The sequence below is a fragment of the Triplophysa rosa genome, unplaced genomic scaffold, assembly GCF_024868665.1.
Source record: "Triplophysa rosa unplaced genomic scaffold, Trosa_1v2 scaffold211_ERROPOS241140, whole genome shotgun sequence".
In the NCBI taxonomy this organism is placed as follows: Eukaryota; Metazoa; Chordata; class Actinopteri; order Cypriniformes; family Nemacheilidae; genus Triplophysa; species Triplophysa rosa.
The window spans coordinates 27512-99405 of NW_026634227.1; the positions used below are offsets into that span (position 1 = coordinate 27512).

At 45.1% G+C, this 71894-nt stretch overlaps 3 protein-coding genes and 1 long non-coding RNA gene across 4 annotated transcripts; 1 reads left to right on the top strand and 3 right to left on the bottom strand.

Moving 5' to 3' along the window:
* Nucleotides 1–17710: 17710 nt before the first annotated feature.
* Nucleotides 17711–28274, bottom strand: LOC130550003 (uncharacterized). Its single transcript, XR_008962305.1, has 3 exons — nucleotides 20085–28274; nucleotides 19904–20006; nucleotides 17711–19315 (listed from the first exon to the last, which is right to left on the bottom strand). It is a non-coding gene; the product is annotated as an uncharacterized LOC130550003 (long non-coding RNA).
* Nucleotides 28275–32012: 3738 nt separating this feature from the next.
* LOC130550000 (uncharacterized) lies at nucleotides 32013–34337 on the bottom strand. The gene is made up of 5 exons (XM_057327334.1): nucleotides 33853–34337; nucleotides 33437–33764; nucleotides 32550–33351; nucleotides 32242–32451; nucleotides 32013–32126 (listed from the first exon to the last, which is right to left on the bottom strand). Exons 1-4 carry the CDS (start codon nucleotides 34227–34229, stop codon nucleotides 32306–32308), a joined length of 1653 nt encoding a protein of 550 aa, XP_057183317.1. The 5' UTR covers nucleotides 34230–34337; the 3' UTR covers nucleotides 32013–32126; nucleotides 32242–32305.
* A 220-nt stretch (nucleotides 34338–34557) lies between these two features.
* LOC130550002 (uncharacterized) lies at nucleotides 34558–36705 on the bottom strand. The gene is made up of 6 exons (XM_057327336.1): nucleotides 36311–36705; nucleotides 35954–36103; nucleotides 35667–35753; nucleotides 35434–35571; nucleotides 35191–35328; nucleotides 34558–34710 (listed from the first exon to the last, which is right to left on the bottom strand). Exons 1-6 carry the CDS (start codon nucleotides 36353–36355, stop codon nucleotides 34558–34560), a joined length of 711 nt encoding a protein of 236 aa, XP_057183319.1. The 5' UTR covers nucleotides 36356–36705.
* Nucleotides 36706–64055: 27350 nt separating this feature from the next.
* On the top strand, nucleotides 64056–65943 carry LOC130550001 (protein NipSnap homolog 2-like). The gene is made up of 3 exons (XM_057327335.1): nucleotides 64056–64472; nucleotides 65594–65733; nucleotides 65811–65943. Exons 1-3 carry the CDS (start codon nucleotides 64381–64383, stop codon nucleotides 65858–65860), a joined length of 282 nt encoding a protein of 93 aa, XP_057183318.1. The 5' UTR covers nucleotides 64056–64380; the 3' UTR covers nucleotides 65861–65943.
* The last annotated feature ends 5951 nt before the right edge of the window (nucleotides 65944–71894 follow it).

Here is a 71894-nt window from a genome sequence, read left to right on the forward strand (position 1 = left end):
GCGCGTACTGGACACAACACGGATGGGGTTGGGACTTCCTCCCCAGTGGGGAGCGCCTGCAAGTTCACCACCTGGTCCCGGAAGGGAGTGGTGGGAACCTTGGGTACGTAGCCAGGCCGTGGTCTCAGGATCACGTGAGAGTATTCAGGCCCGAATTCTAGGCAATCCGTGGACACAGAGAGTGCTTGTAGGTCCCCTACCCTCTTGATGGAGGCGAGTGTTCGCGTCCCTAAGGAACCTAATGACCAGGTCGTGCTGTCCTAGAGACTTGCCCTAAAGTCTCTACTGTTGGAAGGACAGCACGTTCCCGATCGAGCATCTCTGTGGGTCTTCTCCTCAAGAAGAACACCAGGGCGAGAAGAGGCGCCACTTGTAAGCGTACAACCGCCTAGTGGCATGGGCCCTAGCCTGGGTGATGGTCTCCACCACTGCCGGGGGTAGGCCAATCAGGATCTCCTAGTCCCGTCCAGGGGCCAGACATGGAGGTTCCAGAGGTCTGGCCTGGGATGCCATAACGTGCCCTTCCCCTGCGAAAGAAGGTCCATCATCAGGGGAATTGGCCTGGGGGGGGTTGTCGTCAAGAGCATTAGCTCCGAGAACCATGTCCGGTTGGGCGAATAGGGCACAACTAGTAACACGTGCTCCTCTTCCCTGACTTTGCACAAGACCTGTGCAATGAGGCTCTCTGGGGGGAAGGCGTACTTCAGCTTGTCCCGTGGCCAGCTGTGCGCTAGGGCATCCGTGCGGTGGGGTCCCTCGGTCAGGGAGTACCAAAGCGGGCAATGGGTGGAGTCCGGGGAGACAAGAAGGTCCACCTGTGCCTGGCTGAACCGCTCCCATATGAGCCGGACTGCGAGGGGGTGGAGTCTCCACTCTCAGCAAGGCATCGACTGACGAGAGAGCGCATCGGCTGTCTGGTTCAGGTCGCCCGGGATATGTGTGGCTCGCAGGGAGCTGATCACCTGCTGACTCCACAGGAGGAGGCGTTGGGCGAGTCGTGTTAACTGCCGTGAGCGAATGCCACCCTGTCGATTGATATACGCCACGGCAGTTGTGCTGTCCGACCGGACCAGCACGTGCTTGCCCTGCACGAGAGGCTGCAGCCTCTTCAGTGCAAGTAGCACAGCCAACAACTCTAGGCAGTTGATATGCCAACGCAGGCGGGGACCTGTCCACCGCCCCGACACTGCATGCCCATTGCACACTGCACCCCAACCCTGCAGGGAGGCATCAGTCATCATTACGACGTGCCTTGAGACCTGCCCTATGGGGGACCCTGTCCGCAAAAAGGTCATTGAAGACCACGGGGTTAGGGTGCGTCGGCAGAGAGGCATGATAAACATACGCCTGCTGCCAGTGTGCCACGCTCTCCAGGGAACCCGACCCTGTAGCCAGTGTTAGAGAAGTCGCATGTGTATCAAACCGAGGGGATCACCCCCGCCGAGGACGCCATGTGCCCCAGGAGCCTCTGAAATAGTTTCAGGGGGACCGCTGACTGCTTGAAGATATTCAGGCAGTTCAGCACTGACTGTGCACGCTCAGTAGTTAACCGTGCTGTCATGGAGACAGAGTCGAGTTCCATACCGAGAAAGAGGATGCTCTGCACGGGGGAGAGCTTGCTCTTTTCTCGGTTGACCTGTAGCCCCAAACGATCTAGATGCCGGAGCACCAGGTCTCTGTGTGTACACAACAGATCTCGCAAGTGTGCCAAGATGAGCCAGTCGTCGAGATAGTTCAGTACGCACACACCTCTTTCCCTGAGTGGAAGGAGAGCGGCTTCCACGATCTTCGTAAAGACACATGGAGACAGGGACAGACCGAAGGGGAGGACCCTGTACTGATATGCCTGCCCCTCGAAGCGAACCGTAGGAACGGCCGATGCCGAGGGAGGATCAAGACATGAAAGTAAGCGTCCTTTAGTTCGATTGCCATGAACCAATCCTGACATCTGACAGATGTCAGGATGCGCCTCTGCGTGATCATCCTGAACGACAGCTTGTGTAGGTGCTTGTACAGGGCACGCAGATCCAGGATGGGGCGCAACCCCCCGCCTTTCTTGGGGACAATGAAGTACGGGCTGTAAAACCCACTGGACATCTCGGCTGGTGGGACGGGCTCGATCGCTCCCTTCGCCAGAAGGGAAGGCGACCTCCGCCCGAAGTACGGGAGCATCCCTGCCTCTGACTGAGGTAAAAAGGATGCCCCGGAACCTGGGCGGACGTGTAGCGAACTGAATCGCGTAGCCGAGACAGCCTGACAGTCTGGGAAGCTGATGCCAAGCTCCCAGAAACCGAGACAGGGGGACTAGAGGTTTGATCTGCTTCATCGCCCCCGCGGAGGGTGGTTCGATGGCTAGCAGTACAGATTCCTTGCCGGGGGAGGACCCCCGGGGAGGAGATCTGCTCTGCTGTTTTTCCTGCCTGGCGACTGTCCTGCTCAACGCACCGTCTGTCTGAGAGTGCTGAGGGCTGGTGTTTATACTCGACATTGCGTTTCGCCGTGATGCAACGTCGAGTTGCCGTCCACCATCGACCAGAGGGTGGGAACGGCTGTGAAAACCCAGAGAGAGAGGAAACTCTTTTTGTGAGGAAGTGGGAGCTGGCCCCCCAGGGGGGATCAGCTGATGGTAGGACAGGGCAGGAACCGTCCCTATCCGACCCAGCGATGGAGTGGCTGGGTTCGGGCCCGATGGTAGCCTCGATCTCCCTGGGGTCTCTCCGCAATGGCTGCTGACGGGGAGGCGGTTTCCTCTTCAATGTCCTTTTCCGGGAGGCAGCCTGAGAAGGGGGCACTGGAGCCAGAGCCGGAGTCGAACAGGGCCGGGGGCTGCTGGGAAGCAGACGCCGCTCAGGATCTCGAAGGCCTGACGGCGGGAGTCACGGCGGGGCAGGATGTGCTTGATGGCCTCCGTCTGCTTCTTCACCGTCGAGAACTGCTGAGAGAAATCCTCAACGGTGTCACCAAACAGCCCTCCCTGCGAGATGGGGGCGTCAAGAAAGCGAACTTTGTCGGCGTCCCGCATCTGCACAAGGTTAAGCCAAAGGTGCCTCTCTTGGACCACCATGGTGGACATCGCCCGACCCAGGGCCCGTGCCGTCACCTTAGTCACCCGTAGAACGAGATCGGTGGTGGTACGGAGTTCCTGCATCACCGCTGAGTCGGTCTTACCCTCGTGGAGCTCCTTCAATGCCTGGGCCTGGTGGACCTGCAGGATGGCCATGGCGTGGAGGGAGGAGGCGGCCTGACCCGCAGCCGTGTAAGCCCTCGACACCAGCGATGCCGAGAACTTACACGCCTTGGACGGGAGTCTAGGCCGAGCTCTCCAAGTGGCCGCTGTCTGCGGGCACAGGTGCACCGCGACAGCACCCTCCACCTGGGGAATCTTGACATAGCCCCTGGCCGCCCCACCATCGAGGGAAGTAAGGGCGACTGAGCTTTTCTGATCGGAACAGGCTGTGAGGGGTTCGTTCCAAGTCTTACTCAGCTCCTCATGCACTTGGAGCCGCGCTCAGACCCCAGGTACCACGTATCCAGCCGCGAGCGCTGGGGTAAAGGTGGTGCTGTGCACTGCAGCCCAATGCTCGCGGCGGCCCGGAAAAGCATGGTTGACATCTCAACGTCCGCCTCTTTCTGGGCTCGACCCCCCGGGGGAGGGAGCTCCGAGGGATCGTCGGGGTCGGATGCCAAAAGGTCACCCTCCGATGCTGTAATCGACATCTCATCTTCGTCACGCACTTCCGAGTACATGACGGAGGAAAAAGATGGGGTAGGACCGTCTTTTGAGGAACGGTCAGACGAGCGAGACTAGGCGTGAACGGTCCGTGAGCCTGCGGCTGGCGGGTTAATGTTCACAGTGATCCCCATATCACTGCCGGTGCTAACCGAAGTGGGCGGCAGGGCCGTAGTCACTGCCGTCACGGATCGGGTAGCAGACGAGGTGGTGGCTTTATCCAAAGAGAATACAGCCACTCGTGACCGCAACGTCTGGATCGCCATCCACCTTCAGTGCGGGCAGGACGTATCCACGAAGGCTGCCTCAGCGTGCCGGAGACCCAAACACCTGAGGCAGACATCGTGTCCGTCCCCTTCCTCAATGAGCGCGCCGCACCCAAGAGAACAGCGGGACTGCCACGCTGGAGAAATTTGCTCTTTTAGAAAAGAATTGCTCAGACACTTCCGGAACTGCCGAGACGCCCAGGGGAGAGTCGCTGCAGGAAGGGACCGTCCGCTGCACCACGTCGTAGATTCCAGCAGGATTGGATCAGTGAAGATCTGTAGATCGCTCATCAGATGCTTAGGCTCTGAAGAACAAAAGGTGAATGAATGAGCACGCCGGCTTCCCTCTTATACCCGGACATCCGGGGAGGAGCCCGGCATGCAAATTTAATTCGCCAATTTTCATTGGCCTTTTCTAAATACTCAGAAGATGATTCTCAAGACAAACCCCATTCTGTCGGTTCGACACAACGTCGAGAGACCGACAGAAAGGGAACTATGGCATGATTATACAAAGCTGCCATTAGAGAAAGTATAATCTCTGTGGGGTGGTCATTACCTCTGGTTAGAAATAATTATTATCCCAATGCCCGGTTTCACAGACAAGGCTTAAGGCTAGTATCAGACTAAAATAAAGGTTTGAACGGAAAATAAATAAATTGCCCTGACATTTCTTAAAATATGTAATTACCATTGTTTTGTCTTAAGATGCACACCAGTAATGTTTTTATCTAAGGCATTTTAATAAAAGTGACTTAAATATCCTAATTTAGAGTAAGCAGGAGAATCAAACATTGACACAAATTTGAAAGTTACCATTAACATAATAATCCAATTTAAATAATGTTGGAAATCGAGGTCTTTTTATCAATTGGAGTCAGATAAAATTGTGTAACATTAAAATAATAATATTAGCAACCCAGAGTGCCAGTAAGACAGAATGCGCAGATGCCTTTGGCACGCCACTGGACTCCGCCATTGGGCCAGTGAGTGGTCTGTGGTTCTCTTTCTCTCCATTTTTTACCACCTTACAGGCCCATAGATTTAAAAATATTCCCAAGCTGATTTAGCACCAGAATGGTAAAGGTAAGATAAAATCTGACTTTTTCCGTGTTTAAGTGCTATAATTGGGTCCCTGTACATCTACCAACTCAGAAAATGTGAAAAAGAAGAACCCAGTAACTTTGTTTTGGTGAGCCTTTCTCTGCACGTTTACACCCACGGCATGGTAATGGCATGCACTACATGTGCGTTGTGGCAACACCCCGGAAAGAAGAGGGATGGGGTATGCAGTAACTCATTAGCATTTAAAGAGACATAAACCAAACGGTTTGCTGTGAGCAAAGGTGTTTTTGACAAAGCAAAAAGGGTGCTTTTTACACAGCCATTGAGTGTTTTTAAGCAAAATATGTTACAGAAATTTCATGAAGACCCTAATAAATCATGCCAACTTGTGGAAAATGTTCATTCGATGAGCCTTTTAAAGATACTTGTACGAGGGTGCATTGACTTGAGCCAGCCAGCATCTACCCTAGCACCCCTTCACACTCATACACACTAACATCTGCATACAGACCAAAGATAATAGATTTAAATAAGTTGTGGAACTACTAATGAATCTAATGAATTCAAGTCAAGTTTATTTTTATAGCGCTTTTTACAATTTTAATTTTATGTTCACCCAAAAAAGAAAATTCTGTCATCATTTATTCACTGTCAAGTTGTTCCAAACCTGTATACATGTATTTGTTCTGTTGAGCACAAAGAAAGATATATGGAAGAATGTTTTGTTCAGAAATATGTTATTTAATTGTGATTTCAGAGATATCTTTCTTTCCCTATTTAAGCCGAAAGGATTTGGTCTAACACGACAGAAATAGTTGTGTCGCCGAGTGTAATGACTTCCCTAAAGGGACTTTAATACAAATGCACTAGCAAGCATTCAGAACATCTTAGCAATGGGTGATGGTGGGTCTTTATGAGTCGGCTATTTTCAGAAACGTCTGAGAACTGATTTCATTTTTCTTTTTAACAAAAAAAGTGTTATCTTTTCGCCACACAAACTCTGTGAACTTCTTGTGAAGGGCCTGTGTTCCAAAGCTAAAATAAGCTATGCAGTTGCGTAGGAAACGTAACATGTTTGAATTGCATGTTCCATAACAGTTAGTAACTGTCTGGCATGGCTTAGGGAAATAGCCATTAGGTGACACTATTATTTCACTCTACTCCATTACTTCATAATTGATTATAACAGTATGATTCATTAAATCCTGCTGTCCCCAAACATTTCCCAAGACACGTAAACAGGTAACAAGCAGTGAGACAGATACATTCTTGCAATAAACAGGAAACAGACAAATTATTATTTCCAGGTATGTTGCTGGAAAGAAACTAGATTTTTTATCATTTTTATCATTTTCATCGGACACAACAAAATGACGATATGTCTCCTGGACCAGCACAGAGTCCTTACATGGTCTTCTGTATTTGTGTGTGTATTGAAAGCAAAACAGGATTTATTTTGCAGGAATGTCTTGAGATAAAAATTGTTGGTCTGTTGAGAACAGGCTGCTCGCACAGGGATAGTCCAGACATTTGGAATTCCATATTTCACTTTTGAAAAGTGATATCAGATGGGATTAGATTTGGTCCAGCTCTGCTTTCCCAAGAGAACCTGGCCGAGTGAACTCAACTGAAATATTTATGTGATTTAGTCTGAGATACCTCTTCTTAATGCTTCCTCTGGACAGAAGAACTTATTACTGATGCTGAGAGATTTCAATACTCCAAAGAAAATGCTTGCTGGGGACTACAACTGTGCTTGGCTGTTATAAGTATTAGTGTGCAAATTAGTACTCAGAACAAGAGAACTATCAGATTAATCAATCTCAATAATATTCACAATTTGGCATATGTTATTGTTCAATTCTTTTTTTAAGAAACTCATGCACAGAGGCCAGAAAGATGTCTAACCATTCCTTTTGCAGAACAGTGGACATGTCACTATTTGATGTTGATGGAGCAAATCTTTTCATAACTTGCTCCTCCAAAACACTGGAATGTGTCTGTTGTCGCTGTGCAGGCCGTGGGAGTTGTTCAGCTTCACTTTCTCCCCTGTTACTAGTCTTACAGTGTTTTTTGGTGCATTATCATTCTGATTCATGGCGCCACCTTCAGGGTACAATGTTTAAACCACTGGGTGCATGAGGTCTAGCAGAAAGATTTGGTAGTCTAGTGTTTCTCATCTTTTCTTCTTCCTAAATTCAGTTCGACAAATAATATAATCCCACAGCACCAAAAACTGCACAAACATGCTTGATCATGTTTTGTCTCTTGTCAAAATACCCATGAAGGCCAATGCAAAGCGTGTATGCTTTGCCAACCATGCTGCTAATAGGCTAAATGAAATTGTCGTTGTTTCAATGTGTTTTTTTCAAAGTCACTCATGCTGCTGTGAAATTACTACAGTCAGCAGGTGTGTGGTCTGGTTGAACCAACTAGTTGCAGGGGTGTCCAAAGTCGGTCCTGGAGGGCCGGTGTCCTGCAGAGTTTAGCTTCAACCCTAATCAAACACACCTAACCAGCTAATCAAGGGTTGAGTCCGAAATCGCATACTCAATGGGTAGGTACTTAATTTCAGTAGGTACGTACTCAACGGGGCTAAATGGGTACGTACTGTTTTCCGTGAATGGGTGTAATATGAATTCGTTCGGCCGTTGTCCGCCATATTGATGATCTTCTTTTCTTTTAATGGTGGGGAGCAAATTACGTTTGTGGTGCATATCCGCCACCTACTGTACTGGAGTGTACATGGGCCAGAGATTAAACATGTGACGTAATAAGTATTATTGCTGATAAATTAAGTGTACCCTAGAAATGCATTGCTAGCCCACACCTACACTTGTGCACAATATTATTGATAAGTGCTGATTAATACTTATTACATTTTTTCCTCAAATGATATACGGTATTAAAATAGGCTTCTAAATGTAATTGTATTGCCATATGCCATCTATGCATTAATTCAGACTACAAAAATGTGAATGCATACGTTTTCAGTGAAGCAATGACATAATGCATGAAGTAATGTAATATGTTTTTTACACAAAACTATAAAATAAACATGAATAAAAAATATGTAAATTTTATGTAAGAAAATAAATTAATTGAACAATTATAAATGCATATACAAGTAAACATCACATAAATCAAAGCTTTATTTCAATTTATTGTTGTAACAAAGTATCCTCTATCAACAGTCGTTGAACCCCACATCCTACTGCCATCTCAACACAGCTGTGCCTATTCTTAAGCTGTATTTGGATGAAGCAGCTGACCACCGTCGCCACCTTCGCCTGTCTTTGCCATCCATCATGTCCCTCATTGCTGCAGTCAGACTGGACTCTGTCCATGGATGGGACAGGGACATCGAGATGCTTGTGTTCCTCCATTGGCTTGCCCATGCAGCATCCTTCAGAGTGGTGTCACACACATTTGACATCCCCAAGTCCTCTGTGCATGACATTGTGCACAGAGTCAGCAAGGCCATCATGGGAATTTTGAGGAGGGTGATTTGCTTTCCAACCAGAGATGACCTGGAGGCAGTGGGAGCAGGATTTGCACAGCTGGCTGGATCACCAGCTTTCACAAGAGTAGTTGGTGCTATAGACGGTTGTCATGTCCGAAATAAACCTCCAGCACATAACTAACTGCTACTACAACAGGAAGCTGTTTCACTCCATCCAACTCCAGGCCATCACTGATCACCAGGGGAAATTTATTGATGTCTTTGTGGGATATACGGGGTCTGTGCATGATTCCAGGGTGCTGAAAAACAGCCCTTTTTATGCTGGGGGTCTATATCCACGTGCAGGAAAGTGTATCCTTGGGGATGGTGGCTATCCTTGCCTTAGTGCACCCATTTGCCTCATCACGCCATACAGAGAGCCTGTACAGAACCCTGTGCAGGTTCGTTTTAACAGCAAGCACTCCCATGCAAGATGCATTGTAGAGCGAGCCTTCGGCATGATGAAAACACGCTGGCGCTCTATTTTCTTCAAGGCCCTAGAGGTGAGCCCTGCCTACGTGCCTGAGGTTGTTGCGTGCTGCGCTGTGCTTCACAATGTGGCTCTTCTCAATGGAGACTTTGTTGAGCCAGAGAATGAGGAAGACCACGATGAAGGTGCCCCCCTGAACCCCACAAACTTCAAGCAAGAGTGGGAGAACAAGTGCAGGACAATCTGGCTGCTGCCGTGTCTGCTCCAAACATACGTGTGCCTGCCCTCCATGAGCATGACTACCTGTAAAACAAATGAACAGGTTAAAATGTTTGACACTTTCTCTTTGTCTGCATTTAATTTATTTTATTGAATGTCAAGTTTATAATGAACTGTACAATTTTCTTCTACCCTGTGCAAATATGTCAATAAAGCTGCTTATTTTTCAAAGTTTACTTCACAGTACTGTAAGATTACAAATGCATACATAGATTTCATATTTTAAACAATTGCTGTTTAGAGACTTAAAGGGTTTGGTCAGCAAAACATATACAACCAATCATTGTTTTCTTACCTTCATGTTATTTGCTATGTCTATGTGTGGTTTATAGACAACATTTTATTTTAATGAGGTTTATTTTGCTGGGTCACCTTTTGTGTTCAGAACACACAAGGAATAAAAAACATGAGGTCAAGTAAATAATGACAGAACTAATGTTTTTGGGAACAAACAGTGTAATCTCTGTAAATATAAATATAAGTAGTCAGATTAATAGTACAATGTAATTTCATTTGTGTTTACAGTAAGTAGTAAGAATAGTAGCTTTCTTTATATTTTTGTTTGAGATTTTCCCATTTTTTCTTTAGATATGCCGCCGTCGCCTTTCCCTGAAGGCCCTGCTGCACCACAAAAGCTCTGCAGAAAACACCCAAAAATCAAGATTCAGCAAAGTCCTGCAGTAACTCTTTTTAAAATTACAATGAAGTGCAACGGAATATTTAAATACAATTGATGTTCATTTTAGTTATATACTCACTCAAAGCCATTTCTAGCAGCATTCCTCTTCCCTGTTAAGAGGGCTTCATTAGCCACTCTCCACCAGATGAGCGCATGAGTGTGCTCATCCGTCCCTGTAACAGTCAAACAAGATTCAAGTGACCTCTGTGATTTGTGCTCAATACTGCATTTAAATGTGGAGGTAGTAGCACATGTGTTAACTCGCTGTTTATTCAACTCAAATTTTTCTGAATACATCAACATTGACTGTACTGTGATGTGTATTTCATGTTGTTGTAACGGGGTATTTAGACCCGCCTGGTAGGGGAATTAGTTAGGGCTGCCCTGGTGGACTGAGTAACGTAAGGATCTTAGTCCCCGCCCTTAGTGCTTTTAGTCTCTTTGCACGCTTATGCATGTACGTTGTCTCCTACCTTATTGATACATATCACTTCAGACCGGCAAGGACAGGCTTCAGTTAGAGTAATGTCACGAAATGGCTTCCTGAAGTAAAGGTGTATGTGAGACACAGTTTTACACATCCCTCCCTTCCCGAGTCTAATAAGATAGGTGAGACGCCCCTACGCCCTGACAGCCCTCAACAATAAGGTTTCACTGCAGGCAAGTAAACAAAAATGAAACAAATGTATTTTCTTCTTATTTTTCTCTGAAACAAAGATTACTTCTAGTTGGGCACTGAAAAAAAATAATGAAAACAGAAAAAGTTGCAGTATGTGTGATTCTTTTACACCCACTATAACACAACCACTTTCAATATAACAGTAGGAATTATTTTTCTTTTAAAGTTACAAATCCCAGTAGCACTTCAAAAAGGGAAACACTTAAAATTCCTCATGAATTCCACATAGAATGAGACCTCACTGTTCAATCTGTTCATTTCAACAAAATCAAGTTTGAAAAAAAAACAACAACAATGGCATAGACAATGAAATTTCACATTTGAACGACAAATCACTCACAGATCACTTCATGTTCTGTCGTTCAGCAAAACTCAATTTACTGTCCATCGAATCACAATATTGACAAAGAGTAAATTGGAAATACCAGTCTGTGGAACGATGAGTGGAAATGCATTGTCTCGACGTAGCATGCGTTGAAATTAACTTAGTAGTGTAGTTGACTCACTCAACCCCAACGAAATGTCCGGGGAGTTGGGTATATCAAACAATGAATCAAACTGAGATGAATCAAACTGAGATGTGGTTAGAGTGGCAGGGCAACCAAAAATAATCCGGAAATTCTTATCTTCCAAAAACAAATCTCTCTGCGTTAACTGCAGCATACAGCAGTCTCTGTCTCATGTGCAAAGACACGAGTTGAACACGGAAAAATGCGTGATTAGTCTGTTTCAATAACGCTGTTTCACCATCAAAACGTAATGAGCGCAATACTTAGGCAAAAAGTGATCGGATCTCTTCAAACGTCACAATTCACACGAAAAAAACATATTATGCACTCACACTCGTTGTAGCCGTAATAAAGTTACTGCGTCATGCCGGCAGCTGATGCGGCCCACGAAGCAAAAACGACACAAAACAAAATCCTCAACTGCGAAATGCGGGTCACAGTTCGCAAAAACACTAGGTGATGTCGTCTTTTATTCGACTAGAGCTCCGATACAGTACTATTAAAGCAACTTTATCAACCGAACTTCTCGAGCACAACACGACACTCACTTCTGTTTGCGACACTCTCGTGCACCGCGCTCTTCTTCCCATCCTCTCGCAACACACGCAAAACCAGTCCATCTGTCAAAATAAAGTCTCTCAAAAATAATCACAATAATATATACCCGTTACATTGTGATGTGCTCATTTGCAATACTTATCGAGAAAATGACAGGTCGCATGTTACACAGACATTAAAAAGCATCTTTAACATGCGTATGGTTTTAATATGTGTAACGTTACTGTTAAATCTACTTCGAGGACGCGTGTTTGCGTGGAGCTCCCCTTTAAGATAGACATATTAAAACACTGCATTTTCACAGCAAAATCACAAATATACTTTACTATGTAGCATCTTACAGGTTAACTTTACGCTACAGCACTTTAACAAATGCGACTGCAAGGCAAAGAAACGCATTGTTGGCTAGTAATACTCACTTTTGAAAACACCCGCCTCGCAGTTCTCCGCCAACCTCCTGTATGAACTTTTCCTGACCCGTGGGCTCATGGGATAGATAAGTATCCCAAGTATCTGTCGCTGGGTGCTTCAGAATGTGGGCATAACCAGTAAGCCATCCGGGAATTTCTCACCTACTCTTTTATGAATACTGAGGATCCGGACATACTACTGTGTTTTCTCATACTATATACAGTAGTAGGTAAGTAGGCAAATTCGGACGCAACAGTAGTATACGCACGTCCAAATCTCGCGAGAAATAGTGCACCAGGCGGGAAATTCTCACCTACTGTTTTATGAAGGCCGAGGTTTCGGACATACTATTCGTTCGCCTACTGCTTTTCTCCTACTATATAGTATGGCAGTATGCGATTTCGGACGATTGAGGGACACACACACATAAAATCAGTTAGGATTTTAAAAAAATGGAACAAAAAAAAACTAAGCTCACATAGGTAGGATGTGGAAAGTGATATCAACATGGAAACTGCACCGTTTGCAAGTACTGAATGCTATTTGTCCATGGTATCTGTTGGTTTGAGTAGCGTGGTCAGTCATAATGAGTAAAATGCATATAATGGAAAAATCCAAGTCACGTAGGACTAAGGAGGTCACAGGCAACTAGACCACTTAGTAAATGATGATAAAACAACACACTGGTCTATATTTCATATTTGCATGCTGCAGTACATTTATTTTCTTTTTATTTGTTTAATAAAACAGGTACACCTGACTACCTTTCACGGCACACTAGTATGAAAGTAAATCACAAATTCCCCACTTTTTTGTGTCAGTCAGCACAACCTTTTTTGTGTCACTTATGATCTTAGTGCTGCATTCGACACCATTGACCACAGCACACTCCTACATACACTCGAATATTACATCGGCATTAACGGAATAGCTTTGAAATGGTTTAAATCTTATTTATCCAACCGTTTTCAATTTGTAGCAATAAACAATGAGGTGTCACGCAAATCGCAAGTCAAGTACGGTGTACCACAGGGCTCAATCTTAGGGCCACTGCTCTTCGCATTATACATGCTATCTCTAGGAGATATAAAGCGACACAGAGTTAGCTTTCACTGTTATGCTGATGATACTCAACTTTATATTTCCTCGAAGCCTCATGAAACACAGCAGATCAATCAAATAATGGAATGCATAATCGATAAAACTGGAGTAACAACTTTTTATTACTGAACTCAGACAAAACAGAAGTGTTACTTATTGGACCAAAAACCACCATACGTAACAACCAAGAATACTGCTTAACTATTGACGGATGTGGCATAAAACCCTCGTCGTAAGCAAAGAATCTTGGCGTTTTATTCGATAGTAATCTGTCATGTGAGAGCCATGTTGCCAACACCTGTAAAATTGTATTTTTCAATTTTAAGAATATATCTAAACTACGTCATATCCTGTCACTATCAGATGCAGAGAAGTTAATTCATGCATTCATTACATCAAGACTAGATTACTGTAATGCACTATTAGGCTTATTACAAAAACTCCAACTGGTCCAAAACACGGCAGCTCGAGTTCTAACACGTAAAAAAAATTTGAGCATATTAGCCCATTTCTGTCAACCTTGCACTGGTTACCTATAAAGCATCGCATTAACTTTAAAATCTTGCCTAGTATTACCTATAAAGCCTTACATGCCGTAGCTCCTCAGTACTTGAGTGAACTTCTCTTGTCTTACAGTCCTTCACGTGCACAACGCTCTCAGGCATCCGGTCAGCTGGTAATACCTAGAATTTCAAAATCAAGTAAAGGTGGTAGATCCTTTTCCTATCTAGCTCCTAAACTTTGGAAACGTCTTCCCTACAGTGAGTGAGTTTTGTTTGTTTATGATTTTAGTTCTCATTTTTGTCCCCCTTGAGGGAAGTTTTCCCTTTTGTAAAGATTATTTTGTTAATAGTGTTTGTTCCCCACATGGGTTCTTGTTTTGTTTTGTTTTATTTTGTTAATAAACCATCCTTGATAACCCCTTCATCCCCGCTGCCTGCAATTGGGTTCTCTTCCCCTGAGATTCATGACAGAATGACTGAGCCCTCACAGAACCCAGCAGGCAACATGGACAGTTCCTTGCGGTCCCACCAGGCCCGCCTACTTTTTGGGCTTCGGCAGGGGGATCGGATTAGGGATTAGGGATTTCACCCAGGAGTTTGTGGCTGCAGCAGGGGAGACTGAGTTCGGTGAGTCAGAGCTCAAAGTTATCTTTAACTGCTATCTCACCGAACCTCTCAAGCGGCCTGAGATGGAGATGTTGAGTTCCCTGTGGTTGGGTGATATGATCAGGTAAGTGGTCAACCGGGACGATCCCTGGCCTTTGGTTCCAGCCTGGGTGTCCTCACCCTTGGCTACTGTCCCGGAGGATCGCGTCCTGGCCACCCTCACCATGGGGAACTCAGCACCTCCATCCACCTCTACCCCAGCAGCCTCTCCACCCCCGGCCAGCCTCGGTGGCAAGCGGGGAAGGCGAGATTCCTGGGGGTCCTCTTCGGAGGCCTCCAACCCGGAGCCTGTCGCGCCCTTCACTTCCTTCCTCCAGCCGACCCCCAGACGGGTGGCTCGGCTGAAAAAGAAGAGGCAGCGGCGAGCAGCGCGGGGTCCATCCCAGCCGGTGGTCCAGCCGGCGTCCCAGTCCGGTGTCCAGTCCGGTGCAGCCAGCGTCCAGTCCGGTGTCCAGTCCGGTGCTGCCGGTGTCCAGTCCGGTTTCCAGTCCAGTGCTGCCAGTGTCCAGTCCGGTGCTTCCGGCCCGACCGGCCTTCCAGCCGGTGACTCAGCCGGCGTTACGACCGGTGTTCCAACCGGCCTTCCAGCCAGTGACTCCGCCGGTCTTCCGGTCGGCGTCTGCAATTGGGGTCTCTTCCCCTGAGATTCATGACACCCTGGTTGGGCCTGGGTTCTCCTGATGTTTTTTTCTCCATTGGAGTTTTGGGCTCCTCGCCACCGCTTGCATACTGTTTTGCACTATTTGACTGGCCGGGGCGCTGCTTTATTTATTTATTTATTTTAAAGTTTTACTTAATTAATATTACATATAGGAATTTATAGTCTGTTTAATATTTGAACTGTTTCTCTCTCCCTTATCTTAAATCTGTGCTTTGAATGTTTTGCTTATAATCAATATGTTTTATGTACAGCTGCTTTGTAACAATGAAAATTGTCAAAAGCTCTATATAAATAGAGTTGACTTGACTTTTTCACGTGTCACTTGGCACGACTTTCAATTTACAGACCGCGTCTCAAAACATTTATATATTTATAAACCAGTGGCGATCCATGACTCCTCTTCCTGGGAAGCATTAATGCGGAGTTCGGCAAAACATGTATTTAGCCCGTCATGTCTGTGGCGTGTCATTTCAAAATACGTGCCTGCTGCAGACGCGTCGAAACGGTTTTTAATAAAAGAGATGCTCGCATTTGCTAGATACTTGCTTAGTCTCAGGTGTAATCAGAGTTAAGTATTAACGCAGTTTCTTCTGAACGCGAGCGTCTCTTTTATCATAAACCCTTTTGACCCGTCTGCAGCAGGCGCGTATTTTGACATGATGCGTGATGCACATAGGTTCACGTGAAGCGCTGAAGACGTATTTTGAACTCCTGCTTCCCCTGAAGAGGAGGCACCGATCGCCAATGTTATAAACTGATATCACAGGAAGTTGTTCGTATTTTACAAGGTGGCTAACCCAAACCCTAAAATCACAGGCGCAAAGGTTGATTTTGTTAAAACGTACGCATTTTACATGGTGGCAAATTAATGATAAAGGCTAATCAAATCATAATAAACATACGAATGAGATCATACAAATTCACATAAATGAGCCATCACCTAAAATAGGTTCAAATTCCCGTCAGACTGCATTGATGTTTGTTTATATATGAAAGATACGGTTGTGCTCAAAAGTTTTCATAACCTAGGTAAATAAGAACAAGGATGGCTCTGAAAATAAATCCGCATCTTTAAGCCTTTGGATATTTTCTTGAAAAATGTTACAAAAATCTAACCTTATATTTGAGAATACGAATTTTAAATAGGGGTGTGTCATTATGAAATAAATGTGATTTTCTCTAATACACAACCTCTTATTTTTGCCAAAATAACAGCTCTGCGTCATTGTTCACATGTACACTGTATAATGCCTGGAGAACACCTGACAAAAGATTGAAACAATTCCTCTCTAGAGAATTGATCCAGGCCCTTCAGATTTGCAGCTCTACGTTGGTAATTCTCCTCTTCACGAGTTTGAAAAGTAACTGACACTACTGGAACTTTAAACAGGATGGGTTCTTTGGTCAGAAGAGGAGGTTGTAAAAGGGTATGAATAATTACACTGACCAAAATTATAAACGCAACGCTTTTGTTTTTGCCCCCATTTTTCATGAACTGAACTCAACAAATAACTCAAGACTTTTCTATGTACACAAAAGGCCTATTTCTCTCAAATATTGTTCACAAATCTGTCTAAATCTGTGTTAGTGAGCACTTCTCCTTTGCAGAGATAATCCATCCACCTCACAGGTGTGGCATATCAAGATGATGATTAGGCAGCATGATTATTGCACAGGTGTGCCTTAGGCCACAATAAAAGGCCACTCTAAAATGTGCAGTTTTCTCACACAGCACAATGCCACAAATGTCGCAAGTTTTGAGGTAGCGTGCAATTGGCATGCTGACTTCAGGAATGTCCACCAGAGCTGTTGCCCGTGATATGAATGTTCATTTCTCTACCATAAGCCGTACATCCAACCGGCCTCACAACCGCAGACCACGTGTAACCACACCAGCCCAGGACCTCCACATCCAGCATCTTCATTCCGTGACCTGATTGAGTCTCCAGCTAGGCAGCAACTACACATTTTACATTTATGCATTTGGCAGACGCTTTTATCCAAAGCGACTTACATTGCATAATACTATACATTTGTTTCTAAGTATGTTGCTAACGCCATGCTCTTACCACTGAGCTACAGGAAAGCTGTAATATCAGTTTCTCCGGGTCATTCAACAGTTTTATCCCATGTTCATTATAGCTATGATAGAAAACACTAGTATGACTTAACATATTAAGTAAATACATTTTATGCACAGATTTGACTGTAGCATGCAACGTTTTTCAACTTTGAAGTCCATTATAAGGAAACTGCTTAATGTGGATCAAGGCAGCGATGAACTAAAACAGAATTTTCTGTTATTATGTTGATGTTTGATATCAGTGGTAAATAAATGTATTAAAATAATTTGGTTATACATGGTCATCGTTTCGGTATTAAGCCACGAAGTTGCTTTCTTATAATGGATGTCTTTGGGGAGGACAAAAGTATGTCTAAGGATTATTATAATCAAATAACAGTTCAGTATTGCAATTAAGAGACATGTAAGTGTGGCGATACAAGGTAAATTAAACAACTAAAGCAATAATAACAGACTACGCCACCCCAGAGATATTACTGGGATATCGCCATAACAAAGCAAGGCTCACAGATTCAAGTCAGATGGAGACAGGCATGAGACATAAGTACAAAATAAGAATCTCTTTATTAAATACAAAATAAAAGCAACATCACACTTGGATTTCTCCACGTTATAAACAACAGAATAAATAAATAAAAATAAAGTCAACAAAACTCAGGAGTTGGGGAATTGGCAGCTTCACTTCTTTGGGAGGAACGACGATATTCTTCTGTCTGAAAGCACAAGAGGACACCGCAACACATGTTCACTCACACCATAGAAAACACACTGCAACGCAATAGGGAGCACAGCAAACTGTAACGAGCGCCACCTCCTAAAAGTGAAAAGCAAGAATAAGTGTAGATCCTTCCTGTCAATTGCCACCCCAACTCTAAAGGAAAAAATAAATAAAACAAAAACAAAATCACTTAACACATACTTGCAACTGCACAGAAGTTCATGGTGTACCACTGAACATCAAGAGCATTGCTAATTGAAAGCATCTCAATTAAGAACAAAATAGCATCCACAGCAAGGTCAGCATGCTTCTGAAACCAAAAGCTACAAGTGCAGTTGCATGCCAACAAAGAACAAAAACAAAGAAACACTTTGTTGCAAAAAAGTCCTCAAGAAAAAAAATAATGATAAAAAAAACAAACAACAAGCACAATGGTGACTACAGTGCGTCGTTTCAGCACACGGAGTAAATCTTAAAATCTTCCTGGCAGGCGGAAACAGTTGGGCCACAGCAGTAGGAAAAAGTTGTAGCACTTAGCAGCTGTCAACAAACGTAGAGCCGGTCCACAGACGATATACTCCACACCGCTCTAGCATGCGGAAGCACAGAGAGGGAAAGATGCAAAGCAGAGCAGCCGCCGGTCTGGATTAGCAGCGCAGCAAAACAAAGGACTGTTTGATAGAGGGGAAGTTCATAGCAGAGTATAGATATTTCAGCTACAAGCCTCATACGCAGTGGAGGCTGGTGCTAAAAATATTTGGGGGAGCGCAAACAAACTGAAAATCCAACTGTCAGTAATGCAGGACTATAAATAGCCATTAATCAGGTGATGTATCAGTATTACAGTCAATGTTAATACATGCAAATAAATGTACTATGAATCAGTGAATTTGAATTGAATGTGGGTTTATTATCAGTAATGAAGTAATCAAGATAATCATTAAAAAAAAAACACAACACACTATAGTTACCTAATCATTGGCCAGTAACACTATTTCAAAATACATTTTGCTCTCCTTTCTGACTTGCAAATTTCTCAATGACCTTCTGGTTAAAGTCAATGATCTCAGTCACCATTCTCTTCTCCATTGACAGCATGGCCAATGCATTTAGCCTCTCCTGGGTCATGCTATTTCTCAGAAAAGTCTTGACTCTTTTAAAAGTTGAGAAACACCTCTCAGCCTCTGCTGTGGTCATGGGTGTGGTGATGAGGATCTTTAGGAGAGTGACAGTGTCTGAAAAGACTTCTTCAAGATTGTTCTCCTTAAACAGCTGCAGTAGGTCCACAGCACCACAACAGGTTCTGAACTCTTCCTTGCAGTAAATGAGACTAAGCTCTGTCTTTAGCTTACTCCCATTGAGCACTGGATAGGCCTTCAAAGTCCTACTCAGTGAATTTCAGGAAACGCCACTGTGTACCGTTCCATGCAGAAGCAGAACCGTTTCATGGTGTGTTGGAGTATGGTGTCACAGACCTACAGAGTGAAGGACAAAAACAAAAATGATGTAGTGATGACAAAATGTCAATTTCAACTGCAACATTTAAAATGATCAGTTTTAAGTTATAGAGAGATGGAGACCAGTTTCAGTGTTTGAATCCCTGATTTATCCAAACTTCATACATATGGACTAGACAAACATGCCAAGTTTCATGCATTTCTGATGCTTAGGGCGCTAATAACAATTTTTTATTATCAGCCATTTTCAATTCAATCAGATAAAGAGAATATGAAGGCTGTAATACTATCTTTTTCCACTAGAGGAAACCTAAGAATAACAAATCTATTTAGATCACAATTTAAAGACTATGAAAATGGTTAAATAGATTGACTTGTAGTAAAATATGCATTGCAAATAAATGTAGTATAGTTTCATAAAGTTTAATAAAGCCCAATATCAAAGGATCTACTCTTTGCTACAATATTTAAGCAAAACATGTATAAACTCAAAGACATGAGAACACATTTAGTACCCAAAGAGGGTAAATGAAACAATGCCGTTTAACTTGTTGTTAATATTTACTTATAAAAACTGCAGAGTAACAAGGACTAGAATAAACTTACCTCTGTTGCAATCTGTTCATGGACCTCTGGACTAAGCGACCGCCGCCTCTTTGGTTGAGAAGCTCCTTCACTGCTTTGGTTAACCAGAGAATGTAAAGAATTTCTGCGAAGGATTAAGAAAATGTATGACTAATAACAATAATAATGATAACAAATACAAAAGGAGGAATACAGCTGCTACCTGATCTTCTGAATGTCCTGCTGGATGCTGCCCTTAATGTGGACTGAATCTATGTCCTTCTTCTGGAGTTTGGCATACAGGATTTCGACGTGTGGCATGATGTTGTGGAAAAGTTGTAGAAAAAAATTAAAATCCTGATCCTCCAGCAGTATGGCAAAGCCTCCTGCCTCTCTGGTGGTAACAGGGTCAAAGTCACCTGAGTCTCGAATAGTTTCAAAACAGCGAATGAGGCCCTCTTTGTGCTCAAACACTGTATTGATGGCACGGCTGTGGAAGTTCCATCTAACACTGCTTGATGTTGGTAGTCTATGGGCAACTACTTTATCAAGAACATCCGTGCGCTTGGGTGATCTTGAAAAAAAGATGGCAAATCCTCCAAGGTTAGAAAAATAAATTCTAACTTTGGGAATGTGAGAAGTGGCCTTTTGCATTATTAGATTGATGCGCATAGCAGTGGATGTAATGGGCATTTGGGTACACATCTTGAATCTTCCTTTGAACACCTGCAGTGGCACCCCTCATCACGCTGGCTCCATCATACACTTGGGAGATGAGTTTACTCTTCTGATCCTCTGGAAGGATGACAGTAAGATGCTCTTTTAGTGCTGTAGCAATGGAATCAGCTGAATGCAGATGAATAAAAGCAAAAAACCTCTCCTGCACGTTGCTTTTGCCATCAATGTAGCGCAGCACAAGCACAAGTTGGCACTGTGTGGCAATATCGGTGGTCTCGTCGGCCTGGATTGATAGAAAATTGCTGATTTGTGCTTCTTGGATTATGTGTTCCCTCATAACAGACAACATACAGTCCAACAGCTCGTTCTGCACGGTTTTCGAAGTTCCCTTAAACACAGTGGCATTCTCGAGGTTCTCTTTCAAAACTCCATCAAGAGTGGCAACAAAGTCGACCAAGCCACTGAATATCACAGGGTTATCTGAGCTTTCGCTCTCATTGTGGCCACGCAAAGACAGTCTATTACACAGTCTATTATTCTAGACAGGATGTGTCGATTTTTTGTGACCTCTTCATTGTGCCTTCTAATGCCAATCCTGTAGCCTTCATCTAGCTGTTCAGCAATGCTAAGCTTCCCAAAAAACTGGAGCCTCATAGCGTTGTCAAGATGGCTGCAGCTACTTTCAAGTCGCTTGCACTTATCAGATGTTTTAAATCGCAAACCCCTGTTGTTGTCCAGAACGTTTCGGTGCCAGGACTTTGAAACAGCAAACAGGGAAAAGAATAAAAGGCATGACTTACATTGCATCTAGCTAGCCAACTCCGTTTTCCATAAGAAGTGCCGGAAAAGCACCGAGTGTAAGATCCAAGCTCCTTGATCCGTTTTTTCTCTTCATCCGAACGCCTTTGGAACGGGTATTCTTGTAAAGATAAAATCGAATTTTCTTTTATCTCGAGATAATTTCGCTTGCTTCTACATTAATCAGTACCTGTCAGTCAAATGACAATCTGCTGAGCGGTAATGAGAGGCGTTAAGAACGGTCCAATCACATGAGGCCAAAAACATAAAAACAATATTGATTCGCTTACAACAAAAGTGGGAGGGTTTGAAACAAGCCAATTAGACGATTTGAAACAAGCCAATTAGAGCTCAGCCTCAAATCACATGCTTTTCAAAAATGTGCGCACCTACTCGTTTGTCTGGCGCCCTGCACACACGTATGAACAAAATAAAATTTTGATTTTTTAATAAATGATAATATGACTAACGGTGTAATAGTACGACTAAATATTGTATTTCGTTATTAATTTGCGATATATATTAAACTTATTGTTGGCATATTAAAGTAGCTTTCTTCTCTAGCTAACTTTAAGGGGGCAGTGCCCCAGCGCCCCCTATTGACCGGCCACCACTGCTCATACGCAACAGTTACCCACTCCGTCAGCCCACCGCAATGAACTCCAGGCGTATTAAACACCTAAGGACAGGCCCGGATTAAGAATTCAGGGACCCCTGGCCACAAGTGTCTTGTAGACCCCCCCCCCATATACATAAACATATTCATTTTTCTAAGAATAAAAGGGCAGACTTTGTCAATGATTATACTATAAGAGTAATTTGTCCATTTGTTCAACTTTATTTGTGTAACAAGCACTTCGCGACTCACGTTCTTATGTAAGCGTGTAATGGTAAACGGCATTAACGAATATTAGTTATACTGTTACGAGTCTGTGTAAGTAAACATTTTGCAATGTATGTAAAAGCACTCTGGATTTTCTAATAACTTAGGCTAAAAATCGGTAAATTAAGGCAGATAGACCTGATCAACATCAATATAAAATTAATTATTGGCGAAGACACACCAAATACATGTAAAAAAACTCTTACCTTTTTAAGATTTTAAAGACAACCGTGAGGGTATTCTAACTTAACCTATATCTTATATTCACAACAAAGTCGTTCTCATTTACATCTTTTCAGTTTCTATAAAAAGCGGCGATTTTGGCTATATTCTTTCACACAGCCTCTGTCATGGTAACCATGTGCATATTTACAGACGAAATGGGTTCATGTTTACACATTCAAACAGTCGATAACAGTGACAGGTTGTTGGAAATGCTGTTTTGTACTAATTTTATTCAGGAGTCACCTGTGGAATGTGCTGCTTCTTCCTGCCGCTCAATGAGACGATCCCTGCGCGGGGAAAGAGAGACCTTGCGCTCGCGGGGGACATTTTCCCACTGAAAGCTAAAGTTTATCGGAAAGTCGCTTGATTTATCGCATTGTGCTTCTGAACAAAAGCTGCTAAAGGGCTTGTAAAAGTTATTAAATCAAGAGACAGACTTGCGTACGTTAGAAACACGGTTTTGTGTGCGCACTTGCGTGTGTGCGGCCAGAGAGGCACACGGCAGAATGAATATAGCGAAAACAGTTTCTCCCCCTTTCTTGGGCCCCAAGCACGTATGGGCCCCTGGGCCTGTGCCCATAATGCCCATTGGATAATCCGGCCCTGCCTAAGGACAGATGTATATGTGACCCTGGACAACAAAACCAGTTTTAAGTAGCACGGGAACATTTTTAGTAATCGGCAAAAATACATGGTATGGGTAAAAATTTATGATTTTTCTTTTTGCCAAAAATCATTAGGATATTAAGTAAAGACGGTGTTCCATGAAGATATTTTATAAATTTCCTATTGTATATGTAAAAAAACTTTTTGTGAGTGGATGGCCTGCTACAGTGCCTCAGATTAATAACTTCAAAGGCGATTTTCTCAATATTTTGATTTTTCTGCACCCTCAGATTCCAGCTTTGTAAATAGTTGTTGTTCCGCCAGATAGTGTCCTATCCTAACAAACCATATATCAATCGATAGCTTATTTCTTCAGCTTTCAGATGATGTAAAAATCTCAATTTCGAAAAATTGACCCTTAAGACTGGTTTTGTCGTCCAGGGTCACATATGTGGAAAGACAAAACAATAAACATAAGTAACAACAACTACACAGCATACGAGGCTCGGTATCACAACATACTTGTACAGCTGGCAGAAATCACACACACACTCCTCATAACCCCACGGCACCCATCGCTACAGGCATACTGGTTAGTTCCACCTAAACAAATAACAGCCCTATAACACAATAGCATTAATGTAAAACTAACCAGCTCACCGGCGAGCAGCTCCTACCTATTGGACGATTACGCAGCAACCCAGAAGTTAGTGACGCACATCTAGGCAGCACAAACGCGACTTGGTTATAGCGCACCTGAACCGAGTCTAATTACACCCCCCATTTGTCACATGCTTGCCCTGCACGAGAGGCTGCAGCCCCTTCAGTGCAAGTAGCACAGCCAACAACTCTAGGCAGTTGATGCCAACGCAGGCGGGGGCCCGTCCACCGCCCCGACACTGCGTGCCCGTTGCACACGGCACCCTAACCCTGCAGGGAGGCATCCGTCGTTACCACGACGTGCCTTGACACCTGCCCTAGGGGGACCCCTGTCCGCAAGAAGGTCATTGAAGACCAGGGGGTCAGGGTGCGTCGGCAAAAAGGCGTGATGACCATACGCCTGCTGCCGGTGTGCCACGCTCTCCAGGGAACCTGACTCTGCAGCCAGTGTTGGAGCGGTCGCATGTGCATCAACCCGAGGGGGACCGCCCCCCTCGAGGACGCCATGTGCCCCAGGAGCCTATGAAATTGTTTCAGGGGGACACATGAAGTGTTTCAGGCAGTTCAACACTGACTGAGCGCGCTTTCTAGTCAGTCGCGCTGTCATGGAGACAGAGTCGATTTCCATACCGAAAAAGAGGATGCTCTGCACGGGGGAGAGCTTGCTCTTTTCCCAGTTGACCTGTAGTCCCAAACGATGTAGATGCCGGAGCACCAATTCAATTCAATTCAATTTTATTTATATAGCGCTTTTCACAATGTGCATTGTTCCAAAGTAGCTTTACAGGAGCAAATAAGAAAAACACAGAAAGGTAAAACACAGCACAGTGCATGGTGTTTATAGACCAAGCAAGATCATTCTAATAAATAATATCTAATAAATAAATGAATAAATAAATAAATGCAGTCTCCTGGTGAGCAAGCCAACACTGCACTGCTCTGCTGTGGCGAGGAACCCAAACTCCAATGATGAATAATGGAGAAAAAAAAAAACTCGGGAGAAACCAGGCTCAGCCGGGAGGGCCAGATCTCCTCTGACGTGTCATAGCTGCACTCAGTGACCCCGACCAAAGCCACCGAGCAACGTCCACGAAGAACAGGGAGAGCCCACGAGCCGCGACCCATGAAGCCCCACCCGCTGAAACCGTGCAGGTCCAACCCAGTCCCATTCCGCGATCAACAACAGACAACAGAGGAACAACCAGGGAAAAGTAGTAATGGCATAATTAACTTTATTCCTCTGTTGTCCGACATCGACCACAAAACAAGACCAACCAGACCAGACCCACACAGTCCCAACAAATGAAACACCCTGAACCACAACCAACAAGCCCCCCCACTCCCTACAACACCCACCCAGCTACCTCCAATCAAAGTCACTGAGTGCAGCCATAACTTCAAACTGCTGTCATGTGATGTAAGTTTAGCATTAAATACCAAGTATTGTAAATTTAGCATTTATGTGACAGGTAGTCCGTCTTAGCTCTCGGTTGGGGATGGAAATGTCTGAGCTGGGCCGGCCAGATGGTCGCCTTTTTCTTGGGTGGTGATGGAATTGCCTTGGATGGAGCTGGGATGGTCAGTCAGTCCACAGGCTCTCGCAGGAGGATGGCACGGGATTTTCCGATGTAGCTGGCGTAATCTCTAGTTGTGGATGGGCATATGACGTTCATCTGGGCCTGGCGGAATCTCTCCCTACCTCGGGATGGGCATCCCGAGGCGAGGGCAGAACGAGAATAATTAGCGTAGCTGCTGTTCATTAGCTATGTATTAGTGAATGCTTGGCTGAAAAGATGTCTTTAATCTAGATTTAAATTGGGAGAGTGTGTCTGACCCTCGAATAGTATTGGGGAGGCTATTCCAGAGTTTAGGTGCTACGTATGAGAAAGCTCTGCCCCCTTTGGTGGATTTAGTTATTCTAGGTGTTATCAAAAGTCTGGAGTTTTGAGATCTTAGAGAGCGTGATGGGTTGTAGTGTGGTAGAAGCTCTGTTATGTAGGTAGGGGCTAAACCGTTTAAGTCTTTATAAGTAATTAAAAGAACTTTAAAGTTAATACGATACTTAATGGGTAACCAGTGAAGGGTTGATAACATTGGGGTTATGTGATCGTATTTTCTGGACCTTGTTAGAACTCTGGCAGCTGCATTCTGATCTAACTGCAGTTTGTTTATTGATGCTGCAGGACAACCACTAAGCAGTGCATTACAGTAGTCAAGTCTTGAGGTCACAAAAGCACCAGGTCCCTGTGTGTACACAACAGATCTCGCGAGTGCGCCAAGTTGAGCCAGTCATCGAGATAGTTTAGTACCCGCACACCTCTTTCCCTGTTGGGAAGGAGGGCGGCTTCCATGATCTTCGTGAAGAACCGTGGAGACAGGGACAGACCGAAGGGGAGGACCCTGTACTGACATGCCCGCCCCTCGAAAGCCGAGGGAGGATCAAGACATGAAAGTAGGCGTCCTTCAGGTCGATTGCCATGAACCAATCCTGACATCTGACAGACGTCAGGATGCGCCTCTGCGTTATCATCCTGAATGGCAGCTTGTGTAGGTGACACCTTTCTTTGGGACAATGAAGTACGGGCTGTAAAACACGTTGAACATCTCGGCTGGAGGGACGGGCTCGATCGCTTCCTTCGCCAGAAGGGTTGAGGTAGAGGGGATGCCCCGAAACTTGGGCGGGCGTCTGGCAAACTGGATCGCCTTCCCTAGCCACCGTGACGGCCTGGGAAGCCGAAGCCAGGCTCCCAGGAACCGAGACAGGGGGACTAGGGGTTCGATTTGCTTCATTGTCCCCGCGGGGGGGGGGTTCGTTCGATGGCTAGCAGTACGGATCCCTCGCCGTTGGGAGGCTCCCGGGGAGGAGATCGGCTCTGCTGTTTTTCCTGCCTGGCGATTACGCAGCTCAACGCACTGTCTGACTGAGAGTGCTGAGGGCTGGTGATTATACTCAACATTGCTCCTTGCCGTGATGCAACGTCGAGTTGCCGTCCACCGTCATGCCGAGCCCGCGGCCTGCCGCCATGTGGTCCTCCGCCAGCTGGACGGCCTGGGACAGCGATGCCGGCCGGTGGCACTGGACCCACCGGGCCGTCTCCGTGGGTAGTCGACCCACGGACTGCTCGAGTACTACCCGCTCCACGACCGTGTCGACATCGCCGTCGTCGTCCAGCAACCATTTGCGGCAGGCGTCCCGGAGCCGTTGGGCGAACACGAAGGGCTGGCCGCCATCCCCGAACTCCAGCGACCGGAAGCGCTGGCGCTGCTGCTCTGGGGTCAGTCCGACACGCTGGAGGATCGCCTTCCGGAGGTCCGTGTAGTTCAGGAGGTTCTGAACCGGCAGCTGTTGAGCCGCGAGCTGGGCTTCCCCTGACAACAATGGAATAAGTCGGGCGGCCCAGCCACCGCGGGGCCAGCCAGATACCTCCGCGGACCTCTCGAAGAGCTCAAGGAAAGCCTCCGGGTCGTCCTGAAGCCCCATCTTATGCAGCAGCACGGGAGCCGACGGGCCGGCGGCCGCTGGTGTCCCTCCGGTTTGCCCACCCTGGGTAATCCAGCCCCGGAACAGCTCGCGGTCATCCGTCTGGGCCTGGAGGAGCAGGTGGAACCTTTTCTCCTGCTCCTTCTGTAGGTCCAGCAGAGCCTGATGATGCTCCTGGTGGAGTCCCGCGAGCGCCTAGATGACGTCCGCAAACGGCAAGGTTGGCGGGGTTTGCATAACGGTGGTGTTCTCCTTCCTCCCGGGTTTCGGCACCACTGTAATACGATTCGCGATAATGGAAGGAAGGAGACAGGGTCGGCGTAGCTGGTAAGAGATTTATTAACTCAAAAACAAAACACAAAGCAAAAGGAAATAATATTTAAGTTGGCCTCCTGGCACAATCGCTCGTATTCTCCCTACAGCCTGGGTCTCTCTCGCTCCAGCTCTCTCGGTCTCTCGTCCTGTATCGCCTCGCTTCTCTCTCCCTTTGTCCTCCGCTCTTGTTGGCTTTTATTCTCCTCTCGCCAATCACTGAAACAAGAGACAGGTGTTTATGATCATCCTTTGCCCTACTTCTTTCCCGCCGATCTCCCGTCCCTTTCTCCCCAGACCTCGCTGGACCACGCCCCCCTCGCCACACTGACCCACTAGCGATGTAGTGGCTGGGGTCGAATTGCCGTCCACCGTCGTGCCGAGGGTGGGAGCGGCTGCAATGACAACCCAGAGAGAGAGGAAACTCTTTAGTAAGTGGGCCCCGGGGGTGCCAGCAGATGGTGAGACGGGGCAGAAACCGTCCCTATCTGACCCACCAGCGATGTAGTTGCTGGGGTCGGGCCCGATGGTAAACTCGATCTCCCTGGGGTCTTCCCGTCGGGGCAGCTTCGCTTTCGCCGCGGCTACTGACAGGGTGATGGTCTCCTCTTCGATGTCTCTTCCGGGGGGGGCCGCCTGAGTGGGGGACGCCGGAGCCGTAGGGCGTCGAAGAGGACGGTTACGTATGGTAAGATGTACTTGTGTGAACATATCTTGGATATCATACACACACCTACAAATCTTTTCATAACTATTTACTAGTGCTGGGCAACGAATAACATTTCTAATCGCATTAATCGCATGACTTTTCTGTTACTAATCATGATTAATAGCATTGTTAAGCGTAAAATTCAATAATAAATTTAAAAGTAGTGTGTAGTGCACTTTTATTTCAAAATTACTGCTATATGAACAAATGTGCAATAAGAATGTGCAATCAACACTGACTGAGCGCGCTTTCTAGTCAGTCGCGCTGTCATGGAGACAGAGTCGAGTTCCATACTGAAAAAGAGGATGCTAGTGCTGGGCAACGAATAACATTTCTAATCGCATTAATCGCATGACTTTTCTGTGATTAATCACGATTAATAGCATTGTTAAGCGTAAAATTCAATAATGAATTTAAAAGTAGTGTGTAGTGCACTTTTATTTTAAAATTACTGCTATATGAACAAATGTGCAATAAGATTTGGTTTGCAAACACTTTAAATAAATAATGTGCTTTTTTACAACAACATATTTCTTGTAAATCTCAAATTAAACATTAATGTAATAACATTAAATATAAAACCAAATCTATCTGCCACTGCCAGGGCATTAACGTTCGGTCTAGTTTGATATAGAAAAACAAGTTATAATGATTATTGATTTTATTGCTTATACATAAACTCTCTTTCAACACAAGGTGTACTGTATTTAAATCTTTAACAACTAAATTATTGTATGCTACTTTTTACGTTATCTTAACAATTCATATAAGGAGAACACAATTCCTTCCATATGAATGCTTGATGAACATTATAAACAGAGATCTGTATTATGCTGCTGCCCCTTTAAGAGCACTTTATTCAGATATACGGATCTAATATACCGTGAAGCGTTCGTTTTGTTTCCCAGCTGTTAACGTCATAAAACAGATTACTTTTGCATGGACCCTTGCTAATATGGGAATTTTGACCTAATGTTGTGTTTATTTGTCTGTTTCAGAGTAAGAAGACATAAAAGAGAACGTCTTGGTTACGGATGTATCCTCAGTTCCCTGATGGAGGGAACGAGACGTTGTGTCGAGCCGACAGATGGGGTTCGCTCTTGAGAACCTATCAACTTCTGACTAGTTTAGAAAATGCCAATGAAATTGGCGAATGAAATTTGAATGCCGGACTCTGCCCCCGGATATCCGGGTATAAAAGGGAGACGGCGTGCTGTATTCATTCACCTTTTGGTCTGAGGAGCCTGAGCATCCCTCGACCGCTGCGGCGGGCGGCCAGCGTTGTGGCAAGAAGGACACAATGTCTCGTTCCCTCCATCAGGGAACTGAGGTTACATCCGTAACGAGTCAGACCTGGGCGAGTCAGACGTGAACGCTAGCGCGAAATTGTAACCGTCCAGTGGAGAGGAAGGGGGTCCCAGAGCTATAGAAGAAAAAGTGGGAAGCCCCTGCCACTGGCCGTCACGGGCGGAGGCCTTGATTCTCTAACAACGAGAAGCTGCCCGGCACCGTAAGGGCCACTGGGTAAGCATTATTCCACCCTGGGGGAAAAAGCTAGAGAGACCACTACCTACCATAGGGAGGAATTAGTGGAGACACCACATGGTCTCACCATCAGGGGAGAACTCATGGGAAAATGTGCGGACTGAAAGAGTTAACCGCAAGGTGGAAGTCCACCTAGGTAAGTCATGTGTTGCCGAGGTGGGAACAATTCATGAGGATACATCAGATGGAACCGCCCATGGGGGGGGGGTTACCACGTCTGGAGCACTAGTTCCGGCTAGAGCTATGTGGTAGATAACTCAACTGTTCCCCGGCCTAAGGGGGCAGGGCTGCTCTGCCCAGCCTGCCCTCAGGAAGGTGCTTAGTGATGGATGGAATGCCTGTTCTTTACCCAGTGGGGAAGGCACTGTTAGGTGGTTGCCCTGCAGGCTTATTACAAAAACTCCAACTGGTCCAAAACGCAGCAGCTCGAGTTCTTACACGTACAAAAAAGTATGAACATATTAGCCCGTTTCTGTCAACCTTGCACTGGTTACCTATAAAGCATTGCGTTAACTTTAAAATCTTGCTTATTACCTATAAAGCCCTACATGGTTTAGCTCCTCAATACTTGAATGAACTCCTTTTGTATTACAGTCCTTCACGTGCATTACACTCTCAGGCGTCCTGTCAGTTGGTAATACCTAGAATTTCAAAATCAAGTGCAGGTGGTAGATCCTTTTCCTATCTAGCACATAAACTTTGGAATAGTCTTCCATGCACTGTCCGGGAGGCAGACACACTCTGTCAGTTTAAATCTAGACTAAAGACGCATCTCTTTAATCTTGCATACACTACACTTCCATAATATAAATCCTCTGAGGGTTTAGGCTGCATTAGTTAGATCAACCGGAACCAAAAACACAACTGATGTACTTGTTGCATCAAAGTGTGCAGAACAGTACTCTACTCTCAGCCAGTCTTGTCTCATTGTTCCAAGGTTACCACAGCGAGCAGGATGCAGTTCATGGCCTGACCTGATGGTAGAGCAGAGAATGGGAAGCGGCGAACTGACAAGAGCTGAGTTGATAGAGCTGGATAAAGAAGGACGCGGTCACCTGACACGTCTTCATGGCCTGACCTGATGGTAGAGCGAAGAATGGGAAGCGGCGACCTGACATGAGCTGAGATGATAGAGCTGGATAAAGAAGGACGTGGTCACCTGACACGTCTTCACCACAAAATTTCAAATGCTATTAGATTATTAATGATAATCTTAAACTATAATTTACCTTATTAGTAAGTTTATTTATTTTATTTAGCCTTGTTGTGCAAGCTCTCTGGAGCTTGTGCAGAGGCAGCAGCTTTTGCCAGACGAGAACTGGAATCCCCTGGTTGGGTCTGGGTTCTCCTGAGGTTTTTTTTCTCGATTAGAGTTTTTGGGTTCCTCGCCACCGTTTGCATACTGTTTTTTGCACTATTTGCCTGGCCGGGGGGGCTGCTTTAGAATTTTAAAGTTTTACTTAATTAATATTGCATACAGGAACTTATAGTCTGTTATATTTGACATGTGCTTCTCTCTCCTTTATCTTAAATGTGTGCTCTCACTGAGCGTGTGTGTGCGTGCGTGTCTGTGTGTGTGCGCGTACTTGTGTGTAATGGAAGGGACAGTCCGCTGCACCACGTCGTAGAGCCGGCAGTCTTGTAGCGAAGTCTGTTGATCATGAGCGAAGGCTCCGAAGAACAAAAGGTGAATGAATGAGGCACGCCGTCTCCCTTTTATACCCGGATATCCGGGAGCGGAGTCCGGCATGCAAATTTCATTCGCCAATTTTCATTGGCCTTTTCTAAGAAGACGGAAGTGATTGGTTCTCAAGGACGAACCCCATCTGTCGGTTCGACACAACGTCGAGAGACCGACAGAAAGGGAACTCTGGGTTCACAGCACAGAAGCAGATGTTGACCATTAATTCATTGTTTTTTAATAAATAGTTATTTTTATTTTTGTTTAATAAAAATACAGGAGTGGAACATACCATCTCTTCATCGCCTTCCTGCCCTGCATCTTCCAACTCCAAGTGGACAGGTAAATCAGAAGGCTCAGAGGGGACAGGGGACGCAGACTGTGGGAGGCTATGTGCCAGAACACTGGTGTCAGGGACCAATGAAGGCATTGAGGAGCCCAGGACAGAGGTGACACTGCTTGTGACTGGGGTGAAAGAACCCAGTGTCAGTGTGGACAGTGGTGACAGAACAACATCCAGATCTCTTAAGGTGTGATCCTCGTTGATGTCACAGAAGCCCTCATCTTCCTCCCGCTCTTCCACATTGAGGTCATCAAGGAGCTCTGCTGTCTGCTCAGAGTCTGGGTTCATTTCCTGCAGTGCCTGACCAGTCTGAAGGAACAAATACTGGACTCCAATGAGCTCACCTGGAATAAACACAATAAATAAACAGGAATTACATTCAAGTGAGAATTAAATATAATATATAAAGGCTGATATTTTACATAAATGCAGGTTTACACCAATAACAAATTCTCTTACCGGTGTAACGTGCAGGGGGACAAAACGTGGGGACCACTTTCCTGCCAAACAGCTTTTCATAATTTCAGTTTGCACAGTGAAGGAGTTCTCCTGTGTAGCTGCGCAAAGCTGATGGTTCAGATGACAAGGAAGCAGCCTCCCGGTCCTGGTTCCACCTGTGAAGCCCCTCCAGCAGATAAATCTGAAAGTTCAGACTGTTGGCACTGGTCCCTGTAAACAGACACAACAGTGTTAAAGGAGTCTTAAATAAACACGCTTAATGCTTTTTTCTACATATGCATTCTATGTGTGGCAGATACTGTACGTACCTGGGATGAAACAGTTGAGATGCAAGTGAAAGGACTCGAGAGAAGTGGAGCCTCTGGCACATCTGTATGTCCTCAGAAGCACACCACCCTTGGTTAAGGTCCCCTTCTCTGTATAGAGCACCACACCAGGGGGATCTTGGATGCATTTCACATGCTTCTTCTGGACACTCCAGATGTGCTCCATCCTTTCTCTGTCCAGGAGAGGAACACCCAGGAAGTCGTTGACTTGGCTGCTTAGGAGCTCTGTAAGCAGCCTTTCAAGGAGAAGGATGGTAGTCTCCTCCCCGCAGGTCCTCCTCCGACAATGGAGAGCCAACTCTTCCCTCTTAAGGTGTTTGTCGACATCTTCATCTGTCAGCGCAGGCCAACCCTGGGACATCAGCAGCTCTCTCTTGGCTTTGCGGAGCAGAGAAACATCAGCACCATCCCATTCAAAGATGAACGCTGACAGTCGTGACATGAAGATGGGGTAAAGCTGATGGGCGTCGGTTGTACATCCCAAGGCGATCCTGCGCATAAAATGCCAGATGTCCAGCCTTATCAGGAGATCCGGCCATCCACTGAACCTAGCTTTCAGCTTGGTCTCTCCCACCTCAGTGCAGCACCCACAGTCGACGTACAACACGGCAGGTGGATCCACACCGGCCTGCTGGTAGCGTTTCACAAGACCGTCTACCATCTTGTCCAGTCCTGCTCCTTCCTGGGCTGTTAAGACACTGATGAGCACCTGGCCAAACTCGTTGCCAACAGAGGTGAGCCACAGTCCCGTTCCTCTGGCTGTCCCTGCCAGCTTTTTGGTGATCTGAAATAGACATAATTGGGAGCATGTTTAAAATGTAGTAAACATCAAACAGTGTAGAATGCTGAGCATACAATTTTTAAAATACCTTTTTAGTTGAATCCATCTTTAACACTGTGCCGTAAGTGGATGTTATCCTGGCATGGATTTCATCCAGCCTTGTCAGGATGTCTCGGCTGTAAACAGTGAGAAGACACTTCCAGCTTGGCACCACTGTAGGCTTTGGGGGCTCCTGGAATTTTATTGGCAACACTCCAGGGCGGTTGACGAAGTCAACACATTGGGTGGTGTACCGGGCCAGACACTTGAGCCACTCCTCGCTGTGGTTCTCATGCAGCTGTTTGATGACCCGTGTAGGACTGTTGCCTAGGCCACGCTCACGCAGGAATCTAATGACTCTCAGATCACAGGCATACCTAAGGAAAAGCAAAAATCCACACATACAATAATGTTAAATACATCAAGTATTTGCAAATACTGACAGTGGAAGAAAAGTGAACTTACTTCTGCGTGAGGATGACCCGAAACTCAGAGCAATGGCCCAGATCCAGCTGTTGCAGGACAGTCTGACTCCAGGACACATGCGAGGCTTTGCACTTGGTACAGATGAGGGTTTCTGTGACCATGTTGTACATCCTATCGATGTCCAGAACCTGCCGTGCCCTCTTGTGCAGACCGCCTCCTGTAAGCTGATGCTGTCCACAGGCAGGATTGGGACAGAGCACCTTGACCCTCCACAGCTTATATGGCATCCACAGCAAAAGAGCATGGGCGAAAAATCTGTCTGGAGCTGGAGCCTGATTGTACGTAAGTGCTGGCTGTGGTGGGTAATACCAGAGCTGAAGGTTGTCACGGAGCTCTGGCTTTCCTTTGGACCCCATTCTAAAAAGCCTGCCGGCAATCCACCTGTGATCCTCTGGTGGTAAGGTCTCAGACCACAAACGAGGAAGCGAAACTTCAGACGGAGCTTGCAGTGATGCCCCAGAAGGAGCAGTCTGTTAAGGAAAAAAGACAAAACATTTAGTCATTTAGCTGCAAAGCATATTTTTTGTAATTTTACAAACATATCTCTTTTTTTAAATATTTGAATATTTCTAACCATCTGAATATGGTTAGAAATTTTGGCGGTTTCTCATCACTTGACATGAAATAAGAAGTCAAAGAAATAAAATTAGATGTCAAAAGTGAACAGAGCAAAATGGTGTGACTTCAATGAGCTGTAACAGTTAATATGCAAATTTCATAACCTTTAAAATGAAAAAATATGAGATTACTTACGGAGACGATACTGCATGACTCTGCAGGAGCGGTCACATCTGGAGTGGTTCTGGGGACAGAGGCTGGAACTCCAGGGTCCTGCATCTATATAATCATGCAGTGAATTATGAAAGATTACAATAGATGCAGTGAATTATAACTCATCAAATATAACTGTCCAATAATTTTAACTCATGTTAAATGGAATTATACACCACTGTTCAGAGGCGTGTGACCAGAAAGATGCTTTAGATTATTACGTTCTCCAAAGTCTTAATTGTTTTATCAAAAAATAAATTAAAACAGTAATATTTTGATATTTAAAAATCACAGTTAAAATGGTTGACTACTTAATAAAGCGTGACAAAATGTTGGACCGTTTTTGATCAATTTAAGGTGTCACTGCTGAACAGCAGTGTATATCGAATGTATTTAATTAAAGCATTATGCAATACTGTAAAGTTCTGATCTTATTTCATTACAGTATGGTTTCCTGGAATAAAAATATGTGTGTACAAAGTGGAGGCGAGCGTAATGTGTTAACTTTACTTAACAGCATGAAAAGTGGATTATGCCAATACTTACAGAGACAATGGTGCTTGGTTTCGGGGCACTGGACACTGCTGCGCTGGGTTGGTCATCCACACGTGATGGTCTTCTAGCCACACTCAAATTTGGCTTCGCTGCAGCAATGTGAGACCCGCTAAACCTTGGTTTGGTAAACTGAAAGTACAAAACAATTACAATGACATTTTCTGTACTTTATAAATTGTCAACAGAATAGAGTATTTGACACTAAAATATGGATAATAGAAAAATTGTTATTACCATTGACAAACTCGGAGTTATCCTTGATGGTGAAGGCTGCGGCCGGGCCTGAGGCTGGGGTTCACTCTGCTCCTGTGCCGCTGCAGCAGCAGGCTGTTGTTCTCTGACCCTCTGTGTTTGTTCAGAAGAGGCAGTGGGCTGCTTATAACAACAAAAACACATAAACACATTTTTGAAAGAGGAACATTGGTTTGCTTAAAAAAATACTTGCAACGCATTCACATTAATGTTACCTTCTGAGTGTGAAAACCACATGCGCACTTCTGGACCGCTCCATGCAAGGTCAACTGGCCACGGGATTGCATCGGACATTTTTCAATCTGTAACACAAATGCATTTGTAACTAAACAATAATGGTTACCTGAGCAACTCCATTAAAAGAGAAAGTTGAAGACATTTTACACTTTAATTCAAACCACCTATTCAATGAATATCCCTCCCCCACCCTTTATTTAACAGTCAATAGTTGCAAAGTATCACATAATTCTCAAAATACATAAAATCAATTAATATCTGTAACCTTTTGATAAATCTTGTGCCACTGCTTCTGCCTCGGAGCTGGCCTGTTGCCATCTGATGACAAGACTCCTGTGCTGGCAAATTTTCTGAGGCGAGAAACCCATTCAGCGTCCGACATGGCTTTATGTGACCTTTTTGTAGCCATCTTGTCCTAAACCGTTTTGGACAAAGTACTTAATTAAATAAACATTAACACAAAACAAAACAAAACAAAACAGTGTTCATGCACAAATCATGCGATGAGGTTATGCATTCTTACCGTTAATACCACCGTCAGAAATATACTCTTTGTTTGTAAAATAAACGGAGAGGTTCATGCAGTGATGTTCGCTCTTAGGTCGTGAACTTTCTACTGTACCTTCCTGACCTCTGACACTCCCCCTTCATTCATTCCTCTCGTCATAGATCGTTCGCCTTTGGATGAGTTCGGTAGCGGGGACGGGGCGCCCTCGACATTCTCTTGTGCTACGATTGGTCAAATGTTGAAAATGTTGAACTTCCGCTCGGCGATTGGCTGCAAATGTTGAAGCGCTCTCACGCGATTGGCTACCCCTTCTTTCTAACCTCTCGTCAAAGATCGTTCGCCTTCGGATCAGTTCGGAAGAGGGGGCGGGTCGCCCTCGACATTCTCTTGCGCTCCGATTGGTCAAATGTTGAAAAATGTTGAACTTCCGCTCTGCGATTGGATGCAAATGTTGAAGCGCTCTCCCCCTGTTGGCTACGAATGTTGAACACTGCAACGCGATTCGCCGCGAATGTTGAAGCGCTCCCACGCGATTGGCTGTGAGTTCAACATTCTTCAACATTTTGGCGGACTATCCTTTGGCAGCTGGACTTGTGACCAGAAGGTTGCCGGTTCGATCCCCAGGGCCGGCGGGTAACAACTGAGGTGTCCTTGAGCAAGGCACCTTACCCCTACCCGCTCCCCGGGCGCTGCAGTGATAGCTGCCCACTGCTCCGGGTGTACGTGTGTTGACGACTTGCTGTGCGTGTGTTCACTACTCTCTGGATGGGTTAAAAGCAGAGGTCACATTTCGGGTATGGGTCACCATATCTGACTAATAGGTCACTTTCACTTCACTTTCACACTTAACAGTGCCAGTTAACAAAAATAAAGATGGAAATAAACGAGTGGTGACTGAATTGTGATTTATTTGTAAATCTCTGTGTATAACTGTACTCCTATATGTTTCCAGAAGGTGGAGGACCTTTTTCTTGTACCAGCTAATTTTCTTGTAGCTTCGTTTGGCTCAGCAGCAGGTTTGAACTGTAAATGCATTACACCTTTGTATGCTTTTCCAGTTATCATCTGCTGCTGTGACAATCAAATGAAGCTATAGGAAAATGAACTTGAACAGTATGCCACCTTCTGAAATGGGAGTATGGTTAAGCACAGAGCCTATAAGTAGTACAAAAACGTCTAAAATTAGTTTAAATTTGATGTAGAAAAGACGTCGACAACAACCACATTTGGACTACAATTAGCCCTTATACAGAGGTCCTGTGGACGTCAATACTGGACGTTCGGTCGACGTTGAAAAAAACACGTCGTCTGGCATCACAGTCCGCACCTGCAGGGGACCCAGATTGGATGTGCAAAAATTACGTACAAAAGATGTCGTTTGGACGTGTCTTTGCGCAGTGGGAAGGGACACAGAGGTAGATCATAGCGAGTCTCTTTTATTGAGAACTTGCTGAAGGAATTATATAAAGGATAGAAGTATAAAAACATAATAATCCAAATGAGATCATAATGGAATTGAAAAAATAAACATGGGTGTCCATAAGAATACATTTCCTACTGCTCAAGCCTCCTTTTGGGAAAGCTATAACCAGTAAACCTAAAACCAGGGCAGTACAATTTAAACTAACCACACACACAGCCACGCACTGAATTTAAAGAAGGTGGCCAGCACCATACTACATACAGGGGGAAATAATTAACATGTCCCTGTAATAAAGACCACTTTAAAGTAACATTTGCAACAAGAAAGAATGTGAGTACAAACAGATATGATTTTGACATAAAGCATATTAATAAAGTTATATTGTATTTCCCCACAGACATCACAAATGGACTGTTCCAATTTTCCCTAAGATTTCCCATAAAACAACTGAACATTCTATTTGGCCCTCTTTGCCTGTGTCATGATGTGGGGGCGGAAGAACCCAAGTGCAGGCAGCAGTTAAGGGGTTAACCAAAACCAAGATTTATTTAAACAATAAATACAACACAAAGACCCACGATGGGGGTAAAACAAGGACAGGACTAAATAACCAAACAGAAAATAAATACTTCCCATGTGGGGGAAAAACAAAAGGAACTATATAACAAGAATTACAGTAATCCAGGATCCAAACTAAATAACAAGAGGGCAAGGCATACAATACAATACAATACAATACAATACAATACAATACAATACAATACACAGGCGGTGAGAACACGCTGTATCACAGTACGAACGAGCACAAGACGAGACACAAAGTCATTATATAGGGAGACTAACAAGGGGTAAATTAACACAAGGCAGGTGCGGGGAATGAAATACTAATGTAAAGCTAAACGAGGGAACGAGAGGGGCGGGGCCATAGACGAGACCGGAGAGAGGGCGTGTTATGTAACAGCTCTGGCTAATGATGTAATCCGCATCTGCGTGCGGTCAGGAGCTCGGCTCACGGAAACACCCGCGTCCCTGAAACAAGACTCGTTCTGTGCTAGTATGCGCCAGTGTTTAGGCAAAGAATTTGTCACCCACTTTCATTTAGACCCCGCGACCAAACGGGGGTGCGAGAACTGGACCTATGAACTGGGTGTTTGACTAAAATGCAGTGCTGTCCAGACCGATTCATATAATAATATGAAATAATATTGCTTTAAATGTATGTATTTGTATGTATTCTCGGAAACAAAGGTACACAATGGTACAAAAAATGTTCCTTGAAGAACAGTTTTGTATACCTTTTCAATAAATGTACCATTAATGGTACAAGAAAGACCTCTGATGATCCTGTTCGGTACCTTTTAAGGTACAATTGAAATTAAGGTATATATTTGTTCTCACATCAAGGGTACAGTAACCTTTATTGATAGATAACTCATTTTTATTACACATGCAAATAGCATACGATATGGATTTTTTTATGAAGTTTTGAGTAATTCCCTTATAAAAATATAATTTACATTTATTGTTGTTATTATTATTATTATTTTTATTTATAAATAACATTTGGTTTTACTCAATTGACTTAAAAGTTAGTTATAATATCAGTTGTAATACAAAATACTGACAAATTATTTATTGAGTATTTATTGTCATATATAAAAATACCTATGACAGTTTTAAATAAATGCTTTTATAATATATGAGAATATAAATTCACAATTAGTTTTGCACGCATTATTGTTTGCTATGTTAATTATTAGGCATAGCAACAACACGCCGATTGGCACATACTGTTGATTGAATAGTTTTACATGAATGTCTAGTGAGGTGCAGTGCTGGTTTAAAGTACGCTGCCTTCACGTGCTATCAGAATTCAGTTAAAGAGTATTTTTATTATTATTAATTTTAATTAATTATTATTCATATAATTATTATTACCTATAAAGCCCTACATGGTTTAACTCCTCAGTACTTGAATGAACTTTTGTATTACAGTCCTTCACGTGCATTACACTCTCAGGCGTCCTGTCAGGTTGTAATACCTAGAATTTCAAAATCAAGTGCAGGTGGTAGATCCTTATCCTATCTAGCGCCTAAACTTTGGAATAGTCTTCCCTGCACTGTCCGGGAGGCAGACACACTCTGTCAGTTTAAATCTAGACTAAAGACGCATCTCTTTAATCTTGCATACACTACACTTCCATAATATAAATCCTCTGAGGGTTTAGGCTGCATTAGTTAGATCAACCGGAACCAAAAACACAACTGATGTACTTGTTGCATCAAAGTGTGCAGAACAGTACTCTACTCTCAGCCAGTCTTGTCTCATTGTTCCAAGGTTACCACAGCGAGCAGGATGCAGTTCATGGCCTGACCTGATGGTAGATCGGAGACCTGACAAGAGCTGAGATGATAGAGCTGGATAAAGAAGGACGCGGTCTCTTGACATGTCTTCACCACAAAACTTCAAATGCTATTAGATTATTAATGATAATCTTAAACTACAATTTATTTTATTATTAAGTTTATTTATTTTATTTAGCCTTGTTGTGCAAGTTCTCTGGAGCTTGTGCAGAGGCAGCAGCTTTTGCCAGAGGGGAACTGGAATCCCCTGGTTGGGCCTGGGTTCTCCTGAGGTTTTTTTTCTCGATTAGAGTTTTGGGTTCCTCGCCACCGTTTGCATACTGTTTTGCATCTGCCTGGCTGGGGGGGCTGTTTTAGAATTTTAAAGTTTTACTTAATTAATATTGCATATAGAAATTTATAGTCTGTTATATTTGACCTGCACTCAGGGAGAGATTCCGCCAGGCCCAGATGAACGTCATATGCCCATCCACAACTAGAGATTACGCCAGCTACATCGGAAAATCCCGTGCCATCCTCCTGCGAGAGCCTGCGGACTGACTGACCATCCAGCTCCATCCAAGGCAATTCCATCACCACCAAGAAAAAGGCGACAATCTGGCCGGCCCAGCTCAGACAATTCCATCCCCAACCGAGAGCAAAGACGGACTACCTGTCACATAAATGCTAAATTTACAATACTTGGTATTTAATGCTAAACTTACATCACATGACAGAAGTTTGAAGTTATGACTGCACTCAGTGACTTTGATTGGAGGTAGCTGGGTGGGTGTTGTAGGGAGTGGGGGGGCTTGTTGGTTGTGGTTAGGGGCGTTTCATTTGTTGGGACTGTGTGGGTCTGGTCTGGTTGGTCTTGTTTTGTGGTCGATGTCGGACAACAGAGGAATAAATTTAATTATGCCATTACTACTTTTCCCTGGTTGTTCCTCTGTTGTCTGTTGTTGATCGCGGAATGGGACCGGGTTGGACCTGCACGGTTTCGGCGGGTGGGGCTTCCTGGGTCGCGGCTCGTGGGCTCTCCCTGTTCTTCGTGGACGTTGCTCGGTGGCTTTGGTCGGGGTCACTGAGTGCAGCTATGACACGTCAGAGGAGATCTGGCCCTCCCGGCTGAGCCTGGTTTCTCCCGAGGTTTTTTTTTCTCCATTATTCAGCATTGGAGTTTGGGTTCCTCGCCACAGCAGAGCAGTGCAGTGTTGGCTTGCTCACCGGGAGACTGCATTTATTTATTTATTTATTTATTTATTTATTAGATATTATTTATTATAATGATCTTGCTTGGTCTATAAACACCATGCACTGTGCTGTGTTTTACCTTTCTGTGTTTTTCTTATTTCCTCCTGTAAAGCTGCTTTGGAACAATGCACATTGTGAAAAGCGCTATAAAAATAAAATTGAATTGAATTGAACTTGTGCTTCTCTCTCCTTTATCTTAAATGTGTGCTCTCACTGTGCATGTGTGTGTGTGCGTTCATGTTTGTATATCCCGGTGGGGACCTAAACCTGAATACACACCAACACATGGGGACTCGTGTCACCGTGGGGACCAAAATTGAGGTCCCCAGGGGCAAAAAAGCTAATAAATTGTAGAGAACAATATTTTTTACAAATCTAAAAATGCAAAAAGTGTTCTATGATCTTTAGGTTTAGGGATAGGGTTAGGGATAGGGGATAGAATATACAGTTTGTACAGTATAAAAACATTACGCCTATGGACTGTCCCCACGGGGATAGTCAACCAAAGCCTGTGTGCGTGTGTGTGTGTGTGTGTGTGTGTGCGTGCGTGTGTGTGTGTGTGTGTCTTTGTGTGTGCGCGTACTTGTCTGTGTACGTGTGCGTGCGCGTCCGTGTGTTTGTGTCTGTGTGTTAGTACGTGTGCATATTGTGTGTGTGGAGTGTTTTGTATGTGGGTATGTCTGTCTTCTTTGTTTTCACCTTTTTCTTATTTTTGCAGGTACAACTTTAATTGGTTTGCTTATAGTCAATATGTCTTATGTACAGCTGCTTTGTAACAATGGAAATTGTAAAAAGCGCTATATAAATAAAGTTGAGTTGAGAGTTGAGTTGAGAGTACATAACACAAGATCATTAAAATTACATTTCAGCGAAGACAAACAAACAAACGGAATGAAATGTTTTTATCTGCATTTTAGCTATTCCAGGAAATGGGCCGAATGCATGACGTTTCTGATTTAAGCCGGCGCTTCCAGGTTTCCTTCAGCAAAATTGTGCCCAATGTGTTGAGGTTGGCTAACGGGAAATCTGCTATAGAAGCACAGTACATGGATGCCAGAGGAGAAGCTGTAGCAGAGAATCTTTGTGGTATGCATGATCGCTCTCTAGGCTTTGCTTGTTTTAAAAAACATATTTTAGTACTGTTCATCTTTATACCTATTAAATGTATTTTTAGATATGGATTTCCGAGCTGCTCTGGTTTTACTTCCTGTGATATTCAGGGAGAAAGTGGACAATTATGTCACAATTGGAGTCGGACAGGTATTGCCGTGTTTCCTATACATTCACAAAAACTTTACTCTAGCCCCTTTCACACTGTAAAATCAGCAAATTTATGAAAGATTGCCAGAATGACTTAATGGGTAATTACAATAATGTGCTGTTCACACATGCAACAGTGTTCCATCTCTTTACTGGTAAGACGGCGTTCACACATTCTTACTAAAATACCAGTAAACTCAAGTAATGTCAATCATCAATTATTAATATTATGAGTTTCTGGCTTTTATATAGTCATTTGGGACATACATTTACTTCAGACTTTTCTAAACCTGATTTTCTTCTTTTTGTTCAGGATGAACCAGCTACACCATATCCCACTGTACAGATTTTGGGAACGTCTGACTGGAAACAGGTCTTGAGTGAGAAGAGAATCTTCAGCACTGTGAAAATGGAGGGATCTGAAATTTGCCAAACAGTTGGGGTCGAGGATGGAGTTCTTTCTGGTTTTTGTGCATATTTTGTCTTCAACTTTGCGTATCCCTCGCACAACAGGAATACCCTGCTCTTTCTCCAGAGGCATGTGTTGAAGGTAACGACACTTGGTGACAAGCCGTTGCCAACTGCTGTTGTCAGGATTATTAATCTTTTATCCTAGACTCAGAGGATGCCACGGCCCTATGCTTGTTCAAAGTGTTCACGTCGACATTTTACTGCAGTAAAACTAATTAAACATATAAGAATGTTTCAAGCACCTGTAAAAACTTCATGAATATCAATGCTTCTTTAAGCAAAAGTCACCAATTCAAATTTCATCCAGAAGCATGCTGGGTGATTATGAAAAAGTTACTGGAACAAGTGTGAGCACGCCATTCACATCTTTACCCAAAGAGCTTCAAAATACACTGAGAAGCCACAAAAAATTCAAGCCATAAATTTTGCAGATAAAACAATTAATCGTGTGAAAGAGGTTTGTCTAAACAATTTAAATATGCAACCAAAGATGTATTTGTTGTCGATGTTGTGCATACAGTGGAAGTTCCAATATTCAAGTATGTTTTCAACATAGACACATTGTTGATACTGTGTGGAAAACGTCTCCGTTGTGTTGAGAGACAGACTGGGGTCTGATCTTGAGAACCTATCATCTCCGAGAGGAATTTAAAACGCTAATGGGCTTTGGCGAAGACGTAATCTTCCAGTGAGATCAGTACTAGTAGCATACTGAGAAGCTTGGACCGACGGCCATCACAGGCGGTGGCGTTCATCTCTATAGCGAGACGCCGTCCGGCGCCGTAAGAACACTGGGGAAACACTGCTCTCCTCGTTGAAAAGCGTGTTACGGAGGCCACATCCTACCACAAGGGGAGGTTACATGTGGAGACACCAACATGGTCTCACCAGAGGGGAGAACAACATGTGAGAATTTGTGTCAGCCCGAATGGGGGGACAGAACCCAGGTGGGGTAAACCACCGGAGGGGAGGTCACAGGCTCACCCAAAGGGGAACCAGGAGTGAGGAATTCAACATACGGAATGACCCTGCAGGGGAGTCACTACGTATGGGGCAACAGTCCTAGTATAGGGGTCCACCTGAGCAGGGGCGACTCTACCAGTACTGGACTTGGTTCCAACAAACCGCTCCGCTCGGTTTGTTTCCATAATTGCCAGCTTAGTGATGGATGGAATGCCTGTATTTCACCCGAAGGGGGGAAGTAGGGAGGCTAAATAGCGCGCTAGACTCACCTGGAGAGGGGAGAAGGCGCTTTCGCAGGCATACGCCCAACCCAGTTGTCGACCTTACACGCGGGTAGCGTGTAAGACCCGCACTGGTCCCACGCGGAGGTTGTAAAACCTCGCGAAGGTACTGGGCGTAGCCCAACCCGCAGCACTACATATGTCTGCCAGAGAGGCGCCCTGAGCCAGTGCCCACAAGGAGGCCATACTCCGAGTGGAGTGCTGTCACTGCAAGCGGGCACGGGCGACTTGAGACTGGTATGCCAATGTGATGGCATCCACAATCCAGTGCGCCAATCACTGTTTGGAGACAGCCCTCCCCTGGTGCTGTCCCATAACAGACAAAGAGCTGCTCAGAGCTTCTAAGCTATGCATGTGGTCCAAGTAGTGTACTGGACACAACACATTGGAGGTTGGGTCTTCCTCCCCAAAGGGAAGTGCCTGCAGGTTCAGCACCTGGTCCCGGAAGCGAGTGGTGGGAACCTTGGGCACGTAACCGGGCCGGGGTCTCAGGATAACGTGAGAACGACCGAGCCCGAATTCTAGGCACCAATGGGACACGAAAAAGGCCTGGAGGTCCTCTACCCTCTTGATGGAAGCGAGTACCATCAAGAGTGCCATCTTCATCATCCGATGAGGAAGAGTGGCATCTCTGAGGGGCTCGAAAGGGGCCGTACCAAGGCCCTGTAAGACCACATTAAGGTCCCAAGAGGGTACGGAGCGCGGTCGAGGTAGATACACCCTTCTCGCGCCCCTAAAGAACCTGGTGACCAGGTCATGTTGGCCGAGAGACTTACCCTCCACGAGATCGTGATGAGCGGCAATAGTGGCTACATACACTTTCAATGTGGATGGGGAGAGGTTACTCTTGAGTCTCTCTTGTAAGAAGGCCAAAGCTGACCCGATCGGGCAATTCCGTAGGTTCTCCCCGTGGGAAGAATGCCAAGACGAGAAGAGACGCCACTTATAAGCGTATAAATGCCTAGTGGCGGGGGCTCTAGCCTGCAGGACGGTCTCTCTGACTCAAGGTCTCCTCGTCCTGTCCAGGGGCCAGACATGGAAATTCCAGAGGCCTGGTTTGGGGTGCCACACCGTGCCCTTCCCCTGCAGGACCTGTGCAAGGAGGCTCACTGGGGGGAAGGCACACTTCCACTTGTCCCGTGGCCAGCTGTTTGCTAAGGCATCCGTGCCGAGGGGTCCCTCGGTCAGGGAGTACCAAAGCGGGCAATGAGTGGAGTTCGGGGAGGCAAACAGGTCCACCAGCGCCTGGCCGAACCGCTCCCATATGAGCCGGACTGCGCGGTGATGGAGTCGCCATTCTCCGCGGGGCGTCCCCTGACGAGAGAGCGCATCGGCTGTCTGGTTCAGGTCGCCCGGGATGAAACGGGGCTCGCAGGGACTTGGTCACCTGCTGACTCCAGAGGAGGCATCCTGCGAGTCTTGACATCTGCCGTGAGCATATGCCGCCTTGATTGATGTACACCACAGCAGCCGTGCTATCCGCCCGGACCAGCACGTGTTTGTCCTGCACGAGGGGCTGGAGCCTCCTCAGTGCCATAAGGACATCCAGCAACTCTAGGCAGTTGATGTGCCACCGCAGCCGGGGACCCGTCCACTGCCCTGATACTGCGTGCCCGTTGCACACGGCACCCCACCCCTGCAGGGAGGCGTGTGTCATGACCACGACGCGCCTCGATCCCAGGGGTGAAGGTGCGAAGGCTCTGAGGCGTTAGTAATGCGCCTGGTGCCGGTGTGCCACGCCGTCCTTGGAACACGACTCTGAATCCAGTGCTGAAGCGGTCGCATGTGAATCAACTACCCCTGTCGAGGATGCCATGTGCCCCAGGAGCCTCTGAAAATGTTTCAGCGGGACCGCTGGAGTCCGCCTGACAAGTTTCAGACAGTTCAGCACCGAATGCGCACGCTCGTTTGTGAGACGCGCTGACATACGGACAGAGTCTAGTTCCACACCGAGATAAGAGGAGCTCTGAGCTGGGGAGAGCTTACTCTTCTCTCGGTTGACCCGCAGGCCCAAGAACCGTGACAGCGGAACAAGAGGAACGCATCCTCTTTTTTGGAATGGAACTCAACTCTGTCTCCATTACAGCGCAACTGACTACAGAGCGCGCTCAGTCAGTGTTGAACTGCCTGGAACATTTCAAGCAGTCATCGGTCCCCCTTAAACAATTTCAGAGGCTCCTGGGCACATGGCATCCTCGGCGGGGGTGATACCCCTCGGGTTGATGCACATGAGACCGCTCCAACACTGGCTACAGAGTCGAGTTCCCTGGAGAGCGTGGCACACCAGCAGCAGGTGGATGGTCGTTACGCCTCTCTGCCGACGCACCCTAACCCCTTAGTCTTCAATGACCTTTCTACGGATGGGGGTCCCTCTCGGGCAGGTCACGAAGCGCGTCGTGGTGATGACAGACGCCTCCCTGCAGGGTTGGGGTGCCGTGTGCAACGGGCACGCAGTGTCAGGGCGATGGATGGGCCCCTGCCTGCGCGGGCATATCAACTGCCTAGAGTTGTTGGCTGTGCTACTTGCACTGAAGGGGCTACAACATCTCGTGCAGGACAAGCACGTGCTGGTCCGGTCGGACAACACAACTGCCGTAGTGTCTATCAACCGCCAGGGTGGCGTTCGCTCACCGCAGCTAACACAACTCGCCCGACGCCTCCTCCATATCCCACACATATCCCAGGCGACCTGAACCAGACAGCCGATGCGCTCCCTCGTCAGTTGATGCTTCGCGGAGAGTGGCGACTCCACCCCCGTCCAGCTCATTTGGGTACAGTTGGGCAGGCTCAGGTAGACCTGTTCGCCTGATGTGCTGACGGACCTAGTGCTACCGGACGTTGTAAACCCCCAGCAGGGCGGTTCCGTATGATGTATCCTCATGATTGGTTCCCACCTTGGTAACCCATGACCTTCCCTAGGTGGACCTCCACCTTGCGGTAAACTACTTCAGTCTGCACATTTTTCCCATAAGTTCTCCCCTAAACGGCGAGACCATGTTGGTATCTCCACTAAAACTCCTCCCTACGGTAGTGGTCTCTGTAGGGCATCCCCCATTTGAGGAAGTAGCGCTTACCCAGTGGCCTTACGGTACCGGGCGGCTTCTCGCTGTTAGAGAAACAAGGCCACTGCCTATGAGGGCCGAAGGCAGGGGCTTACCACCTTTTCAAAAAGCTCTGGGACCCCCTACCTATCCACTGGAGTGTTACAATCTCATGGTAGCGCTCACGTCTGACACGCCCAGGCCAGTCAGCGTCGCTTCGCTAGAGATTGTGACATGGCACAGCGCCGTGGCATTTTCCATAGGAACCCCATCTGTCAGTTCGACACAACGTCGAGAGACCGACAGAAAGGGAACATCTTGGTTACGGATATAACCTCAGTTCCCTGATGGAGGGAACGAGACGTTGTGTCCCTCATGCCACAACGCGTGCCGCCGCTGCAGCAGTCGAGAGAGGTCTCAGGCTCCTCAGCCCAAAGGTGAATGAATGCAGCACGCCATCTCCCTTTTATACCCGGATATCCGGGGGTGGTGTCCGGCATGCAAATTTAATTCTCCAATTTCATTGGCCTTCTCTAAATTAGTCGGAAGCGATAGGTTCTCAAGAGCGAACCCCATCTGTCGGTTCGACACAACGTCTCGTTCCCTCCATCAGGGAACTGAGGTTACATCCATAACCAAGACGTTTTGTATGATGCCAGGAGAAGAACTGGACTACCAGGCACTTGACCTTTATATGGTTGATGATGTTTTGTATGTAGGAGCCAGATATGTGTAGTCACTTAACAGGTTTTTGTAGAATTGTTACAACGTTTTTTGGATGTTTTTGCATTATACATGGCATTCAATTGTATTAGGAATAATTTATGTTTTAAAATGTTAATGTTAAAATTGTAATGGTTATGGTATAGTTCAGGCAAAAATGACAATTCTGTCATCATTCACTCACCCTCAAGTTGAGCCGGCATCCTGTCCTGTTCCCGCCACAGATCCCCGCCGGCAGTCCAGCCGGCAGTCCAGCCGGCATCCCAGCCGGCATCCAGTCCGGCGCAACCGGCATCAAGTCCAGTGCAGCCGGCCATCCAGTCTTGCAGAGCCGGCCATCCAGTCCGTGTCTACCGGCATCCAGTCCGGTGCAGCCGGCATCCGGTCCGGCATCCCCAGATGTGCCCTTGTGTTCCCTTTTTTGGACTTCCTCCCTTGGACTCTTGTGCTTCCCCCCCTTGGACTCTTGTGCTCCCCCTTGGACTCTTGTGCTCCCCCCTTTTATGGTTATTGTATTTATCATGTTGCCCTGTTTTTGTCTATGTCACTGTCTGTCCCGCCTTGTTTGTGCCTTGAGGAGCGTCAGGTACGGGCTTCTGTCATGGCTCTGCCACCAGACCAAGAAAGACATGACACGAGGAGGCAGAATCATGACAGAACCTCATGTTTAATGTGGAGAGAGGCATTTTTGGCCCTTATGGCTTGCCATACACTCTCTCCGATCTCGTCTTTGTCCCCACCCCCTTGTTTCCTCATTATTGATTGTTAATTATTTCATGCCCCACAATTGTCCCCCTCTTGATTTGATCCCTTTATAGTGCCCTTGTGTTTTCTGTCCTGTGCTAATTCATTGTGATTTGTTTGGTGGGTTCTTCTGCCTTGTCAGTCTAGTCTAGTGTAGTTCATGTCAAAAGTTAATTTTAGTCTTGTTTAAGTGTAGTTAGTCTTAGTCCTGTCTTGTCATGCTATTATTTTCCCCTGTTTTGTTATGTTATCCCCTCGTGGGTTTTTGTTTTTTTATCTGTTATGATTAAACGTCCTGTTAACCCCTAACCCGCTGTCTGCACCTGGGTCCTCTGTCCATGGCTCACCACGTTCATGACATACTGTAAGTGTGATTAACAATGTTGATTATATTTTAATGTTTTAATAAACGCGGCTACATGCTTCGTGCTGTAAATACGCCGCTTGCGCATCCATTGTCCAAGCACAATAAACGTGTGAACTATACAAGAAATTGTTAGTTGCTGGAAGAAACTTTTTTTATGCACCGCAACAGCAGGTGGCTTTACATGACCCTCCGACCCAAAGTCTGAGAACCTTTGATATAAATGACCATACTGCCAATTAGTGTAGTGGGGTAATAGATGAGATTGCGGGTTCGCACACTCATTTCACAATTAAATAATTAATAAATCCATGGATTTAGTTTGTAATTTGGTTTATTTTTATCCCATGAGTCCTAATAAATGCAACTTCAACTATTTCTAAAGTTCTATTTTATAACCATGCATTTTATTTAATTGTGAAATCAATGTGTGAACCCGCAATCTCATGCCCAAATATGTCAACACGCTACACTAACTGGCAGTATGGTCATTTATATCAAAGCTTCTCAAACTTTGGGTCATAAGGAGGGTCACGTAAAGCCGCTTGCTGTTGCGGGGCATTAAAAAAGTTTCTTCCAGCAACTAACAATTACACTTGTATAGTTCACACGTTTATTGTGCTTGTTCACTGGATGCTCAAGTGGCGTGTTTACAGCATGAAGCATGTAGCTTGTGGCCGCGTTTATTAAAACATTAAGATATAATCAACATTATTAATCACACTTACAATAGAAGAGGAATAATATAAACAACTATGCCATAATTGTTCAGCCCTAAAATGTGGTATTTTGATATTGCAATTAAATGTTTTTATTCATGACAAGAAAATTAAAAATACTAAAAGGGAGTGAATATGTGTTTTTCCCTATTTTCTCATTTAAAAGCGTGCCATGAGATACCTTTCATTATACCTGTGTTTGGGAACACCTCGTTTATATTATCATAATACAGTATACTGTATGTTGCTATAAAAAACTCCTGAATTTGAAAAGAAAAACATCTGAATTTAGGGGCTGCTCCGTTGAGTTTGTCTAGAGTTAGTTAGGCCAACAAGATCTAAAAGCTGCTGAATTTGCTCCTGTGGCAGGCGACATTTTGTAGAAGTGTCTCTTCTGATATGGAAGCCAGGGGACTAAAATGTTCTCTTAAGAAATAGTGCACATACGCTAACTGTGTCATGAAACTGACAGGAACAGAACCCAAGTGCAGACAGCTCTTCAACAAAAAACATTTATTTAACATGGACAAAACAGAACTCAAAATCCTTCGAGGGGGAAAACATAACATAACTCAAGACTTAAAACATAACTGTAACAACGTTCGTGTAGGTGAGAAGGAAGAGATCGAGGACAGGTTGACTACTGCAGAGAAGAAGTATGGTTTATTAACAAAATATATCAAAGTTCAATGCTGACGCTGCGCGTCTCTGTTTCCAGCCTCCGTGTTCCACTGGAGCTGACGATCCTCTCGTGAAGCACTCCTCTCTCGAGCTTTCTCTCTCTCTGTCTCCGCAGTAGACTCTGCTGGCTCTCACACGCCCGGCTCCTGTCTCCGAGCTGTTTATATGCATCCCCACACCAATCACTGGAATAGAGGACAGCTGATCATCATTTGCACTTCGCACCCCATTTACTCACCACTCTTCTCTCAGCCTTCTCTCCCGCTGCAGACCTTGCTAAATCACACCCCCCTTGCCACATACCCCCACCGCCCGACTCAGGCCGGGGAGCCCTCCGGCCTGCAGCCTCCCCCCTCCCCCTTCGCCTGGAGAGGAAGTCGGCCACAGCCATCTGTGCCCCCGGCCTGTGGATCACCTTAAATTTAAACGGCTGTAAAGCCAGATACCAACGGGTGATCCGCGTGTTGGTATCTTTCATGCGGTGGAGCCATTGGAGGGGAGCGTGATCCGACCAGAGGGTGAATTCCCGCCCCAGGAGATAATACCGGAGGGTGAGAATGGCCCACCGGATCGCCAGACACTCTTTCTCAATGGTGCTATACTTCGCCTCCCTCTTTGAGAGCTTGCGGCTGATATACAGCACCGGCCGTTCCTCTCCCCCCATCTCCTGGGACAGGACAGCCCCCAGCCCTCTGTCCGACGCGTCGGTCTGCAGAAAAAAGGGAAGAGAAAAATTAGGCGAGTGTAGGAGCGGCCCGCCGCACAGGGCAGCCTTAACTTGGGTAAAAGCCTGCTGGCACCGCTCCGTCCACTGGACCGGATCTGGTGCCTCCTTTTTAGTGAGATCAGTCAGCGGGCTGGCAAGCTCCGAATAATTGGGCACAAACCTCCTGTAATATCCTGCCAGCCCCAGAAACTGTCTCACCTCCTTCTTGGTCTTAGGCCTCGGGCAGGTCGCAACCGCTGCCGTCTTGTTAATTTGGGGACGCACCTGCCCATGACCCAAGTGGAAGCCCAGATACCTGACCTCCACCCAACCGCACACTTCTTCGGGTTGGCCGTGAGCCCGGTCTCCCTCAGCGTCCCCAGGACCGCCCTCAGGTGCTCCATATGCCGCTGCCAATCGTTGCTGTAGATGATAATATCATCGAGATAGGCAGCCGCATATGTCGCATGTGGCCGGAGGATGCGGTCCAAGAGGCGCTGGAAGGTGGCCGGAGCTCCGAACAAGCCGAACGGAAGGGTGACAAATTGGTGCAATCCGAACGGCGTGGTAAAGGCTGTCTTCTCTTTAGACACTGGGGAAAGGGGGATCTGCCAGTATCCCTTCGTCAAATCCAGTGTCGAAAAAAAACGAGCGGTGCCTAGCCGATCTAACAACTCGTCAATCCTTGGCATGGGATACGCGTCAAATTTCGACACGGCATTCACCTTGCGATAGTCTACACAGAACCGAATCGAGCCGTCCGTTTTAGGGACTAAAACTATCGGGCTCGCCCAGTCACTGTTAGACTCTTCTATTACCCCCAACTTCAACATCGCGTCTAATTCCACCTGAACCACCTTTTTTTTGTGTTCAGGTAACCGGTAGGGTCTACTTCGTACCACTACCCCAGGCTCGGTCTCAATGTGGTGCTGAATAAGGTTCGTGCGACCAGGCAGGGGGGAGAACACATCCGCAAATTCCGCCTGCAGGCGGGCCACATCCGTGAGCTGCGAGGGTGAGAGGTGATCTCCCCCCAGGGCCAGGGCGAGAGATTGATGTTTAACATTCGCCTCCGGCCCGAGATCATCCTCTCCCGTTACCACAGTCGCCAACATCACGGACTCCTCCTCACTCCATTTTTTTAGGAGGTTGAGGTGGTAAATTTGCCGTGCTCCCCGTCTGTCTGTTCGTACGACCTCATAATCAAGATCCCCTACCTGCCGTGTAACCTCAAAGGGTCCTTGCCACTTCGCAAGTAATTTTGAACTGGAAGTAGGGAGTAATACAAGTACCTTCTCTCCCGGAGTGAATTTTCGCAAGTTGGTTCCCCTATTATAACCGCGGCTCTGCTTGTCCTGGGCCTGTAACAAATTCTCCATAGATAGCCGCCCCAGTGTATGGAGTTTTGTTCTCAGGTCCATGACATACTGAATTTCATTTTTGCTCGTGGATGGTCCGTCCTCCCAGGTTTCCTTCAATACGTCCAGCACCCTCGAGGTTGCCGCCCGTAAAGAAGTTCAAACGGGGAAAACCCCGTGGAGGCTTGCGGGACCTCCCGTACCGCGAACAATAGGGGTTCCAACCACTTATCCCAATTTTTGGCGTCCTCGTGTACGAACTTACGAATCATGGTCTTTAATGTGAGATTAAACCGCTCCACCAGGCCGTCTGTTTGTGGGTGAAAGACGCTGGTACGGATCGATTTAATGCCCAATAATTCGTATAGCTCGCGCAGTGTGCGTGACATGAACGCCGTGCCTTGATCCGTGAGGACCTCGCGGGGGATCCCCACCCGGGAGATGATACGAAACAGAGCCTCCGCAACACACTTTGCCGAAATGTTGCGCAAGGCTACTGCCTCGGGATATCGGGTTGCATAGTCCACTATGACTAAAGCAAACCGATGTCCCCGTGCTGATCGTTCTAATGGCCCGATGAGGTCCATCCCAATTCGTTCGAAGGGGACCTGCATCAACGGAAGAGGGCGCAATGGCGCTTTTGGTGTGGCCGGTGGATTCAACAACTGACATTCACGGCAAGACGCGCACCACCTGCGCACGTTGTCGTGAATGCCCGGCCAAAAAAAACGGGCCATGAGACGATTTAATGTGTTAGTTTGCCCCAGATGTCCTGCCATTGGATTACAATGAGCCGCCTGAAAAAGCATTTCCTGGCGGCTCTTTGGAACTAATAATTGGGTTATATCCTCCTTGGTCTGAGCGTCCTGGGCCACTCGATATAACCGATTGTTCCGAAGTGCAAAATAGGGGTAGGCGAGAGGTCGGGCAGGCTGCACCGGCTGCCCGTCAATGGACGAGACATGCTCAAAAGCCCGTTTTAAGGTCTCGTCCTGGGCCTGCTCCAGGCGAAAGTCATCGCGGTCCGAGAGGATCAGCCTCTCGATCCCGCTTTCTCCTCCCCCGGAGTCAGACCCCTGCGAGCCGGGTTCTGCACTGCCCGCCTGCACGAGCCCTCGCCTTCCCCGGTTTCTCTTTCCCCAAGCAACATCCGTGCATAAAACCCTTAATAATTCTGGAAAAGCAGGCCAATTCGTCCCTAGAATTAACGGATGTCGGAGGTGCGGATTAACGGCCACCTCAACTCTATGCTTTTTCCCTTTAAATTTTATTGGCAGCGACATGAGGGGATATTGAACCACATCCCCGTGCACACACCGTACCTTAACCGCGCGGCCTTTATATCATGCCACGGATCGAATCAGGCTTTGGTGGATCGAGGTCTGGTTGCAACCGGAATCCACCAGAGCCCGATAGGTACCCCCCCCAATACTCACTGGTATCTGGTACTCGCCAGCCTGACCGGGGGCAGCCTGAGGCGCGTCCGGGACCCGAACCATTAACCCCACATCCATCATGGGACATCGGTCGAGAAAATGGTCCGGATCCCCGCAGCGCCAACAGGCCGGCCCAGACCTACCCGCCGCCCGGGCGGCAGAAAATGGGGGCGGTGCTTGGTGTGGGGAGGACGGAGACATGGGGTGGTGTTCCTCCAGCGCCGATCCGCCGGTGCGTCCCTGCATCCCGCTGGACCCATCATCGGGCCGAGGAACAGTCCCGCCTCGCCCCCGAGGCGGGAACCGCGGTGGACCCGGTGGCCGGGCTCGAGGAGCCGGCACTGGTCGACTTGGAGGAGGTGTGGGGGTGTGTGAGAGCGAGGCCGATGGAATTGCCTCCCCGACCCCGGGGCACGTGACCAAATGGTCCTCCGCCAGCTGGATGGCCGAGTCCAGCGACGACGGCCGGTGGCACTGGACCCACGCAGCTGTCTGCCGGGGAAGACGGGTGGCAAACTGCTCCAGCACCACCCGGTCGACGATCTTCTCCACGTCGCCTTCCTCGACCCTCAGCCATCTGCGGCACGAGTCCCGGAGCTGCTGAGCGAGGGCGAAGGGTCGACCGGTTTCTGCCAAGCCCAGCGTCCGGAAACGCTGGCGATGCTCCTCTGGGCTCCGGCCGACCCGCTGTAGAATGGCCCTCCTCAGCTCATCGTAAACCAGGAGGCTCTCTGGGGGCAGCTGTTGTGCCGCCACCTGTGACTCTCCGGACAAGAGGGGGAGGAGCCGGATTGCCCACCTGTCCCTCGGCCAACCGCTGGACTCAGCAGCTTTCTCAAAAAGGTGGGAACGCCTCCGGCTCATCCTGGGGTCCCATCTTTGTCAGCCACAGGTGGGAACCTGATGCCGCCTCCGTACGGCCCCCAGCCTGAACCTCCCGGTCCACCCAGCTCCGGAACGCCTCGCGGTCCTCTTTCTGGGCCTGGAGGACAGCCTGGAAGCGGGCCTCCTGGTCTGCCCTCAGCTGCAGCAGCGCCTGGTGTTGCTCGCGGTGGAGGACCGCGAGGGACAAGATGACGTCCGCAAACGGGGTTGCCGGCGGAGCTTGCATCTGGCCACGGCTTCCTACTTCCTTCTCCCGGGTTTCGGCACCACTGTAACAACGTTCGTGTAGGTGAGAAGGAAGAGATCGGGGACAGGTTGACTACTGCAGAGAAGAAGTATGGTTTATTAACAAAATATATCAAAGTTCAATGCTGACGCTGCGCGTCTCTGTTTCCAGCCTCCGTGTTCCACTGGAGCTGACGATCCTCTCGTGAAGCACTCCTCTCTCGAGCTTTCTCTCTCTCTCTCTCTGTCTCCGCAGTAGACTCTGCTGGCTCTCAAATGCCCGGCTCCTGTCTCCGAGCTGTTTATATGCATCCCCACACCAATCACTGGAATAGAGGACAGCTGATCATCATTTGCACTTCGCACCCCATTTACTCACCACTCTTCTCTCAGCCTTCTCTCCCGCTGCAGACCTTGGTAAATCACACCCCCCTTGCCACAATAACTTAACTTAGCAAGACCAGGGGCATCAGGACAAGACAGGGATAAAGAAAAACGAACCAGCACTGGACAGCAAACACAAGGGCATTAAATAGGAGAGGAACAAAAGAGGCAACAGGTGAAGGGCGTAAACTGATAACGGGATAATGAATAAGGAAACAAGGGGGCGGGGCTAAGACAAAAGACATGGGGCTGTAATGATCATGTCAAGGCGCGAGCCAGGACTGGAGCGATGACCCAACCACCGCCACCGGTCTTCGAGATCCCGACCAGGAACCGCTTTGCCGCCCTCTGCGAGACGGAATGCAACGCTGTGGTCATCAGAGACTCAATCGTCCGGAACGTACGCGCTTCCTCCACTAAAGGTAAGGTGCGCACTCATTGTTTTCCTGGCGCCCGTGTTCTTGATGTCTCTGCGCAGGTACCTGCGATCCTGAAGGACGACGCTAACGTCGGAGCTGTCGTGCTGCACGCGGGGGGTGAATGACGTCAGGATGAGGCAGTCGGAGATCCTGAAGAGGGACTTCAGGAGTCTGATCGAGACGGTACGCAACGCATCGCCCACGGCGAGGATCATCGTATCAGGGCCGCTTCCTACCTACCGACGAGGGAATGAAAAGTTCAGTAGACTATTTGCTCTAAATAAATGGTTGATGTCATGGTGTATTGAACAGAAGCTGCTCTTTGTTAATAATTTTGATCTGTTCTGGGAGCGACCTAGGCTCTTCCGCCCTGACGGCCTGCACCCCAGCAGCATCGGAGCGGTTCTTCTGTCTGACAACATCTCAAAGACGCTACGCACCGCTTGACTACGTCTCCCAGCGGTAAGTCAAAACTTTAACCATAGTCTGTGTTCCTCCCACTCATCTGTTAGAAATGTTACTGCTTCCAAATGCATAGAGACTGTGTCTGTCCCCCGAATAATACTACAAAATAACAAAATAGCCAAATCTCAGAGAAAAAATCTAATCGTGATTAAACCTGAGGACAATGTAATAAACGACCAAAACAAACTCATAAAGTTCGGCCTACTTAATATTAGATCACTAAATTCAAAAGCAGTTATTGTAAATGAAATGATCACAGACAACAGTTTTGATATACTTTGCCTTACCGAAACCTGGCTTAAACCAAATGATTATTACGGTCTAAATGAGTGTACCCCACCAAGCTACTGTTATATGCATGAGCCACGTCCGGTTGGTCGAGGTGGCGGTGTCGCAACAATCTTTAGAGACTTTCTTACTGTAACTCAGAGAACGGAGCATAAATTTAAATCATTTGAAGTGCTTGCGTTGAACATAATTGTTCCAATTGACAGTAAAAAACCATTGCTTTCTTGTACGTTGGCTACAGTGTATAGACCCCCTGGTCCCTACACTGATTTTCTGAAAGAGTTTGCGGACTTCCTATCGGACCTATTGGTTAACGTTGATAAAGTACTAATTGTCGGAGACTTTAATATCCACGTAGATAGTGCTAACGATGCATTAGCAGTGGCGTTTACAGAGCTATTACACTCTTTTGGAGTAACACAACACATCAATGGACCCACTCATCGATTTAATCATACACTAGACTTGATTATATCTCACGGAGCCGATCTAACCAATATAGATATTATACCTCAAAGCGACGATGTCACTGATCACTATCTTATAACATGTACACTGCGCACTGCAGAAATCAGCCGTTTAACTCGTTATCGACAGGGTAGAACAATTACCTCAACTACTAAAGATAGTTTCGCAAAGAGCTTGCCAGATCTGACTCCTTTAATAACCATACCAATAAATATAGAATCGCTCGATGACATGACCAGCAAATTGGGCACTATTTTCTCTAATACATTAGAAGCTGTCGCACCTATGAAGTCAAAAAAGATTAATGAGAAAAACGCAGCACCATGGTACAATAGCACCACTCGCGCCCTTAAAAGAGAAACACGTAAACTGGAGCGCAAATGGAAACAAACCCAATTAGAGGTCTTTAAAATTGCGTGGAAAGAGAGTGCAAACTGTTATAAAAAGGCACTAAAAGCAGCAAAGGCTGAGCACCTCCGTAACCTCATAGAAACTAACAAAAACAATCCAAGGTTTTTATTTAGTACAGTTGCTAAACTAACAAATAAACAGACTTCACCTGACCTGGGTATTCCGCCGCACCTTGGTAGCAATGATTTCATGAACTTTTTTACAGAGAAAATCGAAAACATACGAGACAAAATAGTAAAAACTCAACCTCCAAGTCTGTCCTATAAATTAGTACCAACCATCGCCCCAAAAGAAAGGCTACAGTGTTTTTCACCTATAAAACAGGAAGATTTAATTAAACTTATTGCAACATCTAAACCTACAACTTGCTTATTAGACCCCATACCAACTAAATTATTAAAAGAGTTATTACCCGTTGCAATTGAGCCCATTTATAACATTATCAACTCGTCAATTAATCTAGGCCATGTCCCAGGAGCCTTTAAACTGGCCGTCATTAAGCCTCTTATCAAGAAACCAAACTTAGACCCCAATGAACTAGGAAACTATAGACCGATTTCAAATCTCCCTTACCTGTCTAAAATACTAGAAAAAGTAGTGTCCACTCAGTTGTGCTCTTTCTTACAAAATAATGACATACACGAAAAATTCCAGTCAGGTTTTAGACCGCATCATAGTACTGAAACTGCGCTCGTTAAAATTACAAACGACCTGCTTATAGCATCAGATAAAGGTAACATCTCACTCCTAGTCCTGCTCGACCTTAGTGCTGCGTTCGATACTGTAGACCATAAAATACTTCTAGATCGCTTACACAATTATACCGGTATTCAGGGACAGGCACTACAATGGTTCAGATCTTACTTATCAGACAGACATCAATTTGTCCATTTAAATGGGGAATCATCAAATCTAACGCAAGTAAATTATGGATTACCTCAGGGATCGGTTTTAGGACCCTTGCTATTCTCCATATACATGCTGCCCCTTGGAAACATTATTAGAAAACATGGAATTAGCTTCCACTGTTATGCAGATGATACTCAGCTATATATCTCATCAAGACCAGATGATTCCTTCCAACTATCCAAATTGGCAGAGTGCATCGACGATATAAAGCATTGGATGACTTGTAATTTCCTTCTTTTAAATTCTAATAAAACAGAAATATTACTTATCGGACCAAAGACACGTGAGCAGAATATTTCGGATTATGACCTGCAAATTGAAGGCTGCACTGTTACTCCAACAAATACAGTTAAAGACCTTGGCGTTATATTAGACAGCAACCTGTCATTTAAAAATCACATCTCAAATGTCACAAAAACAGCCTTCTTCCACCTTAGAAATGTTGCCAAATTGCGAAATATTTTATGTGTGGCTGATGCAGAGAAGCTTATTCATGCATTTGTGACCTCAAGACTTGACTACTGTAATGCACTGCTTAGTGGTTGTCCTGCAGCATCAATAAACAAACTACAGTTAGTTCAGAATGCAGCTGCCAGAGTTCTAACCAGGTCCAGAAAATACGATCACATAACCCCAATGTTATCAACCCTTCACTGGTTACCCATTAAGTATCGTATTGACTTTAAAGTTCTTTTAATTACTTATAAAGCCTTAAACGGTTTAGCCCCTACCTACATAACAGAGCTTCTACCACACTACAACCCATCACGCTCTCTAAGATCTCAAAACTCCAGACTTTTGATAACACCTAGAATAACTAAATCCACCAAAGGGGGTAGAGCTTTCTCATACGTAGCACCTAAACTCTGGAATAGCCTCCCCGATACTATTCGAGGGTCAGACACACTCTCCCAATTTAAATCTAGATTAAAGACACATCTTTTCAGCCAAGCATTCACTAACACATAGCTAATGAACAGCAGCTACGCTAATTATTCTCTTTCTGCCCTCGCCTCGGGATGCCCATCCCGAGGTAGGGAGAGATTCCGCCAGGCCCAGATGAACGTCATATGCCCATCCACAACTAGAGATTACGCCAGCTACATCGGAAAATCCCGTGCCATCCTCCTGCGAGAGCCTGCGGACTGACTGACCATCCAGCTCCATCCAAGGCAATTCCATCACCACCCAAGAAAAAGGCGACCATCTGGCCGGCCCAGCTCAGACAATTCCATCCCCAGCCGAGAGCAAAGACGGACTACCTGTCACATAAATGCTAAATTTACAATACTTGGTATTTAATGCTAAACTTACATCACACGACAGCAGTTTGAAGTTATGGCTGCACTCAGTGACTTTGATTGGAGGTAGCTGGGTGGGTGTTGTGGGGAGTGGGGGGGCTTGTTGGTTGTGGTTCGGGGCGTTTCATTTGTTGGGACTGTGTGGATCTGGTCTGGTTGGTCTTGTTTTGTGGTCGATGTCGGACAACAGAGGAATAAAGTTAATTATGCCATTACTACTTTTCCCTGGTTGTTCCTCTGTTGTCTGTTGTTGATCGCGGAATGAGACCGGGTTGGACCTGCACGGTTTCGGCGGGTGGGGCTTCCTGGGTCGCGGCTCGTGGGCTCTCCCTGTTCTTCGTGGACGTTGCTCGGTGGCTTTGGTAGGGGTCACTGAGTGCAGCTATGACACGTCAGAGAAGATCTGGCCCTCCCGGCTGAGCCTGGTTTCTCCCGAGGTTTTTTATTCTCAATTATTCATCATTGGAGTTTGGGTTCCTCGCCACAGCAGAGCAGTGCAGTGTTGGCTTGCTCACCGGGAGACTGCATTTATTTATTTATTTATTCATTTATTTATTAGATATTATTTATTATAATGATCTTGCTTGGTCTATAAACACCATGCACTGTGCTGTGTTTTACCTTTCTGTGTTTTTCTTATTTGCTCCTGTAAAGCTGCTTTGGAACAATGCACATTGTGAAAAGCGCTATATAAATAAAATTGAATTGAATGTCAGCCTGAACTAGAAAAACAACTACAAAGAGGAAAGGATCATGCAGTACCCCTTCTCCAAGGGACACCACCTGGTGTCCCCAAGGGGGAACACGACATGAACAAAAATTAAAAATCAAAATCAAAACACTGCAAAATGGTAACTAAAAAAAGTCCAATACAGGAGAACACAGAGGAGGCTGGAACCAGAAACACAATCTGGTGGGCCACAAACAGGAACATACTAGCAGCCCAAAGACAGGAACACCCACTGGTGGGCCGCAGACAGGAACATAAGCCAGTAGGCCCACACCCAGGAACATCTCCTGGGGGGCTCGCAGACAGGAACACACTTTAGACCCAGTGACTGGAACACAGGTGGCCACAGACAGGAACATACTAGTGGCCCAAAGACAGGAACACCGACAGGTGGGCCGCAGACAGGAACATTAGCCGGTAGGCCCACACCCAGGAACATCTCCTGGGGAGCCCGCAGACAGGAACACACTCAAGGCCTGGAGACAGGAACACAAGAGGGAGGGCCACGGACAGGGGCAGATCCTGGTGTGGATCCCGGCTGCATCGACCCTGGAGGGAATCTCGATGGCATCAACCCCTGAGGGGAACCCATCGGCGTCAACCCTAGAGGGGAACCCGGCAGCATCGACCTCCGGAAGGTACCTCGACCCTGGTGAGGGACCCCGACAGCCTCGACCCTTGAAGGGGTCCCACTTTATTTTTGTGAGTGGATAGTCTGCCACAGTGCCCCTGATTAACAACTTCAAAGGCAATTTTCTCAATATTTTGATTTTTTTGCGCTCTCAGATTCCAGAGTTTTAAACGGTTGTATCTCAGCCAGATATTGTCCTATTCTAACAACTCATACATCAGTAGAAAGTCTATTTATTCAGCTTTCAGATTATGTAAAAATCTCAATTTCGAAAAATTGACCCATAAGACTGGTTTTGTTGTCCAGGGTCACAAATGGTTGTAACTCATGAATGCTTTGGAGTAGAGACCTACGGTTGGTCTCATTTCAAAGAAGACACTTGGAAGATTATTCCTGAATTTTAAAAAATATATTTTTTGATTATTTTATTATTATTGTAGTTTATGATTTTTGCTATTATTATAGTTTTTATAACAAACTATAAAAATATTATGTATAGATTTTATTTAAAAAAACATATAAAATCTGTCCACATTGAATTTTGCAACACTCGGCGCGCTGTGTAATGAAAATGCAATCCAACATGTTAAACCCGTGAATGTTAATGCATTTGGGGGAAAAAAAAATTGAATGATCATTTTGCAACAGTTTTGCTTGGCTATCTTAAACACATATACTCAATCTGGGGAATGCATTTTAATTTTGCAATTTAAAGAGCGTTAAAATATGCATTTCAAAATACATATTAAAAGTAGTGCAGGAACGGACAAATGACAATTGTGTTATTGAATTTTCATTTTCATTTTGCACCTAATGTTGCACATATGTGTAGCAACGCTCAATAAAACGGGAAGGAAGTAGGTGGGAACCGGCGAACATTCAAACACTTTAATCAAAAATAAACGATAATAAAACAATTATACGGAAGTAAAAGGCCGGCAGCCCCTCACGGACGACTGCCGGCCACACAAACAAACACAAAACTTAATATTTCCGGGCCGGTCCTCTCTCGTCGGCAGTGCCGTCGCTCGTCCTCTTATGCTCCCGAGCTCTCCCCTGAGGCATGCGGGACCGGTGCGCCTACAGCTGATACTCATTATCACTCACGCCACCGGCCCCGCCTTCCTGCCCCACGGCTCTCGTCCCGCCTTCCTCGCTACAATATGTTATTTTAAATGTATATTTAAAGACATAAATGCATTTTTTCATTAATTATGGAATACATACATGTGACTGTAATTTTACTTGCGTGTTGTGTTTAATGGTTGACATTTAGGTTTAGGGTAAGGGGTAGATAGGGGTTAGGTGCTCTTAAAATATCTTTGAATCTTCGACATTGGTAATGTCAAGTTGTCATGACAAAGACCCTGACAGGATATTATGTATTGCTTTATGTCAAGTTATAACAAACAATGTCATCTTTGCATTAAAAATGACACAAATCAGCGAATGACACTTAATGACAGTTGTCATAAACATGCATAAAATCTTCTTCATATTCATGATATGTGTCATGTCAGTCTTATGAACACCCCTTCAAGTAAAGTGTTACCCTATAAATCTTATTATATTTGTATTGTCATTGTGTTGAATGTCTGTAAGCTTCCAACACCAAAGAAAATTCCTTGTGTGTGCAAGCACACTTGGCAATAAAGCTCTTCTGATACCGATTCTGAAAAAAGTGCAAAAAAATTGGAAAATCTGCATTTTGACTAATCACTGTAAAATGACCAACAAGGTAATACACCAGATAAGGGAGATCGTAAAGTGCAGAGAGATAGCAAAGTCACATTTACTGTAGTTAACTGTAGGATATTTATTGTCCTGGGATAGAAACTATCTCTAAATCTGCTAGTGTGTGTTTTGGCTGATCTGTAACGCCTGCAGGTGGCAAAAGTTCAAACAGACCGTGACCAGAGTGAGAGCAGTCTCTGGTGATTCTTGTGATTCTCATACCTAACAATAAACCTTTATTTTAGACACTCACTTTGCTTATTTGTACAGTCTCTTAGTAGTTTTAACTTTTTATCAAACTCAGCTAGCCTATAATGTAATATGCAATGATAAAGACAGGTTTTGATTAACTCGGCTTATTTTTGTAAACAGCTATCATGCATGTAGTGTTGTATAGAAATGTTTAGTCTTTTATGTTTAACGTTTTCATGAACTTAACATTTAACAACTTTCACATTTTAGTGCAAACAAAGGTGCAAAATTGTATCAGAAGTGCAAAACGAGCTGCTCTCACTATGAATTTAAATGGGGGCTATGGTTAAACCTCCCTTGCTGTCAGCTTTGCAAGCACGCCCGCGCGCACACACACACACACACACACACACACACACACGCACGCACGCACGCACGCACGCACACGCGCGCACACACACACGCGCACACACATTCTTTATTTCATTAACTGTATACTTCTACATTGCACATAAATATCTACCTATGTGTCTGTATGGTTGTTTACGGATTTAGTGGCACACACCACTGAAAACATATGTATAATTAAAGAGAGTAGTCTTGTGCTACCACCACTCGTCGATAGGCTGCAGTGCAGCTGAACTTCCGGTGGACTAAAATGTTAAAAAAAATGTTTAAAAAATACTTGATGTTTCGTTTTGGTTTTGTTGTATATTAATTTGATGCACTTAAAGAAATATTAAGGAAAACGATCCAAAAATTAGTCTCGTATACGGCGGAATATGTAAAAAAATGAACGGTTTATTCGTTTTTCTGTTTTGAAAACAAAAACGAATAAATGAATTATCCGAAGGTCGGTTACATTCGTGCTTTCAGACTTTGTTTACGCTTCTCAAATTTCCGTTTGCCTCTGGAACAAACATCACGTGTAGGCGGGACTTAATGGCACTTTACTCTTATTGGCTAGTGAGATTTGGATTGACAGCTCCCTGACTAGAATGTCGACACTGAAATCAGTAGAGTAGATAGAGAGCTGGATGCGAATATATCTGTATCGTTTCGTTTTTGAGTTTGTATTTACAATTCTCATTGTATATTCTATTTGTTTGCGTTATTGGTACAAAATGATCCCATAATAAAAAGCGCAGCTCACACGTTCAATTGTATGTGTGTTTATGGGGCATTTTGCCATGACCATAATAAGAAGAGCCGTTGACGTTACGTATAGCAGCAGCACACGAAAGCGGCCAATGCGCGGTCTGGACAAAAAAAGATCAATCCGGCGTGTGTCTATACGGTGCCCTCTGCTGGCAGCCATTGACAACTGTAAACGTTTAACCCTTCCCGTAGTCTGTCTGTGCGCTATCGGTTGAAGATGGCGTCCAGAGCGCTTCAGAGCTCTTTCTCCGGCCTTTATCAGGCTGCCAACAAAACCAGGACGATAGGACACGTTACTGCTACGATCAGGTGGGACAGTGTTATCTGAATGACGCGTTATATGGTCGCGTGCTCGTTGCATTGGTGCGCCGGTTATTGCTGCATGAGTGAAGCAATTCATTGGGAAAATAAACAGAAATATGTTTTATATTATAAAATGTGGCTTTATGTGATTGCGTGAGTAAAGTGACTAAAATAGCTAACGTTAAACAATAACTGGAGTTGCAGTGCCAAAGTAAAGCACAGAGCAGTCTAAACATGTAATGAATCGACTGCTCAAGGTCATAATTCAGCAACGAATCTTTTTAAAGGCATTTTACTATTGTGATTTTGGACCGTATTCTATAAAATAGTACAGTATATTAAGGTAGTTATTAAAGTTTATATTATTACTGTATACAGTGTGTGTGTGTGTGTGTATATATATATATATATATACACACACACACACACATATATATGTGTGTGTGTATGTATTTATATGTGTGTGTGTGTGTGTGCATTTACATTTATGCATTTGGCAGACGCTTTTATACAAAGCAGCTTACATTGCATTATCCTATACATTTTGTTTCTAAGTATGTGCAATCCACTGGGATCGAACCCACGACATTGGCGTTGTTAGCACCATGCTCAAACCACTGAGCTACTGGAAAGCTATATGTATATATATTAAAGAAGTACATCTAAATTGTGAGCATTATTAGAGAACTTGTTGAAAATTGTTGTGAAATTTTAGACTGTTTGTTGAAGTCACCATGCAATCAAACAGGAAAATTCTAAGTGTTTTACAGTGATTATTATAAATGATTTATCCGTGCACACCATTATTTTTTTTAAATTCATTTGCACTTGTAAAAAGAGGTAGGACTATACTCACTGTCCAATGGCCAGGCATCTTTAGCCCTCCCCTCCAGGCCCAACTTACAACAAACCAATCAAAAAGAGAAGGGCAAAATAAAGCCCCGCCCTACATTTTTTCTAATTTCAGAAGCCGCTTCACTCGGATACACGTCATGATACAGAAACGAAGTCAATCGCAACTTCTGTTTCATGGTGACTTTAACATCAGCCTGCCTAGGGACTAGCTTCAAACTTCAATATATGCCATTGCCATGTGATGTTATGTGTGAAAAATTGTTCTGTTTCAGGGGCCTGTCAGTCTCTAATAGTCAGCATCGGGAGGACAGCTGGTTCAAATCATTATTTGTGAGGAAGGTAGACCCAAGGAAAGACGCTCACTCCCACCTGTTAGCTAAGAAAGAAGATAACAACTTGTACAAAATACAGTGTAAGTTCAATTCACAATTAGACCAGATAAAGATTTGACTTGTCCATTGACTCAAATAACCGGTGGTTGTGTTGTAGTTCACAATGTGAAACCAGAGTGTCTTGAGGCCTACAACAAACTCTGGTAAGTCAAACTTCTTGCATTTATGAAAAAAGTCAAATCACTTCATATGGTATTAATTAAGCAAGATGACTTGATATTAACTAGAGAAGTGTGAGCCCCCGAGACTGAACTGCTGAAGTTCAAATGAAATGTCCTCTTTCTATTCTTGTCTGTGATTGACAGTAGCAATGGTATAACACAAGGAGGAATTCACTAAGGGTTATTCCTCTGCTCCGTCACGGGTTGTGCAGCGTTTCTTTTGAAGATCTCAATAACACTTAACTGCATTTATTACAGTTTTTCTCAATTGCTTAAACACTGTAAAATGTTCTCAAAACCATAACAATATTTATTATTAAGCACACCCATTTCCTTAGACTATAAACACCACTCCCTTGTTTTGACACAGAAGTCTGATTTGTTGAACTGTCCCTGCGAAACTCCACACACAAATCCCTTCCTTTCTCATTGTCATTGCTCAGTTAGCACACAGTTACCTAGGTGGAAACACTAAGGGCCCTATCATACACCCGTCGCAATGCGGTGCCAGGTGTAACACAAGTGTGTTTTGCTAGTTTCGGTCCGACGCAGTTATCATTTTCACGTCATGCGCCATGTTGTTTAAATAGCAAATGCACATGCGCTTATTTGTGCATCCATGGTGGTCTGAAAACAAGATGTGTTCATGCGCATTGTTGGCGCGTTGCTATTTAGGCAGCTGAAATAGAAAAATTGATGTCTTATGCTGCTATTGTGCACTCCGCGCTATTGACCAACTGAAACATGGTCTAAAGTCCGAAAATATCTTCCGCTATCAAGGGACAATAATGTCAACAATGAATAAAAATGAATGAATTTAACTAGAAAATCTTAAAGCCAACAGACAGAAAATTACACGAAAGCTGTATGTGATGCGCGATTGCCTGTGATCGCACTGTATTGACTCGCGCATGTGAAATGCAACATACTCTTTACATATATATGTAAGTGATAAGAGGAATGATCTGTCAGTAGTTGATGATGTAGTTTCCCCCCCAAAATCTTTAATTCCCATCAATGCTACTCATGTGAGGGGGGAATTCTATAAAATGAAATTCAGGCCCTGTGGACCCTATTACACTATGCTCCATCTTGGTTTCCTTGATGGTCTAAGAGAGCATGTGTTCCATCTTGACCAGAGGGAACCAGTTCAGCCTTGCTATGTAGTTTTTTTGGGATTTTTGACTGGTTTACCACAGTGGTGTAAAGTATTGGAGTAAATGTACTTAGTTACTTTACTTAAGTATCTTTTTGGCTACTTTGTAGTTGTACTGAGTATTAAAGATATTAGCAACTTTTACTCTCTACTTAACTACATTTTTGAACAAGTATATGTACTCTTTACTCCAATACATTTGTAATGACTAATGCAATTACACATTACATTTTGCATGCCACCTATCTTATAATTAATATTGCCATTCACAGGGCATTGAAGGTACTACAATCTTGTGGATTTTGCCATAACTTACAAAAACTTGTCAACATGGCTTCTTTATATGAATATGAGTGCAGTATCAGGTAGATGTCAATCGCTGGCGGTTTATACACGGTTAGCCCTTACCCGCTATTTCTACAGTAATATATTGGCAACACTGTTGCCAGCTAGTTACTGTAGGTCACACATCTACAAAAGCTCTTATTTTTAAAACTAACTCTTCCTAAATGTGCTCTAAACATGTTTGCTCAAAATTTGACCATGTGGTGGGACTATTGCCATGAAGTGATGTAAACCAGTAAAAAGAATGTATAGTATTTCAATTTTCAAAAGTGCTCTCACACTATATAGACAAAATATTAACCTATAGAATGAGTCGGACACAGAGAAATGAACAATCCACATATGAATCTCAACAATGGTGACAATCAACTGAACAGCTTCATGCTGCAATGCATGCTGGGTACATAGTACAAAACTCATTCATGATTGTTTGTCACCATTGATGAGGTTTGTATGTCAAGTGTCTAACTGTGTCTCAATTGCAAAGAAAGATTTTCTGACAGAGATCTTTCCATTATAACATGTAATCACTTTACCAAACATATCTTAATAAATCTTAAATGCTATATTATTATTATTTAATGATTGAATTCTTTCAGATGTATCTTCAGTTACTAAGCAAACATAAAGTTGCGGTTCCTGTAAAGTCCCTTTCAGTGTTATTGTATAAGTGTACATTTTAAAGCTACAAGAAAGTCAAAGAGTCCAACCAAAGCAAACACTGATCGCCATAATGGTGACTTAAAACATAATTGAACCACTATGAACTAGAGTTAAATCTCAATAAGATCTTACACAGATGACAGAAATAAAGTGAAAGTGGTGTCTGTAATATGTGAAGATGTTATTGATGTTTGTGTTTAATTCTCCTCTGGTGAAATCTTGACAGATTTATTGTGTTCATCTGTTATTTACACTTGTTCATCTAAGACTGTGTGACTTAAGTGCGTTAATAGATTCTTTAATAATGTATCTTCAAACAGCCATTGCAGTAGTTTACTGTAAAACACCTACAGTAACTAGCAGGCAACAGTGTTGCCAATATATTACTGTAGAAATGGCAGGTAAGGGCTAACAGTGTATGTGAAATGAGGACATGACTGCAGCTGGCCATGAGGCCCAAACCAGCATGTCCAGTGCAAAAAGGCTTTGACTTTTTAATTCTACTTAACATTATTTTATTTATCTGTTATATTGAAGAGACCTTTTTGAAGGACTTTGGTTTACTTATGAGCACTTGAGCTTAAATGAGACTTAGGGTGTTTGTAATGACGTAGGTTATGGTGTCGACCATGATTTGTTGCAATTTTGAGGTGTTCAGTCTTATTATGATTTAAGAAAATAAATGCGATTGCTCACTTCACAAATCAACTGTTTCTAGTTTTTCACTGAAATGTCTCTTAAGTGTTGAGGACTAGTGCTGCTTTGAGCCTACATTCAGTATGAGTAAAATACTCAAGTACGGTTAAAATCAGATACTCAAAGACTTTTACTCAAGTCGTTTTGGAATTGGTGACTTGTAACTTGTAATGGAGTAATTTTCACTGCAAGGTATCTGTACTTTTACTTAAGTATGGTTTTCAGGTACTCTTTACACCTCTGGTTTACCAATAATTTACGGTTTTCAAACTTTTCCAATACAGTGAAGTGTTTTTTGGCATAGTGGTGGAAAGTGTATGGCCGAGAACCATACATCCGTGATCTTCTTCAGGCTATGGAAAACACCAGATATTTTAAGGTGGATAAGGCATGCAAGAGGATTTTACTGCCTGGCTAGGGCCAATATACCTCAGGGCTCTAGAGTGCGACCTAATTTTTCAATGGTGCGACTAAAAAAAATCTGAGGTCGCACTGCTGCGACCAGCCGTTCGAGGGAAAAAAAGTCTCTGCGAAAGTCTCCCTGTGGTTCAACAGCAGACACATTAGGCCCATATCGTGGTCTAAACCAATCAGAGATAGTGAAGGGCGGACCCCCCTCTGATTGTCCGTGGTCCAGATATTCCTGTACGTGTGTGTATGTTTGAAAATGCTGTGCTGCAGTCAGACAGAGAGGTGAGTAGCCTAGGCCCGTCAGATAAACAGAGTGGATGTAGCCGCGGATGATGAGAGAAGATGAAAAGAACGATTGACAACTTTTTCGTTAAGAATGTTAAGTTAAGGCCTGATCCGTTCTAAAATCATAACCAATGTTCTGACACGCTAGACTGCGACTAAATGGTCTCATTTTGCGACAATTTTTCCTGCCAGTGCGACAAGTTTTTCTTAATGGTCGCACCGGTGCGACTGTCAAACTGATCAATATATCATTTTTGCGTATTATAAATTTAATGCGCAGAAATGTTATATTGCGCAAGCTGCGAATTCAGTCACTCTTTTTCGTCTCCCCTCCTTCAACTATTCACTTATCTATCAGTGCCCCGCCCCCAAAGACGTAATTCGCGGGTTACGGGTAAGAGGCGAAGGACCGAAAGAGCAGACGAGTGAAGCGCTCAATCTTGCAATTTAAATAATTATGCAGAATACAAGAATTTCCCCTGCTAAGGTACAAAACAGCAAAGATAACGAAGGGTGTGTTTACACTTGGCATTAACATGCGACTGTATCTGGATGTTGTCCACATACACATTGAAAAGACAAGTGTAAACGCGCTTCTGATCGGAATGTCATCCGATCAGCGTGTCCTGATCCAGAGGTAGTCGAGGACGCATTGTGATCGGATCTCAGTGTAATGTAAACGCAATCCAGACAGTTTATCTACATTTACTGGTACAATTTCACAGAAAACCCCGCCCGCTATCATTATTCTCTCGTCTGTCCGAAACCTGTCAGACTGCGGAGCAGCTGACAAATGCAGCGGAAAGTTTACTCTTGCTCCCGAACGTTGCACAGTCGTTCATTTTCCCACGAAATTATCATGGATACTTTAACCTACAGAGGATTTATGTCAAATCACATGAGATGTTTTACTTGACCACTTCAGCTGTATCATCGCTGTATTTGTGACTGCCATGAATGGCGTTGACTCGCGCACACACAGCGCCAGCTTAAAACGCATCATTTGTTTATTTTCATGTCACAGACACGAATGGCAACACTATACCAGCTTGTTTCTAACATACGTGTGTGTGTTTACTGTAGCCTATATGGCGTAATCAACTCTCCGGTTCCACGAGGGCTGCTGCCGCTTGTGTCTCGTACGGCTCTCACTACATCGTTGGTGTTTCGAGTCTGACGTCATCACCCAAACGTGTTTTTCATCAATTTTAACAATCATAGGTAGTTTAGATGGTTAGAGTAAGGTTAGGGTTAGGGTAAAGGTTTCGTAAGATTTGAAGCACCAAATATTTAGTCAAAACCAACAAGCCACGCCCACAGATCTGACTCGAAAGTACCGTCCCCGGAAGACAGATTAAGCGGCAGATGGTAACCATGGTTTACTTCCCACCGCTGCCTCGAGTTCAACATGGCTGCGTATCAAATCTGTAACATGCTCATCCTCCCCGTTATACCCGTTAAATCTCCCCGCACCGGGGATATTTTTAAATTGCAGGCTTATTAAAATAATGGGCGGGAAACTATAGAGATCCGATCAGTTATCCAGATGTGGAAGCCACTTGTTGACAAGTGTAAAGGCGCTGTGTCCTGATTGTCTGAAGATCCGATCTGCTTGTTCGGATCACCGAGATCGCATGTTAATGCCAAGTGTAAACGCACCCGAAATGTGTTGCAAGTATTGTATGCATGTGAAGCTAATGCAGGAAACATGTGTTTAAACTTTATGCACTAAACTATTGTATAAAGATATCTAACAATACTGCAAAGCATACAAAACGTTACACATCACGCTAAATACTATTTATTTGTAAGTCGCTATTGATAGAAGCCAAACGTGTATCAATGCAGCTTTCATGAAGCTGCATTCTCTAAAAGCCTTCAGGTCTCGCGGGTTGTTTGAGATATGCACGCGTCCAGAGAGTCAGAGCACAAAATACTGAACGGATTTCTCTTTCATGCCTTCTTACACTGAAACGGACATATTAACACAAAATAACCTAAAAATTCCCATATTAACAAGAAACCTTGTAAAGGTATTCAGTTTGTTTCGTGACCAAACAGTTGGGAAACAAAACACGTGTTCCAGTATATTGCGCAAGCTCTTAAAGGGGCAGCAGCATAATAAAGATCTCTGTTTATAATGTTCATCAAACAACAACAGACGGGCCCAAAAACACTCACTGATATTAAAGGAATTGTGTTCTCTTATAGGAGTCGTTCACAACAAATAAAGGAAGAAAGTAGCTTTAAGAAAGATGTGCTTTAAATATGGTAAAGTGTTGAAAGAGAGTTTACATATACAGTACAATACAAACAATTCAATCATAAACAATGATTTGTATTCATTTCTAATTGATTTATTAATGTATTAAACACATTTTAATGAAGGTTTAGTGATTCTTTTTTCGTACCTCACCCCATGACTCTGGTGCTATCAAATTAAGGGCTGGTGCCACCAACTGAA

Excerpts from the sequence above, each read along its gene's own strand:
- LOC130550000 (XM_057327334.1), bottom strand. The coding sequence starts at position 34,229 with ATGGGGTCCAAAGGAAAGCCAGAGCTCCGTGACAACCTTCAGCTCTGG. Across the intron at positions 33,765-33,852 it reads CGGGTCATCCTCACGCAGAA|GTATGCCTGTGATCTGAGAG; the intron begins GTAAGTTCACTT and ends GCTTTTCCTTAG. Across the intron at positions 32,452-32,549 it reads TCTCAACTGTTTCATCCCAG|GGACCAGTGCCAACAGTCTG; the intron begins GTACGTACAGTA and ends GTCTGTTTACAG.
- LOC130550002 (XM_057327336.1), bottom strand. The coding sequence starts at position 36,355 with ATGACGAGAGGAATGAATGAAGGGGGAGTGTCAGAGGTCAGGAAG. Across the intron at positions 35,329-35,433 it reads TAACTCCGAGTTTGTCAATG|TTTACCAAACCAAGGTTTAG; the intron begins GTAATAACAATT and ends TTGTACTTTCAG. Across the intron at positions 34,711-35,190 it reads AACCAAGCACCATTGTCTCT|ATGCAGGACCCTGGAGTTCC; the intron begins GTAAGTATTGGC and ends ATGATTATATAG.
- LOC130550001 (XM_057327335.1), top strand. The coding sequence starts at position 64,381 with ATGGCGTCCAGAGCGCTTCAGAGCTCTTTCTCCGGCCTTTATCAGGCT. Across the intron at positions 64,473-65,593 it reads CACGTTACTGCTACGATCAG|GGGCCTGTCAGTCTCTAATA; the intron begins GTGGGACAGTGT and ends GTTCTGTTTCAG. Across the intron at positions 65,734-65,810 it reads CAACTTGTACAAAATACAGT|TTCACAATGTGAAACCAGAG; the intron begins GTAAGTTCAATT and ends GTTGTGTTGTAG.